This window comes from Micromys minutus (genome assembly GCF_963924665.1).
Source record: "Micromys minutus genome assembly, chromosome: 8".
NCBI classification, from domain to species: Eukaryota; Metazoa; Chordata; class Mammalia; order Rodentia; family Muridae; genus Micromys; species Micromys minutus.
Window position 1 is genome coordinate 55057872 of NC_137977.1, and position 72089 is coordinate 55129960.

Genomic DNA, 72089 nt, shown 5'->3' on the forward strand with positions numbered 1-72089 from the left:
ACCCAAGAGCAAAATATCAGGAGAGCTGGCCCCATCTCTCCTCTGCTGTGAGGCGACATTGGTGCAGGGATGGTGTAATGAGCTCTCCACCTTGCTCCTCCTGACCTGCAGCAGCTGAGAGAACGTGCCTCATGGGCAGGAGGGGAGAGCTAGCCCTGCCCCCATACTGGGTGTAGCACTCGGGTCCTGATGGCAAAGGGGCCAGAGAGCCAGCCCCATGGGAGTGAGAGTGGGAGAACTGGTCTAGCCTTTCACAGGATGCAGCACTTGGGAGCATGTCTTGATTGGGTACCACAGCGGAGCTGGTCCAGGAGATATGGGTGTGGCTGAGCCGGCCCTAAGGTCATGAGAACAGATCTGAACTTGCCTCCTGCTGATGTCCGCACTAGGTGACCTATCAGAAGCAGTGATGGAGAGCTGGCCTTGGTGATGTGGATAAGGAAGAGCTTGCACTCTGACCAGCTCAACCACCACTCAGGCCCACATCCAGGGATCTGAGTTGGCCCAACTCCAAATTTATGTCATTCTAGAACAGTTGGGATGTATGAAAAAGCCAGTCCTGGTGATCCAAAGCTGCAGGACCTCATGACACAGGGCAACAATAGGAGGAGGTCCAGTGAGGATCCAACATTGATAGTGTCACTGAAGCCAGAGATATTGAACCAGACCAATGACTCATTGCAAGGAACATTTGCAAGTGAAGATGTATGGACAGGGAGAGATAAACCGTGGGTCACACCGAGGCACACTTACAGTTTCCATGATGAATGCTTGTGTGTTTTATTTGGAGGGGTAAACTGGGATATGAATGAAGCTGGGTTGTATGATGTGAAACTCACGATGAATCACTAAAAGGTTTAAAATATTCATTTTCTTTCAGGAATAAATATATAGTTCATAGTAAACAGACATAAAAAATGAAAATTGAAAAGTTTCTATGCACTACAATTGCAAATTAGTGTACCTGGGCACTTAGAATGGCTCAGATTACTGGATGCTTAAAGATGTCTTCTAACCATTTTAATGAGCTGCAAATGTTTTTTTTATAATTTAATAACGTAGTGATAAAAAGAAAGCCAGATCATATTATCAAATATTTGAAACAACGAAAATAGACTACTATCTTTCATGTTCATTAAATTTTCTATGCTACAGCTATGTTCTTTCACTTGTACAGTAATAATACTTGGGGGAAATTTTCTGAGATTTTTGTGCATTTAACCGTGCAATGAAGAATAAACTAAGGGGAATGCAAACATGGAGATATGTTTGATTGACAGCCATAAAAATAAATTATTGTCTATTCCTGGGAGTAACCATGTGGCATAGGTGTTATTTTCAGGATATTTTATGTACCCCTGTATTCTACACTTCCTAGGTAAATAGATGAGAATGATATGGCCATTTCTGACCCATGAACTCATGACAGTGATGTGTAGATCATACTGTTTCCAGGTTAATGCTTTAAGAGCACATTTATTCCTTCAGTCTTCCTTAGCCTTTGCCAAGGTAGAGCTGGGGAATGTATACTGTAATAGATCTATTGAAAGAAGAAAGTGTGGATGTCCAGGTCATTATGTAGAGAAATACTTAAACAACTTTGCAAGGAACTAAGCTCTTCCCACCCCAAACCAGACTTGGCCCACAACAACAGGTGAGCCAAATCTGTCTTGTAGTCTTCACGCATATCCTTTGCAAACTGAGAATGATTTCAAGTGTTAAAGTGTTAAAGAAAAACCAAAGCAAAAGGAGACTAATATATTACTGTCTGTGAAGTCTTACCAAATTTAATCTTGGTGTCGACAAATAAGTTTTGTAGGAACACAGAAATTCTTGTTTGTTTGCTGTATTAAGCATGTCTAATATTCTTGCTAAAAGAGAATTGCGAATTGTAACTAATACCATAGCATCAACCAGCCAAAATATTTGCAAAGCATTTGTTTATTTTTATAGCTCCCTCCCCTCTTTCTCCATTTCCTGACAAGTCCTCATTGAGATGGGTCCTTCATAGCCTGTTCTGTAGCTGTTTTGCTCCAACAGTATGTGATTCAATTGTCAAAACTTGACCCAGAATGAAGAAGCCAACTGAACTCTGGGAGGAAGATACAGCCACATTTGGAACTGAAGAGACTGAAGATACAGTTTGATGGTAGTGGTTCCTGGAAGCTAGAACAATATAATTCAGGAGTTATATTTGGTCACTGTCCAATACTTGCTAAAAGGCTAAAAGCTGTAATCCTAAGAGTCAGTGAGTTCTACAGATCAGAAGCAAAGGGAAGCCCTCTCCCCACATAGACACCCTGGTCTCCTAGGTGATGTCCCATTGTCTTCCAGTCTGTTATGTTCCCATGAGAACCCATCCTCCTTGTATTTGTGGCTCTTCCATCAGTTGATTGGACTACTTGCTTTAGCTGGAAATAATGGATTCCTTTTACTTGGAATGAACAAAAGGTTTCTACAGTCTCTGACCTCAAGGAACTTTTAATTAAAATTTCCAGAAAGCTCTCATTAATATTTAATAGGCAAAAGCAATAGTGAAAAACCGCAATCTGTCACGGAGACAGAAACAACATTCTATGGTAGTTCACATCCTCTCGCTAAGTCTCTCAGCCTTATTACATGTCGTGATATTTTTAAAAATAAATATTGTGCTTTGGAGTTCCTTTTAAAATTTAGCATGCCAACTAAAGAAAAATTTTTTAGCAAAGAATGGGCTTGAACCTCAAGTTCATTATTAATTTGATACATGAATTTGTAGAGTAGCCTGAGAAGAGATATTTGTAATGCTTTTTTATGCCTTATTAAATAAAAGCAATGATTCATAAGTCTAACCAAAGTATTATTTATCTTGAAATTCATGAACACAATCCAACAGATCCTCAGATGCCCTGTTATACAATGTTATGTAAATATACTTATTCTTTCTCTTTTTTTCTAGAGAGAAATAAGAGTCTTAAAGGATATCACAGCGCAAAATAGAATTATGAAACATTTACTATTGTCATCAATATAAAGAAATAGATATGAAAAACTTTGAATACAGTACAGGGCCAGAGATGTGGGTGTACACAGGCCTGTTTTCCCTGGTCATTTAGTCAAGCTTCTCGCTTATTTGGACTTATTTTCCTGATTATGTTACAATTAAACAGAGGGTAAATACTCATAGCTCTTTGCATGACTTTTTTTGCACTTAAGTAGAAAATCATTAAATATTTATGAAAAGATTGCTAAACTAGCAAATCCTGCTTGTGCACACTCTTCACTATGGAATAATTCTCTCTCTCTCTCTCTCTCTCTCTCTCTCTCTCTCTCTCTCTCTCTCTCTCTCTCTCTCTCTCTCTCTCTCCTCTCTCAGAAATAAGGCCGACAGGACCTCACCTGTGCCAGACAAATTCTTCCACTGAGTTACATGTCCATCCACATGATTCACTGTTTTAGATATGAGGTAGAAGATTGAGATTAGAACCAACAGTTTCTTCTCTGTCTATTCATTAAAAATTTGTTATTGTAATGTTTAAAAATATTCACATTCTGGAAATAACAAAAATATTTGCCCAATTTATCCCATAATCCATTTCACTTCTTTTCCAAGTAATACAAATTCTAGGGAAATGAAAATATTTCAACAGCTAGTTTCATTTGATCTGCATATGATTGTTTGTCTGTTTATATGATTCAATATGGTTGGATGTCCCAAGGACTCATGCTGGGAGCTTCATCTCCCAACATAATGTTATAGATGGGGTGGGACATTTAAGAGGTCATCACATTATAGAGGTACCACATTTGGATGTGGCTAGTATCATCCCTAAAAGGCACACAGTGGTTCCCACTAGAGTTTAACAGAACATCCTCCCTCAACCTGCCATCTGAAGTCTCTTTTCTCTTTAATTCATTGGTCATCTCTTTCTTTCATGTGATGTTACCCTACTGTGTTGTAACATAAACAGGGCAGTTGGAGCTTTCCAACCAGTGAGGTTCTGTATCAGAAGCCACCCAACAGAACCGGACAGAGACAACAGCTTTCCCCAGTGAGGCCCCAGGATTCTTCCCTTTGCTATTTACCTCAGAAGTGCAGCTGCTATCTTGTCATCGTTGAAATTTCTTTTTAATTCTGCTGCTTCTGACCTGCTTCCTTGTCAGTTTGGACCATCCCTGCCACCACATCCCTATTTGGTTGCTATGCATCCAGTCCTGGAAGGCTTTTCTACTGTGTCTATGCTTTCCCTCAGATGGATGATTTTTTTTAATGTGTTTTTGTTTAGCCACAACTTGAATCTAATGCATTTAATGTTCTCAGCTCTGGCTCTGAATCCCAAGTTCTGACAATGCTTTATAGGACACAGATTTGATACTTGACTTACTTCCGATCTGATTAATTCTCCAGGAAAAGTTTTGGACATTTTGCCTGATTTTCCTTTCTCTGTTAAATACTGTCATGGTTTTCACTGTCAACTAGTCACGACCTCTCAAATTTACATTCTGTCATTGTGGAACAACCATTTCGGCAAAGATGGAGACAGTTGTGTTTACAAACCATATGCAGTTGTTTGAGTTTTTGTTCTACTCTAGAAGTTTTGTAAACTTCCTATGAAACATCAGTAATAAAATCACAGTCATAAGTAAACTTTTTTTCCCTTAAAGATTCATGAGCTAGCTACAAAATGTGTGCAGTTAGTTCCTTGAGAAAAGACTTTAAACCAGTGTTTTCTCAGCCTTCGTAAAGGTGTAACTCTTTAATACAGTTCCTTGTTTGTAGTGAACCCCAACCATTAAATTATCTGTGCTATTACTTTATAACTGTAATTTTGCTACTATATGAAACATAATGCAAATATCTGTGTTTTCTGATGGTCTTAGGTAACACATATGAAAGAATTCTTCAACTACCAAGGGACTCTCGACCCACAGGTTGAGAATCCCTCCTCTAAACAAACAGAGTTCATTTTGTTTTTAAATATATATTTATTTCTGTGTTTGTGCATGTGGGCATGTGAGTGTGTGCATGTACATGTGCCACATTGTGAATGTGTAGGTCACAGAACAACTTGTAGGAGTCTGTTTATCTCAAGAGATCAAACCTGGGTCTTTGGGCTTGGTAGCGAGCACTTAGCCCTGCTAGCCCATCTCAGCAGCCCCAAAGTAGAAGTGCTACAAGTTAAAATTATTTGTATTCTCCCTTAATAAATTAATACTCAAACTTCATATGTGTATAAGTTTTGAGTTGACAGATAATGTCATTGTACATTGTGTACATGTGGTGAAATACTTTACAATATCACATAAGAATACATTTGCTATATCAATTAGAAATCAAGACGTATTTTAAAATGCTCACTGAGGGACTGAGGTATTGGCACTATGAGTGCAAGATCTTGCTGCACAAAGGTAATGATCTGAATTTGGATCTCAGGCGCTCAAGCAAGGATCAGATGGCCATAGCTAATTGCTGATGATCCAAGCCTTTAGAAGGAGGGACAGAAGCCTGAAACAAGATGGTGAGATACACCAGCTAAATTAGCAAGCTCTAGGCTCAGGGAGAAACACTGTTGTAGCAAATAAAGGGAAGAACAAACAAGAAAGACACTGTGGACCAGACAAGGCAGGAGCTGAATGTGAAAGCTGTCTCAGAGTGTCCCAATCACCTCTGCCCATGCCATCCCTCTCTACGCCCAGGACCAAGTACTCTAAAAGTGTTCTCCAATGAGAGTTGTCTAAACTGAGGACATAGAATCTAAAAGTTCAGTTATGAACATGATCAGAGAAGTCTAGGAATACAAGGGGCAGACAGGCAAATCCCTGAGTGAGTAATAATGAACAGAAAGATATACTAAATATCTTATTATAGTATATCTCTATATTATATTTAATTTAATATTCATATATTATCATAGTCAATGTTCACTATACTAAAATATCAACATATTGTATTGAATATATTATTAATATATTTATATATTATTTTATGCATTAAATGTTTATGTTTATTTATATAATCACATTTTCATATATTATATCACATATTAGTATATAATATATAAAAAATATATATAGTATAGCATATTTCTCATTATAATAATTAATTAAAAGATAAAAAACACCAAGCAAAACTAAAGCTGAATTGAAAAAGTAACTGAAAATTTTTTAAAAAGTTAGAAAACTTGAGGGAAAGCCTTAGCCATGATCAAATAGAAAACTGAACATCAGGACTTGAGGATAAGGTGGAGGAACTGGGCCCTCAGTGGAAGAAAATGATACCCATTTTAAAGGTATGCAAAATAAAAGGGCATTCTGGAATACCATGAAGATGTCTATGAATTATAGGCATAGAAAAGGGATAAAAATCTCAAAAGAATGATACTGACAGGACCTTCAGTGAGATCGTATAAGAAAACTTCCTCCAAATTGAAAAAGATATGATCCGAAAAGCACACAGAAATAGGACTAGAAAAGAAACACCCTATACATATGGCAGCTGAAACACTCTAGAGAACAAGATGGAGGAATTGAAAGCAGAAAGAGAAAGACACTGCAAATATTGAAAACCAAAAATAACAACAAAATCATGAGATCAACAACTAATTTTTCAGTGGAAACGTTAAAAGCCCTAAGAGCCTAAAGCAATGTACTCCAAGTTCTAAAAGACCAGATGCCTGTCTACACTACCACCAAAACTGTTTGCCATGGTCCAAGGGGGAATCAATGTTTTATAATATACACAGACTAAAGAAATTCATGTCCACCACACCAGCCTATAGAGGATACTGGAAGCAATACCTCAGACTGAAGCAAAGAATAAACATAGTTGAGATACTACGAGAACATGACAAATGAAGATAGAATTAGCAAAAGAAAGAATGAAAGTAAACCACAAACATCAAAAATGACAGAAGTCAATATACATCTCTCAGCGATAGCTTTAAACATTCAGGCATCAATTTTCCAATCAAAAGGCTTAGGTTAGCAGAGTGTATCAGTAGATACAACCCATCTCTTTGTTGTCTACATCCTCTTTGAGTGAAAGCATGAACGTATTTATTCCAAACAAATGATATCAGGAAACAAGCCTGCCACAATGTCTGTCAAAACAGACCTCAAACGAGTATTAGTCAGAAGAGATGAAGAAGGACACTTCATTCTGCCCAAGAGAACAGTTAACCAAGAAGACAACTGTGAATATGATTGTGCCAGATTGAAAACAGTACTACAGAGGTATACTAATAAAACAATAATATCATGGTACTGGCACATGGCAGACATATCAACTGACCAAACAAAACAGAGGACCAAACGGGAGTGTCGAAAGCACCCCCAACTCATATTTGACAAAGATGTCAAAAATAAATACTGGGGAAAAGATAGTATTTTCAATATATAGTACTGGGGCAACTGGATGTCCACATATACAAGAATGAAATTAGATCCATAACTAGCTCCCTGCATAAAATAACCACAAATGGATGAAAGACTTCAGTATGAATCTGAAACACCAGAACTGCTACCATGATAAAGCCTAAGCTGTGCCTTACGAGAGCAACATGTAGTAAATGATTTTCTAAATAAGGTGCCATTCACTTGATAGCTAAGGCCAACAACTGACAAATGGGACTTTACTGGATTAAATGCTTCTCTACAGCAAAGGAAACAACCTAGAAAGGAGAAAGCCTAAAGGGTGGGAGAGAATGCTTTCATCTGTGTATTCCATAAACAATTAATACTGAAATTATGCAAAAAAATAAAGAATCAAGAAAATAAATGATCCCAGTTGACCCAGTTAAAGTGATCTGTTGATCTGAATAGAGTTCTCAAAAGAAGAAATAAAAATGGTTATAAGTATCTCTAAAATGTTCCATATCTCTGGCAATTATGGGGAAAATAAATCACTTTGAGATTTCTTCTTACTCTAGTCAGCCAGGAATAGTTAAGATCAAGAGACCCACTGACCTCAAACACTGGTCAGGAGCCCAACCACAAAGCTATATCTGCAAGTAATAACTGCTGGCAAAAGAAAAGTAACTTTTCTCCAGTGGAGAGTCATTAGGTATATTAACTACACTCTATGGCAGGTCCCATACATAGGAGTGACTGGCCAACACAAAACTCAATGGTTTGTTTTGCATTTTGCTTTGTTTGAGAATTTTGTCTTATTGTGAGGATAATTGTTTCTTGTTTGTTGGGGCTTTATTTTTTTTCCAGAGATAGCTTTTGTGACATAAAGTGAGTGGGTAGGGAAGTTGGGAGAGACTGTGAGAAGTAAAGGAAGAGGAAAACATCATCAAAATATGGTGTATGAAAAAAATTGATAATAAAAAATCAAACTGTAGAACGGTCATCTCAATCCACACGTATCATGTGTTTCTTCCCAGATGCCAGGAAAGCAAGAGGCTCCCAGGACCCAAAGGGGATGACATGAGCTGAAATACCCCACAAAGGGGAGAGAGGACCTGTAGAGACCATATCCAGAGGTTAGGCACAGCCTCCTGGTTAAGGGATGGGACCATCCATCTTCTCAAAATTGCTCCTGTCTAAAGGAAATACAGGGACAAAGTTTGGAGCAGAGACTGAAGGAAAGATCATTCAGAGACTGCCCACCTGGGGATCCATCCCACATGCACACACCAAACCCAGTCACTGTTGCTGATGCAGTGCTTTCTGACAGGAGCCTGATATGCATGTCTCCTGAGAGGCTCTGCTATAGCTTTACTGATACAGATGAGGACGCTTGCAGTTAACCATCGGATTGAGCATAGGGACCCCGATGGAGGAGTTACAGGAAGGACTGGAGGAGCTGACGGGGCCTGCAACCCCATAGGAAGAACAATATCAACCAACAAGACACCCCAGAGCACCCAGGGACTAAACTACCAACTAAAGAGTACACATGGAGAGACCCATGGCTCCAGCTGCATATGTAGCAGAGGCTGGCCCCATCAGTGGAAGGGGAGGCCCTTGTTCATGTGAAGGCTGGATGCCCCAGCATAGGGGAAAACTAGGGCTGTGAGGCAGATATGGGGTGGTGGGTGGGAGAGCACCGTCATAGAAACAGAAGGGGATGGGATAGGTTGTTTTTGGAGGAGGAAGTTGTTAAGTGGGACTCCATCAATACTAACTTTGTCTTTGTTCTATGAAAGCATATGTGAAAAAAAAAATAAAAGTATAAAAGGAATTATAGGGGTAGAAAGAGAAATGTGTAAAGCACCATGATCAACAAGATGTCACATCTGAATTAAAACATTTGCAAAACTAATGGCAAACATGTTTTTCAATTGTTTTTAGAAATAGAATTAACTACATGAATAGACATTTTCCTGATGTGGCCAGTTATATGGAACATCAGCATATGAAAATAGGATCAACGTGACTACTTATTAAAATCATGCAGCTAACAATACAGCAAAGCACTGTCTACATATTAATGAGCAGAGAAAAATTGTGGGTCCGGACACCAAATGCTGCCGCAGGTGCAGAGAAGCCAGATCAGCCCTGATACTCTTTCGAAAATTCATTCAGAGATGAAATTACTCCATGGCCTACTAATTGTTACAAATTAGTAACCAGAAAGTCCTAGAAATCTAACTAGGTCTTCATATAAATACCTGCCTGTAAACACTCCTGACATCTTTGGTTAAATAGCAGAGTTTGTTCAGATGTTCTTCAACAAGGGGGTTAGATAAGAAGAGATGCTTATATACCCTGAGATGCTCCTTAGAAAGGAAAAGGTCACAAACCACTGATACAACTGACATCCTGAGATCCCAGGAAGTTATGCTTAATAAAAATTATTGACCCCCATGTTCCATATTCTATTTCTCTGTTTATGTAAACTTCCTTCACCGGGACGCCATTTCTGAAATGACCAGTTTGTCTATTTAAAAAAGATATTTTGAGGTTTTGTATGTGCTCATGTTTGTAAGTAAATTATACTTTTTAAAAATGTAAATTTTATTATGTATATGGACGTTTTCATCTCGAATGAATGTATGACTGTCTATTCATGCAAGTCTGGGGACCAGAGAGGACAAAGCAAGACGTTGGATCTGCTTGGCCTGGAGTTACAAACAGTTGTGTGCCACCATGTGGATGCTAAGAACCAAACCTGAGTCCTGTACAGTAAGAGCCAGTGTTCTTAACCTCCTTAAACTTCTGAGCCTATCTCCAGACCCCCAAATATACTTAAAAACGGAGGTTAGGTTTTATAGCTATTAATGGCTAAGATAATTTTTTTAAATAGAAATGTCATTTAGAGGCTTTGGTTATATTTTCAAGGAATTGCGTTTCTCTCCCAAACCCAGATAAAATAAAAACTGTAAGTCTTCCAACTGTGTTTTCAGCTAGAGGATCCGATGGCCGAACAGAAGCACCACAGAGCCATCTACTGGCAGCTTCTTTTGCTTCTGGCCTGGCCTTTCCGAAGTATCCGAAGGCACCGTAAGTGAACAGCCCTACTCAGCTTCGCACAGGAGCGCCATACACTAGTCATGCCCAGTAACCTGGGACCATTAATTGGAAGTCTGGAGGGACTGGTGTGCTCACAGACCCATCTTCGCTTCACGTGCACTCTACTGATTTTATAGCATTCTGATAGGCATGCTGGAAAAGTGCCATCCTGCTTAAACGCAGCCAGTGCGCCAGAGGGTGAGGAAATCCACTAACACAGCCCACTTAGACATATCTGCGTGCCTTTCTAGTGCCTTCAAAGACGCATCCAACAGTTTGGTCGGCAGGCAATAATTGTGAAACCAGTGGCGAGTTTGAAATCATGACTCAGGCCATTTTATTGTAGAGTCACCTGAGTCTTCTTCACACCTAGTGGGCTCTGCTGTGAAAGGGGCTGACCACATGGACAGGAAGGGACAGTAGCTTTGATGACACTACCCTGGCTGCAGCTTGGTGATCTACGGCTTCTAGTAGTGTAGATTTTCCTGGCTGCCTTTCTATGTTCTTTCCATGCTTCACGGGCATCTCTGAAGGCCTGGAGGTTTTATATTTCAAGACAGAGACAGCATCATGGCGGACAATTGATAGGCAAAGCTGGCTATGTGCTACTCCTCTAAATCTACACAACAATGGATAGTCTTATCATAATGCTGGAAAACAGTCTCACCTACTCATACGGAACTATCCGTAGACTGTTAGTGCCTTACAAGACCTCTACTCTACCTCTGATAGATGGAAGAAAAAATAAAAGATATAACCGCCACTGTTTTAAAATGTATAGTTCTTGGATATTTCTTTCTTGATTACAGGAATGTATGGCAGAAATCAGGAAGCAACAGGTGAAAGTGGAAAAGGCCTTTCCTCAAAGTTTGTGACAGAGCCATCTTACAATCTACTCTCAGCCACACTCCTCTGATCCAAACACCTTTGTCTAAAATCTCATCTCAGGGAAATCTTGAAGGGAAAGAGATTTCCTTCCAATTTCCCTGAATGCCGGGAATATCCTGGAGGCTTTGGCTTTGTCGTTAAAGGGGCCAGAAGCAATACTTCCTAGACTAACTAGGAAATGGGAAAATAGGAAAAGCCAAACCAGGCACCATGTGAATGAGCAAAGAAAGTTGCAGACTAATTGGATGTTTTGTTTTTAATATATATTTATTTTTCATATGCATTCTCATAGAAATGCTTCTTTCAAAGCAGACCATTAAGCTCAAATAGTGATACCTATTCTGAGAATATAAAGTTAATGTTCAAGAAATTGCAGTAATTCTAAAATAAAATGACCTCCTCTTTAAACTACAGTTTCTATTAATTACTACTGAAGTCATGTGTCTTACTTCCCTGGTCATAGTTACTACCTGTATTTTATTCTATGAGAAGTATGTGTGAGTGTGTGTGTGTGTGTGTATGTGTGTGTGTGTATGTGTGTGTGTATGTGTGTGTATGTTTGTGTGTGTGTATGTGTGTATGTGTGTGTGTGTGTGTGTGTGTGTGTGTGTGTGTGTATGACATGCAAATAAATGCTTTTTAAACTGGCATTCTCTTTACTTTCTTGGATGGTCTTGTTTGCTTGAAATGATAAAACTGACCTGATACATAAAACTAATGAATCTTTGAGGAAATTCTGGGGATCCTGTCATCTGCCAAGTTCATTGTGATTAGGCATGCAGGTGATTAGATTAAGCATGCATTCAGCCAAAAGAGGTCTTAAATGGCCTGGATGGTCATGGAACACAGTATGAGATAGTTTTCCATGGGGTGATGCCGGGGCCACTGGGAAGGTAAGAACAGAGGCTGTATTGTATTGACACAATCCTTCTTGTAATATTGTCACCCACCTGTGGACCCTCCATTGGGCCTTTCTGGGAGGGATTTTCTAGACTAAGTTAACTGAATTGTGAAGACCTACCCTAAAAGGCATCCTATGGGCTAGTGTCCAAGACTAAAAAGAAAAGAAGGGGGTGGAGCAAAGCAAGCCAAAAGCCCTTATTTGTCCCTCTCTGTTTGTTAACAGGGATACAGTGAGATCAGCTCTCCTCCTCCAGCCATGCTTTCTCCACCATGACAGACTGAACTCTCAAACCATGAGCCGTGAGAAACTCTTCCTCTATTAGTTGTCTTCGGGGGGTATTTCACTGTATCAATGACAAAATAATTGAATGTAAATATTGGTACTTAGGAGTGGGCCAAAGCTGAAATAATGTTGACAGAGAGTTTCTAAGCTGAAAATTCCACCGAAGAGGTTCCCTGCTAGGAAACAGTTATCTAGAGAAATTTGTCTCAGAGTCAGCCTGGAAGGGACGCAAACCCAAAATCACTGCAAACTGAGGTCTGAGAGGGCTGGGGTACATCTTGAGTTGGGAGCAGAACTTTCTTTTTCAATAGTGAATGAGTAAAGAATGAGGATGCTGTGAGGGCTTCTGCAAGGTTCATGAAGGCCAGAGAGGTCAGACCATGTGTGACAGGGTACAATTCCCTCCAAATAGATCAAGAGGCCAGCGCATGAAGTCTAAGTTGTAACATATACTCAAGGTGTTGGAGGTGCTAGGACCAGGAAACATCCATGAAGGAAAGCTGTATTCTTGAAGTCTAAAGTTGACTCAGTAGAGAGATTGCATGTGCTGTAGGCTTTATATCTGGGTGTGTTAGCTTACCCAAAGCCCTTTGGAGTTCATTCCATCATGAGTCCTAGATCCAGGTCATGAGCTGCAAGACTTGATGTTTGCCTTATGAGGTCTTGGGACTTGCTTCGATCTAATCTTTCCTTGCTATGTTCCCATACCTTCCTTCTAGAATATAAATGTAGAGTCTGTGCCATTGTAGAATGGAAGCAAGCAGCTTAGTTTTTATATTATAGAGGCTCACAGTAGAGAAGAGCAGGATGTGGAGGATCATGACTTTACAGTTGATATATTTGGTATCAGGCTGATAATGGGCAGCCACGGGATGTTTAATATTGTCAATCTGACAAGATGTGGAATAGCCTAGGACACAAAGCTCTAGGTATATTTATGAGGAACTACTTAGGTTAGATTGCATCTAGATGGTCAACCCTGATTCTGAAGTAGCACCCTTTCATGGACAGGGGCTTTAAATAGATGAAAAAGGAGATAGTGCTCTTAGGCACACACCACCTCTCTCCACTTCCTGTCCAGAATATGCCTAAGTTCCTACCACCATGCTTCCATGACACAATGGACCTTTTCCTCAACTATGAAATGAAATAAATCTTTGTGTTCTTAAGAGGCTTAGGTCAAAGTTTAGGTTTTTTTTTTTTTTTTTTTTCATAGAAATAAGTAACTAATATACTTAACCCTGAAGATAAAGGCAGTCAGAAAATATGGAAGCAAAGCTTTCTTAAAACAGATCTTAGGACAAGGACTTTGCTTGAAGAATAGCAGCCCTTGTTAATTGCAATGTGACCTTGGATGTGTTAATTAAATCCTTCAGTCTTAGTTTTCTTAATGAAATGAATAAAATTTTAATCTCTCCTCCATAATAAATTAGATGAGTCTTTTTTGGCCCCTACTATTTTCAAAGAAGATCTCTTTAGGTATCCCTGGACATCCTGGAACTCACTGAACTAAAGCAACTAGGCATGTGTTGATAATCCTTAAAAGTAGTCATGTATTAAACTATTCTCTGGCAACATTTTTTTCTTCCTTCAGAAATGCTATTAAGTGAGAATGGAAGCCTATCCAACTACACACCAACATGGGTAAAACAGAGTCTTAAAAATTAAATGCCCACAGTTGGGAAATTAATGCTCTTGTCTTAAGCCACCAAATGCCAAGCCTGCAAAGTGGAAAATTTCCAAAGAGAAGCAAAGACTATTTCACCCTTGGCTAACCATGGCTGGGGGCCAATCTGTGATCTCTTTCAACATGTTAGCTAGGAAGATGAAGTAGGCACATGTTGATGTGACAGCCCAGAGACCACGTAAACAAGCACACACAGACACAGCAGTATTTCTGAAACCCAGGTTCCCTAGAGAGCATGAAAGTGTATCATCTGTGCCAGCAAAATGGAGGAAAACAAAGACTTTTCTAACTATCTGCTAATCAGCAATTATAGACTTAGGGTTTCATGAAAAATACTTACAAGTTGTTTTCACCAAAACAATTAAAATTAAAAAAGAAATCCCACTTACTTCTTACTGGAATATGTTTCAGAAACAACACCCTGCAAAGCACTGAATAATGAGTGTGAAAGTAACCTTCATTCTGGTTCTATTCCTGCTTCCTCCCAAGAGCTCTCAATGTTTAATGTCAGCCAGATTCCATGAGATAGCTTTCATGGTCTGTGACATTCCTGTTTCTACTTCTGCTAATGCTACTGATACAACACTGATAGAAAGTCTCTTCTCTAATTGCCTTTCCTATCATTAAGGACCTTTATCTTTCTGCTTTGAAGCTGACATGTGTGTCTAGCTGACTCCCTCTGACCCCCTGAAAGGCTAGGAACAGAACACAGGCCTTGTTCAGCCCAAAAGAACTGTTGGTGTCTCTTTGCTGAGTCTGATTGTCTTGGATTGTTACATTGCTATAGCTTTTCTCTTCAGAAGCACACGTTTCCTGCCTTGCCTCTGTGTTTCCTCCTGTGTAGGTGAGACATTTATGAGTGGATAATTGCTGCTCATCTGCTGATATGAAGAATAAAACTGACTTCAGTGTAAATGTTAATTTGATTTAAAAGTTAAACTCTATGCTGTGGTGTTCGGTGGCCACCCAGTTGGCATGGTTTTGCAAACAGTTAGATTATAAAAAACAAAAAAAAAAAAAAAAACAACAACAACAACAACAAAACACTTGTCTTTAAATTTAGTTTGTATAAAATAAGGCTAAACTCATTTCGAAGCTTTTTGTACTTGTGCTTCCAAGACCAACTCCTTTGTTAGACTGAGCAAAATGGATGGACAGGGCTATTGGGAAAGTAGGCACAGAGCAAAGGATGAGATGTCTGATGTTTTCAGCCAATATTTAAATCACAGGCCTTAACTCTCACCAGGCAAGATTCTCAATCCCAAGGCTAGAGAGATTAAAAATACTTGCTGCTCTTTCAGACAATTTAGGCTTGGTTCCCAGCACCCATACAACAGATTAGAACCACATATAACTCCAGTTTCTGGGAATCAGATTTCCACTTCTGGTTTCCATAGGAACAGACACTTACATGGAGCATACACATGCTAGCATGGGGACAAATACTCATACAGATGAAGCAAAAGTAAATAAACCTCACATGTAGTTCCCCCTAGCCCCAAGTCTATAGATTCTGTTTCTGTAGATCAACATCAGGAACAAGCATTCTGGTTCACTGTCTGCAAGTGGCCTGTGGTCCACAGACTGAGACATACTGCTATAGATGCAGCTTTAGAACAAGAGATTTTGAAAATACGTATACTGGAAGAACAAGAAGAGCATAAAGACAGAAGAAGGTACTTACTGCAATGAAAAGAAGCCAGTTAAGAGTAAAGGAAGCATGGATGCTCCAGGCAGTGGGCTTGAAGAATTCTAGACTACCATGTTACGAGTCTTACAACTCACTCTGTTTGGCTACTACGAAGTTGCTTAATATACATTAGAACTCTTGACATATATATTGCTTTATATTATGTTATATAAATGCATATATACATCACACACATATATATCATGTTATATAATAATATTATATCTATATAACTTACATTATAACTTTCTCTATATAACATTATATTATGCATATCTACATATAGATTATACACTTGTAAATGTTATACAATATATTATATCTATATAATTCACATTCTAAGTGCAAGGGATCAGACTGGCTCCAGATTGGCTTGACTAAAATGTCGTGTACAAATTTCCCCAGTTTATACCATTTTATTCCAGGTAATCACTTTTATTTGGCATATGTCTTCAAAGGGGAAATATTTCTGTAATTTTAAGCTCTTCAACCTTTTCTTCTTTTGTACTTAAAAATAACCTTTTATTCTGAACTAATTTGCAATTTATAGAACTGAAAGCAAAATAGCATAAAGACTGTCTTCTGGCTGAGGCACATATGCAGGGGTCACTGTAGAGATGAACTCACCTTGGCAGTGGTGACCTGTATATGATCTGTACCACTGCGTCCTTCGCTTTTCAAAATGCATGAGAGAAGGGCTCATAGGTTTGTGCTCCTCATGGAGAAATTATGGGCAGTTAGTGGGTGCTGAAAATGACATGCCCTCCACCCCCAGTGGTGTACCCACTGGTCAGCTACCCCTGATCTAGAAAGTAACTCCCCCATGTCCTTATACTTAGGAAAACAACTGTGATTAAGTAGGTAACAATAAAAAGGGGCTATCAAAGTCAGAAAGGGCTTTGAGGGGCAAAGATGGGTTTAGTAGAAGAGACAGCAGAGAGCAGTCAGGGTCAAACCCAGGATACAGATGTATGAAGTTGTCAAAGAATAAAGATAAAAACCCAGGAGTCTAGCATGGTGGTGCACACCTTTAAACTTAGCACTCAGTGGTCAGGGGTTGTTAGACCTCTGTGCTCAAGGCCAGATTGCTCTACATACATGGCCAGTTTCAGGCGAGTCAGAGACACATTGTGAGATCCTATCTCAGGATAATACTTTTAAGAGAAAGTAGCTTTAAAACTATCTAATGTTATAAGGTGATGTGCCCTCATTTAAGAAAAGCAATAATAGAACACAGTAACAATGTTGTTTTGGGATTGCATGGTAGGTTTTTAGTCAATTTTGTTCTAATTCTCATAAACATAGGTAATTGAAAGGTTATATTTTGAAGGTTACTCATTCTTTATCAGAAATAATTATGTTTTTAGGTTTTTATATGCTTTCGTTGTATACATGTCTCACTGTTTTGTTTTGTACTGAATTAACATAAAATTATAATATTTTGAATAATCAACTTCAATCCAAGTGTCATATTAAATTATTAAATTCTATTTTTATCATCCTTTAGTGATGAATTCTGAAAAATTATTTAAGGAAACATAAGTGAAACACAAAACAACCACATTGTAGATAATATAATGGTTAGTATTATAAGAATATTAATATTTAGCATCTATGGATTTGTTAAATTTCCACTTCGAGGACATAGAGGCAGAGTAAGGGTAAGTAACTCTCCCAAAATCGATGTGGAAAATAGAAAAGTGATTAATCCAAGCATAGGCTCTCTGTCTCCAGACTCTAGATTCTGTGATGCCACACTATCTGACTATCTCTCACATCTACAAGAATACATAAAATCCAACATTTTATTGTACTTTTTCCCCCCTAACTTCGCAGCCTAGAATTATGGGGGAAAACAAACATGTTGCTCCAAAACGTATGTTATCTGAATTTCATATGATAGACTATAAACAATAATAATCCTGAAAGCGAGGGTAAATTATATTTGTTCTGATTCTTTCTGAGAAGTTCTAGTATAAGGCTGGTGAGACATCTAGTCTGAAGTTTTGTGTCAGCAAAAACTTTTGTGTACATTCATTACACTGAAGAGTTGTGACTTTATTTTCGTGTGATTTATTGAAAACAGTACCATCCTCTCTAGCTGATGTTAAGAAATGTCTTAGGCTTGAAATAACAGCAGTGGTGTTGTGGATTTCCTGGAGTCAGTCAGTGGCTAGTGCTTTACCAGTAGAATTGATTTAGTATTCTCTGTTTATTCTATTTATTTGGTCTTGAAATACATTAATTCACAATCACTTAATTGTTAGAACTGCTAAGTAAATACTGTGTTTAGAAGACACTTTGAGCCTTTCAGATACTTCAGAGTAGAGTTTTAAGTTGTCTAAGTTGTCTTAGTCTTTTCATTTGCTGATTATTTATATTAAATATGGCATTGTAAATTACATTATTGTCCTTTATAACAATTATAATAAGAAAATGAATTCATTATTTTTCTTGTAGGTATGAAATGGTGCTTCACAAAAATACATTCACTATGTATGTCTGTGTTCATGAGTGAGTGGGTGAAGAAATGGGTTTTCAAGTAGAGACTGGTCCTCATATTGGAGATGTATGTCATATACACATATTTATCATATGAAACATGATAAATAAATACAATCTTGTCTCAGTTGGAAAAAAAAAAATAAGAAATGTCTTAGGCTTGAATGACTGTTATCAGGGATGGGATGTTAGTTAGGGTTCTTAGCCATGAGCCACAGAAACTGACTGTGCCCATCATAAGTAGAATGATAGTTTATTATGGGAGTGTATTAGGAGGTCAGAAAATTGATAAACAGAACTAGGCTGATAAAATACAACCTGTGACAGGAGTGGAAAAAAGACCTTTAAGATGATTCTGCATGGGCTCCTTTTCTCACTACTGTCCGCAGGCATGATCATCATTGTAAAGTGTGTAAGGGGAGGTTGTCACGGTCCTGGGAAAAGGCAGTAGTGTGATTTTAAAGCAAGAACTAACAGAGGCGATTGGCCTTGCCTTTCTTTTATCTTTTGTCCAATATTCCAAAATCCAAGTGGGAATGTGGAAGACACTAGGAGTTGATCGGCCCGCAGCTACGTGGTTGATGGAATCCAGACCTTTGCGATCGGCAGACTCCAGAATTAGGAAAGGGGTTTAGTTTTCCAGCCTCTTGGGATGAAAATACCAAGCTTTGTCTTAGATATTAAAAACTCACGGGCAGGCTATTCTGTGTGTGTGTGTGTGTGTGTGTGTGTGTGTGTGTGTGTGTGTGTGTGTGTGTGAATTAAAAAACTAAGTTAGAAATGAATGAAGTTGATATCCATTTATTTTTGTTGTCAATAATAAACAAAAGTAAGAGTATGCGTTTTTGATATAGACAGACCTGGATTCAAATTCTTCCAGCCCCGCCCACCTGTGCGGGTGCTAACACACTGTCTTTTCACTCAGTGAAATGGGAAAACTGGCTGTGTTAACATCCATGGGCTTAATTGTGATAATGAACATGACTCACAGAAACAAGTCTGGACGAACAACATGCGTCTCACTATCATGCTAGCGAGCCATCCATATCCGACAATCAACTCTACCCCACCTTCTGAGCACATCTTTACCAAGCACTTCTCTCTAAGGCAAATGGAAGACCAGATCTGTCAACACACACGAGTTCTAGTCATCTGACCTGCATTCTCAGTTGCCCTGTATTTTCCACTAACATCATTTGCAAATATATTTTCCACCAACACAGTACTTCATAGTATGAATTTCTCAACCAATGGTATTAACCAGTAAACACATAAATATTCTATATTGAGATAAAAAAGCTAATCACTAAAAAGAAATTTATCAGGAAATGACAGAAGATAAACAAGTGTCCTAAACCTAATAAAATGTTATGAAATCATCGTTATGAAATAGATGCTAAATATGATATTTTCCTAAACTATTTGTGGTAAATTACATGCTCACTGTGTAATTTGTAAGAATTTAAACCTTTCAACATGTGTATATTTTATAGCACTATCAGCTCACATTTGAATAGTGTTATTTAAGGTTTTTGATTAATGAGAAATACGTGTTGTGCAGTTTAAATTCATCTTGAGAACTTTAATTTTACTAATAAAAAAGATTGATTCTAAACTATTTGAGCGAACCTAATGTATTTCTGGGCTAATTAAAGTGGGCTACTTAATGAAATAGTAAACAAAATTTAAAATTTAAAATTTAATTACTCTTTTTTTAATGTGCAAATTCTGAAATGAAGACTATGTCCATTTAATAGTTTTACAAATAATAAAACACCAAGCTTCGTACTTTAATTATTCACAATAAAGTAGCCACTAGATGGCGCTACTGAACTGCCAAAACTTTTCTAACGCTGCCATTCTAGCAGGTCATAAAGGTAACCAAGGGATTCAATGATTGATGGAGCAATTGTCCTAGGCAGACACTTGTGGTCGCCAAGTCTCTAAAGACAACATGTAAAACATGTCTGGGCAGCTGTCTGCCCATGGGTTCTATGTCCAGGGCATGTAGCTAGATCTTAACACAGCCAGTAAAGATGTTAATGAGCCTCGGGATTAAATGTGATTAATTTGAATTCCAGTTAGAATCTGCTATCTGACAGAGGCCCGGGCTGTCTCCCTATGTATGAAGAATTCAAAGTTTAATGATCAAAAACAAGAAGAGAAAGTGAAATAAAATACAATTTATATGTTTAGAACAATAATTATAACTACTCTTACTCTTAAATTATAACTACTCTTACTCTTAATATCACCTCCCCCCCATGTGTGTGTGTGTGTATGTGTGTGTGTGTGTGTGTGTGTGTGTGTGTGTACATGCTCACAGACATACTTGCCTATTCGAGCAAGTAAGGTAACAGCTTTTGAGAGTCAGTTGGATCTTTCCATCACATGGGTCCAAGACATTGAAGTCAAACTTTTACCAGCTGGTGAAATTCTCTTCCTTCATAGTCATAAAGGCCAAGAAGTGATGAAGACACAAAACATGATCCTGTCTTTTAAACTTTCCTGTCACTTAAATCACTCTTCAAGCCAATGAGCTAAACTGTGCTTGATAAAATTGGAATTTCTTCTAAACATAAGCATTTACTGTCCATTCCTCAGTTACAAATTGCTTCTTTATCTGCTGAAGTTGGCATTAGGAATATCCAAATAACCCTGGTAGAGTCCTGGAAGTTTTCATTGCACTAGATCTTTCCCAGTACTCTTTCTCCTTCCCTCTCCTACCTGATCCCTCCTGTTTCTGTACACACACACACACACACACACACACACACACACACAATGTCTATTCTATTTCCCCTTCCCATGAAGATTCGTGCTTACTCACCTGAATTCTCCTTCTTACTTAGTTTCTCTGGGTCTGTGGATTGTATCATGGCTGTCTTTTTCTTTACATCTAATACTTACTTATAAGTGGGCACATACCATGTTGGTATTTCTGGGTCTAGGGTTACCTCATTAAGGATGATTTTGACCCTACCTAAGAGTCCTAGCAATGGGGAATCAGGACGATAATCCATCTACAAAACCTTAAACATACTATTTGTTCTGCCTGCAAGATTTGCTAGAGTAAAGGTGGTACAGAAATTGTAAGGGTGACCAATCAGTGCAGAGGAGAGAGGCAGTTTTACTGGAATGGTTGTACAGAAACAACTTGCAGAGAGAAAACAATCTAGACACAGGTGAAAAAAGAGTGAGCCAGAGAATGAGAAGGATCCAGAAAATTTGAGGCTAAACAGAGCAATTCTGTCAGGAGTGAAAGAATTGAGTTTGATTCAGTCAGCATGAAGAGGAGTTTTGAGGCAGAACAGCTGAGTTGAATCAGCCAATCTGAGATCAGAAAGAACAGTGAATGGGTAAGATCATTCAGCAGTAAGTTTCAGAGGCTGAGAACATTCTAGGCCTAGATTAGATTATACAGTGGCTAAAAGATTGCATGTCTAGGCCTAGGTTAGCGCACAAATGCAGTAAGCTTTGAGATATCAATTATATCAGGCAAATAAAAGTGACTTTTACAATCTTCTACTTGGCTTACTTTAGTAGTAATGTCTGATTACATCTCCTTCTAACCCTTTTCCAATTCTGTTCTTATAATCAGACTTATTCTGACAAAATGCAAACATTACTTTATTACTGTACTATGTAAAATGATTCAGTGGTATTCCATTACTGTTTATAAATAGAACTTTGAGTTAAAAATAAATTTAAAAGTCTGTGACTTGACTTTTGAGAGCAGCCAGCTCTTCCTAAGGTGGTTTGTTACTGTCCCCACAAATTCTTTGGCATCATTTCATTGAAACCTAAACATTAAGCCTCTGCCCATGAACCTGAGTCAAATTTAATGACTGGTATATGAATAAAAGAGGAGGAAATGGTGCTAAAATCCTTTGACGCCAGATCAAACAAGGTAAGATCTATTGAAATGATTGGCAATTGTCATGTGCAGTAAGCTAAATTTTACCACCCTGTGGGGGAAAAAACTATGTAAAGTAACTTACGAATATACAATGCTCAGTATCAGTAGAAACTAGGGTTGAGATAAACTTTAATGCAAACATAGATATTCACTCTACACCTGTATTTCTCTCATAGTTGCTGTATGTTATTCCAACATCCTCAAAAGTAAATTTCCTAGCTCTAGAATTTAATAAATACATTTTAATAAACACTGGATAGTTAAATATGAACTAAAATATACTGTGTTCATTGTTAGATTTACATTTTTTCTTATTCATTTGCTTACATAGTCTTGTAAACAAAACTTTAGTTGGCAACATTGTCCCTTTATACAATTGTAGATTAATTTATTTAATGAATATTCTTTTGATGGCCATCTTTGTAGTATTTGATTTTTATCCCTTTAATCATCACTTGCTCGCAAATTCTTATATGAAATCTTTTTTTTTTCATCTTATAGATCATTTTCACAAAAGAAAATTCTTTAAAATATAATGAACATGATAAAATGTAATAGAATATCATTACTTTAATTTTTTTCTTATTTGTTTGTTTGTTTGTTTATGTGTGAGTGTGTGTGTCAGGGTGGATGCCATAGTACATATGTGGAGGTAAAATACAACTCAAAAAAGTTGGTTCTCTCCTTCCACGATGTGAATTCCATGGATTGAACTTGGGTTGTCATTGTTGGTGGGAAGCATCTTTACTTGCCGAATCATCTCCAAGCCCAGAGTACCAGCACTTTAACCCTGTTAAGATATTCAGTATGACACTTTTTAAAGTTCATTTCATTCATAGTTTTCGTTAAACATTTGTCTTATTATATTTTAATCTCATGGAATCTAATTGGTAGGTTTCAGTTTAAAACTAAAGGACAGAATTCAACTCCTTTGTAGATAAACTAATGGGTTGGGAAATGTTGAACTGGTGTGTCTAATGACAGAGAAGTTAGATTGGGTTTTATAAGCCATCCAACTTGATAGAATTATTTTATCTATACATTATTATATACAGAGTCATACATTATTCTTTTATAAAGCAAAAGTTAGAAGTATTATTAAAAAGTTATAGACACATTCCCAGTAGTCAGTAGTGATCTCAGCAAGTGACTGTTATGCTTCATTTTAAATGCTATTTAGTATTTTACACTTTTCTAAAACATCAACTACTTTAGATCTTTGGATTTTTTTTTTTACCCTCTAATAAAAATTTTACTCACAACAGTACAACAGTTCTTCAACATGCAATGATCTGTAATGAAGATTCATAGGTAGAATTTTTAAAAATACTGTTAAGAAATTCATTGTTGAATTTTGACATGGACCCTCAAGTGTTAATCTCTTGATGCTACTGTGTGACACTAAGATGGCATCAGTTAGAGCCAGAATAATTTTTCTCACCTTCTGATGAATGCATTTAGACACCAGTCGCTAGTGTCAGACCCACTGAAACTTTTACAATAATCATGTTTAAGGCACATGGGAAAAATGTGGGCACAGCTGTAAATAGATTGCACTAGAAGCATTAGGTCCATTATTATGAGCCTGACAAAAATGATACATGAGAAGAAAATTCCTAGTCGTTGGGTGGAATTCTATAGGGATGTTTGTACACTGAATTCTACCTAGCCCCTTCCAATTGTTAGGTCAAGAAACACTGACGAATTCCCTGGATTCATACTCACATCCTTTGAAAGATCAGCATTGGACACTTGCTAAATACAATCTATTAATTGATACCAATGAGAATAAGAATAAATTATTCTATGTCATATCTAATTTAATACATTCGTTGTTTGCTGTCACACACATTCCTTGTGTCTCTTTTGGCTCCTAGTAATTTCTGACCAAGATGAAGGGGAGAAGATGACATAGAGAACAGGTTGTAGCTTCCTTTACTTTTAGGTCTTGGAGCCACAAATAAAGATTAAAATGCAGATAAGGTCACAATTTCTGAGTCACTCTATAGATGTAAAAATCAATCTGCATGATCAATGATAGATATCTTTGATCAATGTGAAGTGTGTCCTAACTATTGTCATAGGCAGGAAACACTATTCCTTCTAACATAAACACAGTAAGCAAGTTATAATAGAAAAATAATTAGGGATCCAGAAATAATTTGAAACTCAGAAAGAGAATGAGTCATTTCATCCTTACTCCTTATTGGTGAGGAAGTGATGTTTAACACATCTTAAATAATTGTGTAATGTGTCATTCATATCAAGACAAACAGGTAATCATTTGTTCTTTGACTTCAAATAGTAATTGCTGGGTATTGTGGATAAAAACTATTCTAATTTTTCCAAAATATTCATATTTATTGAAATAGTAGTAACATTGTATTGTGTCTGTATGATGACAAACCACCAAATTTTATTCTCTTATATAAAGAAAGAACACACATATGCATTTTATTATGTTGAAGATCATAATATAAAGAAGCCCTTCCTTCATATCACAGTGTTATAATGCCGGCATCCAAACAACAATTATACTGAAGATTAAGACTCTGTGTGAATGGTTGACAGAGAGATGGTTTAGAGGGCAACAGGAAGCTCAAGAAGTTAAAAGACAAAAGAGTGGATGCTTCAGTCCTTCTTAAAAGGGGGAACAAAAAATTCACAGGAGGAAATACATATATGTATGGAGCAGACAAAGTATGGAGCAGACAATAAAGAAAATGCCATCCAGAGACTGCCCCACCTAGGGATCTATCCAAAATACAGCCACCAAACCCAGACAATATTGTGGCTGCCAAGAAGTGCATGCTGACTGGTGCCTGATATAGCTGTCTCCTGAGAAGTTTTGCCAGAGCCTGAGAAATACAGAGTTAGATGCTCTCAACAAACCATTGGACTGAGAATGGGGTCCCCAATAGAGAAGGTAGAGAAAAGACTGAAGGAACTGAAGGGGTTTTCAATTCCATAGGAGAACAACAATATCAACCAACCATCCCCCCCCCCCGAGCTCCCAGAGATTAAACCACCAACCAAAGAGTGCACGTGAAGGGATCTATGGCTCCAGCTGCTATGTATCAGAGGATGGCCTTATCAGGAGGAGAGCAGAGGCCCTTGGCCCTGTGAAGGCTCAACCCTAGTGTAGGGGAATGCTAGAGCAGGGAGATGAGACGGAGTAGGTGGTGGGGAAACACTCATAGAGGGGGGTAGGGGTGATGGGATAGGGGGCTTATAGAGGGGAATCCAGGAAATTGGGACAACATTTGAAATGTAAGTAAAGAAAATGTCCAGTAAAAAAAAAAAAGTATTTTTTTTACTAATTAGCAGTTAATATCAAACTTCTCCACATATCCAGTTTTAAAATAACCATCAACCAACTTTCTATTTACACAGAATTATATATATTGGAAAACATAAGTGGAATAAAACATATGATTCCTCTGTAAGTGTCTGCTTTTAATTAGGTTACTATTTTGAGTTTCATCTATGATCAAGTACCTAGTCGAGCTTCATTCTTGATGTTGCAATGTAACACTATTGCCTTCTAACAGTGTGTTGTATATTTAGTGCTTAATATCTTTATTCCTTAGTTAAGGATTTCAGGCATATATACAATGTGCTGTGATCACATTCACACTCACTTTCCCCTCTACTTCTCAGTGCATCCTCCCAACATGTCTCCTTTTCAACTTCATATATAAATATAAATACTATTTTTTATAGGCACACAGTTGTGGGGCCATATTTTTGGATCATGGCTAACTTCTAGTTGACACAATTCCAAAAAAAAAAAAAAAAAAAAATGACTGTCTTTCTCTAACCATGGTGATCTACCATTGTCTCTCATGAGGCATTATTCTATCAGTGATGACATCCTGAGTGATGTAATCATTTATAGGACTTCACAATAGCTACAAAATAAAATCAACCCATATGTCCATCAGTTGAAAATCCGTAAGAATTATTTTGTTCTAAAGAAAACTGAAATTACAAAATTATCGGGAAAATAGCTGACTTATAGTAACCTCAGAAAGAGAAAAAAAAAACATAGAAAAAAATTCATTCTTCCTCTAAGCAGATTTAACCATTAATATATGTGAGCAAATGTACATGTGGGTATAGTACATTATCTAGAAAAAGGAACAATAAATGTTAAGTATTGGGGATGAAGAAGAACTAGATGCCGGAATGAACATTTTATTAAAAGAGGATATAAAGCTATTTGATTTTCTAGTTCTATTGCTATCATGGAAGTCTCATGTCTGGCAGTGGGTAAGTATACAAACATATATCCAATAGTTAAAGTATAATGTCCTAAGAGAAGTTCCAAAGCTCCTGACCAGAGTAACCACTTTAATGTCACAGAAGTTTACTGACTTGTACAGTTTTAGGGGCTGGTTAATTTTGGCCTGTGATTTTTTTTTTCCTTTATTTTTACAACTTGTTTTTATAAAATGTTTAAAATAAAAATATTTTGAAAGCAAGCAAAATGACAGATGTAGAACCATGTGGAAATCCACTATCTTATAACCCGGCTACAAATAATCAGCTTCTAAATATTATGTGTACACATATGGATCTAGGCTACTCCCAACCTTAGTAAGGGAAGCCACAGTTAATGCTGAGAGTCATAACTACTCAAGGCATTGGCAATAAGTGAGTTCTCAGCCTTTGATGCTACGTGTTTATTCTTTCCCTATGAAGTCTCAGGGAACATTCCAGAAAAGGGTGGGAATGCACATACGATGAGGAGTTTGGGGAGTGCTGTGACATGCTGTTTGGGGACATACTGTCTTCTTAGGCTTCTTTATTTCCATTTTAAAATTCACTTATTCATTTGTCAGTTGGGTTGTTTTCCATTTAGAGCTGTTACAAGAAAAATCACTTGGAATTATCCTAAGGATTTTGTGGGGATGTATGCTTTCATTTCACCTGAGTCTGAGAATAGATGGGTTACAGGTTAACTATTTCACCCTTTAAGCGAATGCTAGACCGTTTTCCATAACATCTGCACTGATTTCTAATCTCCCCAGCAATATGCTAGGTTTCTGAACTCTATTGTGTCATTTAATGAAAGAATGAAATTGAGCTGCCGTGAAGGTGTTTATTAACTCTTGTAATGAGGTGAACTTCTTCAACTTGTAATAAAAAAGGGATTTTGGAAATCTCCATGTTCATCAAGAAAAAAGTGGCACTGTCCCTGATTCCTAAATTGCTCTCAGGAAGCAGTTTAGATGCAACGTAACGTAGCTTAGGTTGGAGGGGGATCATGAATGCCTTCACCTGCTTCCATTTGTAATTCCGCTCAGCAGCTTTGCTTAAATAAGAACATAAAAACTATGTTTGTGTTGATAATGGTTACCATGTGGGCTTGCACCATAACAGTGATATAAAAATATTCATGAAAAGATGTGGCTCTATTTTGAAGTTGAAATTGGAAAAGAAGTAGAGTCTGGTGCAGACAGTCTTCCTATTCATAGGTCTCAATTTCTGAGCAGATCCTGTGGCACTTTGAAACGGGGCTTAATTATGTGCCACTACTGAATTTACACCCTTGATAAGGGAAAATCAAACAGATCATTCTCTGGGCCAAGACATTATAAACCAATCTAAAAGGAGATATCTGTGTGTATTTTAGATGGATATGAAAATTATAAGGTCATTTATCTACAGAGATTACCTGTTCATGAGTCCTAATGAGGGATCCCATTTGGTGAGCATTTGGCTAATAACTCAGCAGCTGTGGAACATTATTGCTTATCCTAATTATTTCCAAGGAGATGTGATCTATATTCCACTAATACAAATGCAGGCAAAGAAATAGATCTTGATGTTTCTAACTATTTCAAATTAACCACAGAATGTAGAAAGACAATGTTTACCTGTGGGCCACCTGCATTCCCAACATAACACTCAATCTGTGTCATCAGTGACAAGACAGACTAGAGAATGAAAGCAATTAGGCGGATCATTAAAGTAAACACAATCACCAGCTCCACTTCCTTTATCTTCTTTATCTCTTCAATTATCAGAAAATTAACACCGAATATATTTTCTCTTAAAAATGAACAATATGAATAATTGCTTTAATTTCCTGGTTGCTTTTTCTAGGACACCCTAACCCACGAGAATTCTATGAGAAAGAATGAATGAAAGAATGAGAAAGAATTTTTTTAAACTATTCAGAAAGGTAAATTTATAGATTCTATAGAGTATCCATCTGTTTATGTATATGGACCCTTCTTCCCATGTGTGTGGATGGAGTCATTTGTGACTACAAGTGCCACTCTTAAGACCCAAATACTTGTTTATTTATTCTCTTTTGTCCAGAAATTAAAGGAAAATTTTGATAGTTTTGAGATGGTTATACACTCTTGAAAATAGATTATAAAATATATGACTTCAAGGTGGTTTTAGCATGATCTTGGGTGAACTAAATGGTGCTATAATTATATTCTGGGAGGTTCACATTGAAATATTAAGAGGTAAGGGGCTAAGATGTCTAGAGTTTACTTTGAAAATATTCAGCTCTGTCCACAAAAAGAATGACTGACCATGATGTGAATGCAGTAAGTTAATGTCAATGGTGAATCTGTGTCAAGAGAAGAACCAACGTCTCTCTGTTCCTTCTCTCTAGTCTCTACTTTTGGTCTGTTTGTAGTTTGTAAAATATAGTATGGTTTTGGAAATAAATGGCAAAACAACTCCCATTGATTAAAAAAAAAAAATTTGATCCTTTACATTCTGCTGTAAGTGCTACTGTGCGTGGAAACACACACCGGAATGAAACAATACTCTCCACTGTGAGTTTCACCTCTGTAAACAACTGTAATATTTTGTTGTCTTCCACTGAATTAGCAATTAGTCTTTCCTATTTCTTAATACATGTCTTTTAATTGGCTGGATGACTGGCCAATTGATTTAGATGTGAAGGACAAGCAACCGGTGTCTAAACACAGGGTTTTAAAGACTTGTTAGCACCAGCTGCAGTGACCCCATGATCACCTGGGTCATTTTCACACCCAGGGATTCATATTTCTCCTAGTTTTTCAGTTTTCATGTGGGATATTGTGGTTCTACCTCTCTCCCTTCCACGTACTATAGATATAGGTGAGGATTACTACACTCAGCAAGAATTTCAACTTATTCATGAAATCTGATTTATTTTATTGGGGTGGTTTCCAGTGCTTCCAGGTATTAGAAAGTACCATCTCCTCATGGACCTAGGGGAAAACCAAATACTATTGTTCTGCTAAAGTAGCATAGCAATAAAATTACTCCCGTTTGAACACAGTGATTGTGGCAGCATTCTGGCTGTCTGCACAGGTCTAAGCCAGATGGAGCCCCAGTACTGAGGGGGAAGTAGGTACAAGTCCTATTTCTGTCCCAGAATCTATCTCCAATTAATAACCACTTGCAAAGGAAAGGAAAAATAACATGCCAGGAGCCTCCAGGCCTGGAGCAGGCTGAAATGGGACACAGAGTAGGACTCTGGTGTGGCTTTAAGAACTGATGGTATTCAGAATTTTAGCTCTCTAACTATACTGAAATGTTGATGATAACTTCTAAAACGTCCTAAAAGCCTTCTAGCTGATTTTGAGGGTTAAAAGCTGCTGCTTTAGGGGATTAACACCTGTAGCCTTACTTCAAGGGATTACACAATGTAGCCTTTGTTCTTTCTGAGCAGGAATTGTTCTATCTCAGCTCTGTTAGCCTGTTGGGTGAAGTTGCAGAAACAAAAACAGGACACTTTGAAAAGTGATTTTAACATTCATTTCTAAGTTGGAAAATGTTTCCCTATGATAATTCCCTAAGAAATGAGAAAACAGAATAAAAGAAAAAGGGGGATAAGGGAAAATTCTTTGCCCTCCTCTCTTTGTCCTCAGCACTCATATACCTCTTTAGAATACATGATCAAATGGTAAAATGTTCATCACAAGTTTACACATAAAATAAAATCATAAATAAAGTAAAAAGTTACAACAGTGAATTTTTATGTGTATATCATTAGAAGTATTTATCTGGCTAAACATTTTCCACTTGTTAATCAAGAGTTAAAAACCACAACTAAGCTATTAATAAAGTTTTGTATAGACAAACCCAATCAATATTTTACTTTCTGACCTAGCACCTACAACAAATCATTTATTTTTAATAACCTTTGGTTAATAGTTTTATAACCTCTTGGAATATCTCTGAGTAACAGTAAGCCTGGTTCCTATCTCAGAGGCAATTGACAAAATGGGAGACTGTTAGAGTTCTCATTGCAGTCTGACCATCAGAAAAGGACCTGATAGTAGTCCCACTACACAAGGGCTTAATAAAGACTGAAGTAATTTTAGAAGTTCTTATAGGATCATCATCAAAAATTAAGAAGTCATCTATTTGTCTATATAGTGTCACTACAAGACAGTACATCTTTGTAGTTATGTAGAGATCTGCTCAAAAGAGGGGGTTAATACCTAGTAATTATTATATGTGTAACAACAGGAAAACAACAGAAGAAATATTTCCTAAAATGATGTTTACATGAGCCTTGCTTATCAGAGCTAATTTGTAGATTATAATCTAAGGCGAAGTTATTTCAGGAAGATCACCTGCTAGTCATTAGCTTGTTGGCTCCTGACCAAAAAAAAAAAAAATATACCACCTTTTTTATTAGAGTCTCACTGGGTATCCACAACACATATGGGGCAGGATACATGCCCAGCAGTAGATGGCCCGGATAAAATGAACAATAAACTCCTTAATATTTCTGAAGGTTTTATTTGTTTTGTTGTTGTTGTTGTTGTTGTTGTTTCTATTGTTATTGTTTTGTTTCTTTAAATTTATTTATTTTTATTCTCTAATCCTTTTATACAGTCCAGATTCCATGTCCCTTCCAGTCTGCTCCCCCTTTGTTTTTGTCTCTCAGTGCTTTGTCTGGGCATGTTATTCTTTTATTTGTTTCAATCTTACAAATTGTTTCCTTATATATTATGGCTCTTGAGTCTGTTCTTACAGATTCTCTGGGTGTGTCAATGTGTGTCTTAGAGTCTTATGTGTTTCTTGTATTTCTTTTCTTTTGGGGGAGCTCTTTTTCCCATTTGTTCCCAAATCTGGTTTGTATGTTTTTATATTATTACTATTTTTAATTCTGTGTTCTAATAAGGGAGAGATGGGAATGGATTTGGGTGAGTAGAGAATTGTGGAGAATTTGGAAGGGCTCAGGATAGGGCAAAATAATCAGAATATATTGTCTAAAAATAAATGTATTTTCAAATTTTTTGAAAAAATTAGTATAATCCAGAATGCTACTTTTCTGTGATATCACATTAACAGGCAATCTTGAATGAAGCTTTCTGTCTTTAAAACCAGAAAAGTGGGCTAGAGATTTGGCTCAGTGACTAAGAACACTGGCTGTTCTTTCAGAGGTCCTGAGTTCAGGACCTCCAGGGATTCTAGATTTACCTAGAAACATTTTGAATGCTTTTATGAACTGTCATCAACCATCAGTGTTTGGGGTTAATTAATAGACTCTTAGGGCCCACATCAAAGATGGACGTTTGTCCTCTCTATCTACAAAAAGCTATATAATTTATTTCCCATGGTGTTTGTGTTAAGCATCATTAACTTATGACATTCAAGGACAAATCCTTTAGGCAAAATATTGCATACACCTGTGAGCTTTCTAGGGAGATAATTACACAGGTAGCTACTGGCATAAATATTTGTCATAGCAGTACTGAGGCTGACCTAAGGTTGGACCTGAAAGGTAAGAAAATTATTGAGATGGGTGGATAGTGAAACATTTAAGAAGATAACAAAGAATATAATAGTTATATACAAACTAAAGGTCTGGATTTATGGTGCTATCATTGAGTAATCAAATAAGAGTAACAATTAAGTAATTATGAATTATAACCTTCAGTCAACAGATTATAAGGATGTATTATTGAATGGTCTAATTTATGGTGGAAAAAATTCTTTTATTCATAGTTTCAAATAATAAAATCTAATTATTATGCTGATATAACTGGGTACAAAGCAAAAATAAAAAAGATATTTTCATAAGAGGAAATTCTTCATATTTGTTTTAGAAAATGTTTTCGTTAATTAATGCTCACTGATCTGTGTACCAATAACAAAATTAATAAACAAAATACATCAAAGACAGATGTGGGCCTGCTGGTCTCCAGAAGTCCCACAGTAGATTTCTATTTGGGAACTTCTGTGGTAAACATGAATACACTTTGTTCTAGAGAGCTTGTGAACCAACAGGACAATGTGCATAGAAATAATGAATAGCTATATGCACTGAAACCTGCCATGATAGAGTTACTTATGCACGCCATGTGAGTGTATTGGAACAAAGAGAAAGACTAAAGATGAGCTGACTTTCGAGTCAGGCCACAGAATACAAGGAATTTACCAGGGAGATCTGAAATTGACGGTAGAAAAATGTTAACTGTAATATTGTACACTTTCAAATGGCAGTGTTTTTGGATAAAATAATGCTATCTTTATGTTTATAAATAAAATAATTATAACTATTAGAACTTTATCACTGGAAATCTGCTTCTTTGTGAAACTCTTTAAAGAGTCTGTGTCATTGATTAGAAAATGCAAATGTGAAATTATAAGGAAGGTTCTTTTTTTTATTGAACTCATTGTACAAAGCCAAAGCCTATATTTGGAATGATGAAAATTTATATAAATAGTCCTCATTCTGCATGTTGCCTAGTCATTCACGAAATATACATCAGTGCAAGTGGATGTACTCAGTTCATTCTCAATTATTTATTAAATTGAGATAAAGAATTTATAAATACTAGCCAAAATGGAAGGAACAATATAGTTCATTCTGACTGAGAAAATGATTTATTTTTGTTGCTTTCTTAAAGACTGATCTGCAGATGTCAGAAAAATAAAAACACTTAATTTCAGTGGCCTGCTAGGCCTAAGAAGAGATAAGATGTCTTGATACTTTGTAAATAGAAAGCAATAATCATTAAACACAAAGCTATATACATCACAGTAGGGGTAAAAATAAAGTCAATGCGGTAATGGAAAGATAAATTACATAGGAGCTAATAATATTCAACTATGTGACAAAGATATGCTGTTCGGAGCTTTGGTACTTTAAATTGCCTTAGCAGCACAGGTCAGAGGGCACACAGCAGATAGCCAAAGGCTTCAGAATGGACGTGGCATAAAATAGGATTTAAGGAAAGAAAAACCTGAAACTGAAATGCTGACTTGGGAGGTCAGAAAGACTGTAGAGAAAAACAAAGCAGAGGAACACTGCAACCCAAAGGGTGAGTGGGCAGAGAGAAGGGTAAGGACTAGACCGGGAGCCATGTCAGGGTGAAAACTGTCCCAAGAAGAGACCCCTGTACATACACTTGGAGAAATGATGTCAGTTAGGAGAGTGTTACACCTTTTAGAATTTTATTTAAAAATGCTTTCTCCCCAATATGACAAACAGCCAGTTGTGCCAGCCATAGGTAGATAGCAAATGTAAGGATATAAGAGGAATGAAGTCCCAGACAGCATTTGGTGCTAGAGGAGCAGGAAAAGAGATAGTGGAATGCCATATGGTACATCTCAAAAGCACCATCCATCTTTAATTGGTTGAGAATCCAAAGGGTTCTTAAGACCTTTAAAAACATTTAGAGATTGTCTATTTAAAATAATAACAATCCATTTGTATTGTGTGCATTATATAGCTTATAATGAAGAATATATTTTCTAAGAAAAAGTGATGAAGAATGATGTTTTTGTACATGTATGCAGTAGCCACAGAATGGAAGAAATTGAAGTTTTGAATAGGCCTTTATATTTGAGAAGTTTTATACAGTTTGCATGGGTAAAAACTATTGAAACCTGTTTTTCACAGATAGTGGACATGAGAAACAGAAAACCATCATGAATGATTATGAGTATTTCAATATTTATTTCCAGATTTGTCTATAATTCTAAATATGCTAGAACTTGATGAGTGTTAGTTTTAAGAGTTTAGTCTCAACATGAGCTCTGAAAGTTTTAATCATTTTTGTATTGCTAAATTAGAATGAATTGTACCACCTTACATCTTAATATATCTATTAATTGTTAGTAATTTTCTAACCAGACATTTAAGTCATTCAGAAAATAATAGCTCTCTAAATTCGGCTGGTCAGGTAAACACTGCAATAGTTCACTATAAAATATTTCCCCAAGCATGTTTACTATCACTACCCATCTCATCAGAAAACTATCTTGTGAGACAATGTCTCCTAGTGCTGGTTACAATATTCTGAGACTCTAAATTCCATGTATGATTTCCTTTTTTTTTTTTTTTTTTTTTTGAGAAGTTTAAGAATATTTGTCGTTATTCTTTGCATTGGTTCATGGTTGATTAATTAGTTCCCAAACACCCAGATCTGGGTGATCAGAATCAGATCTACAAATATTACAGCTAGTTTGGTTCACCTGATAACTCAAACAATAGTCCGAGTGCTTTACCTCAAGTGCCGTCTATACTTGTCCTGCTTCCTCATACTGAATATTGAAAGGCCATTGTCTGCTCACTTCATAAACTTTCAACTCTCACCCTTACCCCTGAAATAGGTAGATCAGGTTTACCTGCTCTTTCTTACTACAGTGTGCTAGCACACCATTCTTTATAGAGGTGTAATTCATTATGAAAGGAAGCAGACACTTTAAAAATTATATTTGGTAAGTACGAATCTTTCAAATATGAGTAGAGCTGTAAGGAACACTAAAATGAAACATTTTGCAAATATGAAAAAAGTCACTTCTAAAATTCCTCACTGGTGTTATATAAATATAATGAATAAAAGACTTGCCTGTTTTAATAGACAATTGCTGTCCTTTTGATTAAACTAGGTGGTCTTATTTAATTAAAAACATATGTTTCCCCACATGGTGTCTGATGTGGCTTGTTCCAGCTCATTGCTCTCTTCTGGATGTTTAATCACACATTTTCCCCAGCCCTGAGGGCACTGACTGTTTATTCTTGACCTTACTCTACCAGTCTAGAACCTTGCTACTCTTCCTCCATGAATGACTTGTAGGCAGACATTTTTAGTGTTGGATTTCTAGTTAACGTATTCAGACACTCGTCTCTGAAAGATTCAGGAGAGGGCTATATTTCACACAGGAGAAATAGGAGTTAGCATTTAATATCTAAAACTGACCACTGGGCAGATTGCTGAATCCCTAAGAGAGAGATTTAAATTTTCAGAGATTCAACAGAAGTAATGATGAACATGAGATTAGTAATGTTCCTAGAACTCTTCACTACAAAAATACCCTTCCAAAGACCCTTCTGCATACTGTGCTTTGAGGCACTTCTGCACCTTTTGACACGTGTTCCTTTATCTTGCTAATAGTTGTCTTCTCATCATCTCTGCAATATGGCTTTATATGATGTGTATAACATGTTTTTACCATGCAATATTGTGATGTCACCTAAAATTATCATAAGGTACAATATTGCAAGGAGCATAGGTATAATTTATGATACCTTGAAGTGGGAAAACACGAGACAGCACTCAATATTGTAAGATTACTGTTACATCGTTTGAGGGATGCATATTTATGTATAAAACATATATAAGAAAATAATATGTGAAATCACACACCAAAATATTGATAGTATTTTCCCCCAGGTATTGTGGCAATTAAAAATTATTTCCTATTTGTAATCAGTTATTTTCTGAGAACCATAATTTCGAGTGGAAAAAATTATAAATATACAGGAGTGTAAAACACAAAATTCATTAGATTTTATCTGTCTCAGTTCCAACCATGGAATCAATACCACCTTTCTATTTACAGCTCACCATAATAGGGTGAAGATATGCCTTCTCCGAGAAACCAGCAAACAAGCATCTCCAGGAAAGGGCTCTTCTCTCATTGGTTCCCATGCACCATGGGTATCTTTTAGATAGTAGAGGCATCTTTCACAGAGCAGTGAATATGTTGCAATTTGCTCTCATCAAACAGAAGGGCTGTGCTGGGGTCATGAGTCCCAGTTTCAGTGGGAGATTATACAACAGTTCTTCTCATTTTCAAGAAAAACATGCCTCTGTGATAGGAGTGACAATCAGGATAGTCCTCTTTGAAGAGGATATTGCTCAATCAGTAGGCTTTCTCTAATCATCTTTGCGATGACTCGAGTTTAATACAGATAGTGATTGGGACATCAAGGCCATAACATACTGAGAGCTGTGTTGTATCTTTAGAACCTGGGCCTCAGGCAAGACTCGGTGCAGAAGGTACAGGAGCGTCCCCAGAGAGAGCATTTGTCATCTGAGAACAACTAAAAAGTCTCAGTAGGGAGTGTCACTGGGAAGAGCCCAGCTGAGACTTTCCCAGCATTCTTATGACTCCGTCTCAGAGCTGATGGATGCTGGCTCTTTACCAGGTTTTCCCACGTACCTACGTTTCCTGACCTGGTTCACTTCAGGCTGTCCCAAATTGAGGTACCACTTCGGGCTGCTCTGGCACCACTTCCTAATTTTCACAAAGTACCTTTAATGTTGAAAGACATTATGCAGCTGATTTTATTTTGCTGTTTAAGAGAAGAGGATCAATGAGCCATTGCATATTTACTAAAATCACAGACAAGCGCCTCGGAGGCAGATAGACAATGTGGCTTTCACCAACATGAAGTTTGAGGGTTATTGAGATGACTTCCTAACTGGAGGAAGCGGAGAACTTTAACAAATCCGTGACCACATATGTCATGGAGCTGAGAAAGTGACTGTGAGGACACAATGGCTTCTTCCATTGTGAACCAACAACTTCTCCCTGAGAAGGGCTGGAAGGAAGACGTGCCTAGGAAGAAGCAGTATCTCACGTCAAATGTTCAGACTTGACTTTTGCAGTTTAAGCGTTACTGTTTAACACTGATGTTTGAGTAAATCTGAAAAAGTTATCTCAATTCTTATGTTTAGGGCAACTCAGTTCTATTCATAACTCTTTGATTTGGCTTTCTGTGTTATTCAGAAGGGTGATCCCCTCCCCCATGTTAAAATGGATGTTTAAAACAATCCATTTTTGCTTGTGGTATTGCTTTTCGAGTTCCTGGAATTTATATCAGTATTCAGGTGAACCAAACACTGTTCATACACATGAGAAAGTAGATGTGTAAGGAAGTTGTTTAATGTTTCTATGTTCTTCAAAGCTAATTACTGCTGGTATGATGTGTATGATATGTATTTTCTAACCTTTCACCCCCAAACTAATTGGTGGCCTTTTTATATTCCTCTCTGTGAATTGATACATTCAATACAATGGAGGCAGTTCACAGACAACAGAAAATGCCTGGGTCACATTTAGTACATTTAACATATATCGCATCTCTGTTAACTAGACTATTTATTTTTGACATTAGTTCTAATTTAATTTCAAGAGTGTTGCTTACAGAAAATATACACTTAGCTTTTTAAAGAAGATAAAATCCCAAATTCAGACCAAAATTTCTTCATAGTACTTTCTTAAAATATATTTTCTTTGAGAAGTCTACAAAGTCTTACCTTCTACCATAAATTTTAACTACAAAGAGCACAGCAACTAGATTTTATCTGTGCATTTAGATTTTATTTTTTTCTACCATTATCAGTAGTTTATAATCATAAGTAAATTTTGAGTGTTTTGAATTAAATCTTTAGATTTTTCCCAAATTCTCTCCTTGGTCTGTCTACTACATAGACTAGGAAATAGTGTCTACCTTGATTTTTCTTCTGGGAGGGAGACAGGAGATGAAGAACCTTGAAGGCTGGAAATCTCCCTGACCCACATTCCAGGGTGTTTCATAGAAAGATGGTCATTGCCTGAGACAAACCAGGTCTGGTTGTCCCACTTTAGTGGATAAGAGTAAAGGCATCTAAATCTTATATAGTTAGACAGCATCTAGGTTGTCTATGAGGATAGAAGACACATCAAAACTCTGCTTTAGCTACAGGGCACTGCTAATTCTCCTGGTCCTCTGTTTTCTGTCAACCATAATGGCAGTGTACAATAAACAAGCAAAAAATAAACAAAAGCAAAAACATCTACATACACTCATGTGAACACTTAAAACAAGAGTGCATTTCTCTGTCCCCATCTATAACTTTAATAAAATGTGATATAGTGTCAAGAAAGAGCCAAAAGCAGGGGTTTTATCAAGCTGAACTATAGCTAATTAAAAACAAAGGACACAGTTGTTCCTTTGGTGCTATAGCAGCATGAACTTTAGTTGTCTAAAGGCATCTATATCCTAACCCTCCTGCCCCTGTGAAAACATCACCACACGTGACATAGTGAACTCTGAGGAGCTAACTCGGTTAATTATATGTGTGATGATAGAGTCACACACAAGGCCTCTTACTAGGAAAGCAGGAAAGGGGAGGTGAGGCAGGCTAGCATCAATGTTCTCTGAACGTTGGATGAGGCTTTTATGGTTTCCATGGACCGCCAAAGGAGCCGATCACAGTGTATCTTGATTCTAATTCTTAAGGATTACTTCTGACCTCCAAAATTGAAAGGGAACACATTATAAGCCAGTAAGTTTGTGGTAATTTACACAGCAACTGCACATAATGAATTTCGATGCTCCTTAAGACCAATTCAGAGGGAAAACACATATCTGAGCCTAGAAAGAGGAGGAACATTGCTGCTGAGAATGAGGTGGAGGCTACCAATGGTGTTGCTCTGTCTGCTTCAATGTAGTCATGAGGCTCCTGTGTAGATATGATTACTTATGACAACAGATCATTAGTTACCTCGGGAATCATAAGATGCTCAACAGGGCTTGTGTCCATTCATGCCTGTTATCTATGAAATTGTTCAATAATGGTGATCACACAAAAGTAACATTCTAATAGTTCCTGAGAACAAGAAAAACAATCCTAAAATTAAGCAATATGTAAGCCTTAAACTGTAATCACACCATCATTTACAAAATTCCAACATGTGCTAAATCCTAAGACAAGGTGCAACTTAGGCTGTTGTAAGAGAACGTATGTAAGGGCATGGATTACATGAAGCCCAGGCAACCCTAGTGAAGGTTGTAGTGGAGCGCAGGGGGACCTGGACACACACGGGCGTCTGGGGAGGTGGCCATAAGCTGACGTCATTCTGCCGAGTTGTCCGATAAAGCAAAAACTAGCAAAAGTGATAATTTGATATTTAGTATCATATCCAGAAAAATTAAGCAACTTCCAGAATCAGACAAGAATCTGCTTGAATATGGATTCGCATACACTGAACTTAATGCAGCTTTGGAGGAGGGGTCTAATAGCAAACAGTTTATTTCGGCGAATCTTCAACGTGACACAAAGTCGAATAGCTTCTAGCTTACTAATGGCTGTGAGCCCATTTTTGACAGCAAACCTGTCCTATCATCGTTTGAGTACAGGTGATTTGAACTGTGAAACCTGAACCAGGACACGGGGTGCAGTAGTTGGTTTTGTTCTGGGTGGTCTGTACCCCATCCCTGTGGCTATACCAGTGAATGTCCCTTGTTTCCAGGTATAAACCCAGCCCTCTACCACAGAGGGAAACCATCTTCAACTACGGGATTACAGTCTCTAAGCCTGTCTTTAGAAAAATGTTATTTCCTACTTTACCTCAGAGTGTGTTTGCAGCATATCTTGGGTCTAGACAATATAAACTCCTCATAAAGGCCCTTCAGTTACCTGAACCTGACTTAGAAATTCAATGACTTGAAGTAATTATGTACAATAAAATAAAATGGTGAAAATAAATCTGTCTGCAATATTAAAAAAAATAACAGTAGGATAGGGAAGGTCTTTTCAAGAGTTAGCTTGGGAAGATGGTGATTGTGAATCCACTCCTAACCTCCCAACTACAGAAAAAGAAAAAAATAGAGTCTAATCAGAAGATTGCTAAGCCAGAACACCACACTAAACATTCTCCACAAAAGATGGGCATCCCGGCTTTTAAAAATGATAAAGGAAATTTTGACCACATAAGCTTTGACTGATCTCTAAACCCAATATTCTTAAAGACAATTAGACTCCAAACAGTCACATCCAGTTGTCTAGAAACTTAATGTCTAGATATGCCTGTGCCTCTTTTAGAGATGTTGTTGAGATTATATGACAAGATAAGAAATTTGCAGGAGAGTATCACAGCTGATTTTACTCAGCAAATAAAGAAGACAAGTGACCTGAAGTCATTTTAGCTGGAGATGGTGTAGTGGCTTACTGAAAAATCTTTTGGTGACTACACTGGTTGTACAAGATTTTTGTTAATGTTTATTTACTGAGGGTAATAAGACAGCAACTAGGACTGCTGGTGTGGGAATCGAGAAGTCACTACACATGTGGGGTGGAAAAGGCTGAGTTTTCCTCTAAGGACAGGGACTGCTTACCACTCCTATGTAGAAACAGCTTCTAAGAGAAGCGCTCTTACTCCACCCCACCCCCACTTCTACCCCATCTCCACCCCCACCCCACCCCCACCTCATACCTCCACCCCCACCCCCACCCCAGGTTCTTCCTCTCCCCCCCCCGCCCCCTAAACTCATACAATTTCATGGTTTTATTTTTCTTTAAAAAAAAAACTAAGAAAACAAAACAAGTAAAAATTACAACATGACAAAAATTAACAAAACAAAACAATGTACACACACACACACACATAGATTCTATTTTATGTTGACCAGTTACTTTTAAGAGACCAGCTTCTGAGAGACTTCACCACTGAAAACATTAATGTTATTTACAGAGATACCTCTGAGCATGCTTACAGCCCACTATCCAGGAAAAAAGACATGAAAGTGCAGCCAAAGCTTCAAAGCATTGTGGAGTTAAATGTGATACCCCTGTAATGCTGCTAAGATAGCAGAGATTTCTTCCTAATTCTCTTTACAGTACTTTGCTTTTAATACTAAACTGTAATTGTATCATTTCCCCTTCCCTTTCTCCCTCCTATCCTTTCCATGGACACACCCCTGCTTTCTCTCAAGTTTGTAACTTCTTTATCTTTGATTGTTGTTCTACATACACATATAGGTATAAATATGCATATACATGTTGCATATACTTATGTATATATACATATGTGTATGTATATGCAATAACAAGTCAACATTCAGATATTTATATATTCCTAAATAGATATATTCAAATAAATATATTTACATATTCATAAAAATAACAAACACATACAACATGCTCTCTATGTATCATGTTACTTGAATGTACATCATTTCATGGCCTGACATTTGGATGGCACTGGATAACCAATGGAGTGACTCTTCCCTTCGGAAGACCAATTCTCCCTTTTAGCATTCTTTAGTTACCTGTAGTTACTTAACTATGTAGTTATTTGAAGCCTATGAGATGCTCCATTGCATGTTAGCCTGCTCATTGGTCACGTCATTGTTGAGGTCTTGTATAGGCATTCATGCTGATGAGACTTCATGGATGTAGCTCCTCTGACATTTCTGAAATACATAATCTCACAAGAACCTTCCTGTTCCTCTGGCTCTTACAGTCTTTCCACCCTATCCTCTGCTAAAAAACCTAAGCCTTGGGGGCAAAAGTTATATTATTTTTATTTTATATAATTATTTTATATAATTTTATATAATTTATATATAATTCATATAATAAAATTTTAAAATAATTTTATATAATTGATACTTTATTGTTTTATCTTCTAATTTAATTCATTTTTACTTAAATGTTTCATACAATATACTTGGATTATGTTCTTTCTCTTTCCTATATTGTCCCCAGCTCCTCTCTACCTCCCTATCCATACAATTTTATGTTCTCTTTTTCTTAAAAATAAACCTAAAAAACAAACAAACAAAAAACCACAAGACAAAAATTACCAAAACAAAACAAACAGTGTGTGCTCGCACACACACACACACACACACACCCCAATAGAATCTATTTTGTATTGACCAGTTACTTTAGGTATAGGTCTCATCCTGGTGTGTGGTTGTTATGTTATATCCAGGGATACTCCATTAGAGAACACTGATTTTTCTTTTTCCAATAGGTATCAATTGCTCCTTGGTTATGAATGAGAATTTGTGTCTAATTTTCATTCACAGCGCTAGGGGGTTTGTCTGGTTTAAATCTGTATGTCTGTGGGTGCTGCCACAGTCTCTGGGCTTTATATGCGTATAGTTCTGTTGTGTCTGGATGACACTCTTTCTTTGTAATCAGCTATTATCTCTGGCTCTTATACTCTTATATACCCAATTCTCTGATCTGCTGCCATAAAAAACAACATATCAGTAGTAGTCATTTTATTGTTATATTCTTTTAATAGAATAACAGTCATATGTTTTCTCCTCTGGCCCAAGACTTACCAAGTCCCCAGTTATTGGCCACTTTAGCAATGTCAAATATGTGTACCCGACTTAAATCCAACTTGCAAAAAAGTAGTTACTTCCATAATATTTGAGCCACTTTTTCAGCAACATATCTTGCAGACAGGTCACTCTTATAAGTAGCAAAGTTTGCAGTTATGTGATTATTTTCTCCACTGCTAGATAGCACTCAAAGTATCTTCTAGCACCATGGATGATTTTAAGTAAGGGTGAAGTTCAATGACAAAGGTAAATTGTGCTATAAGAAACAAGGACTTGCCATCATGTTAGTGAGAGTAGCCAATATCCTTGACGATAGCTTATGATGGTTGGGTTGAGGATAAAAAATAGGACCCATTTTGTCAATAAATCAAAGAGATGCAACCCATCCCTAGCAATGGAAGTATTGTTTGGTGAAATAAGTTGTTTAGCTAGGATGCTGTTTCTTCCTTCAAATGATATGTCCATAAATTCTTTTTATATATGTATATATTAAAAGAGGCTAGAAAATGGCATCTGATCTCCTGGAGATGGAGTTACAGGGAGTTGTAAACTGTCCAGTGTGAGTGCTAGGACTGAACAGGTTCTGCACATGCTCTGTATTTTTAGAGTCATCTCCTCAGCTCCTTGGCCTTGACATTATTAAACTTCTCTTTGTTGGGAGTAGTTGGAGTGCTTCTGTCTTCCACTGTTCTACTTTCTGCTACATAGCAGATGAACTTTCTTACTAATGTGCTATTAGGAATAGCTTTGGACCTGAGTCTGTCTGGATCCATAATTATTCATTACAAGTTTTAAAAGAGGACAGATTATATTAAAGGCTATGAACACTTAAATGCATCTTCATAAATGTGACCTTTTAAACAAAGAAAAATATTATTAGTGGTTGTACTAAGAATGTCGGCTAATAATTTCTGCATCTGTATATTCCTTTAAAATCTTTGATTTTCTTTCATAATAAACATGTTTGACATATATCAGAAAGATGAATTTAGAAGATCAAGCAAGTTTCTAAACAATCTTAAGAGCCACTTCAACTGTTGTATCTTTCATAAGGCCTTAGCAATTTTCTCAGGAAAGAAAATCTATAAATCCATAGGTGGTATGACTTTGATCCCTTATAGACTAGGCCCTTTTGTTTTTCATTACAAATAATAGTTACTTGAGGAGAAACAGTTTAAAACATTCTTTTATTCCTCTACTCCCCTTAACACAGAAATGTGTGAGCAGAGATTTCAAACCCAAATAGAAAAGCAATAATATCAAAACACATTTTCTGTAACTCATAAAGCATAAATAAACTACTATGGATTTTAATCACATATTTATATGTTGAGCACTAGAACTCATTGCTTCTATATAACTGTGACTGGGCACCTACTTCCCACTGTCCTTCCCTCTTCTTTCCTTCTTTCAACCTTTCCAGTCTCTAGTAGTTGCTATTCTATATTCAGACCAAGTATTTTTATCACATCCTCATGACAATATGTCACAGTTATTTTCCTTAAAAGTAATGAAATTTTAATTGCCTTGACTTGGTCATTGCATATTGTAGGCAGGTATGCCCCCAACACATGTACACTTATTAAATATTAATAAGAATTTGACAGCAGCTATGGTGAACTGTTCCTACAATCTCAGCACATGGAAAGTAGAGAAAAGAAAATTGTGAGTTCAAGACCAACCCTAGACTAAAGAGAGTATTGCTATTCCAAAAATAACTTTATTTTTATAAATATTTTAAAAATATTTAGAGTTAGGTGTGATGATTCTTCCTTGTAATCCTAGCAGAGGCAAGAGGGTTTCTATGAGTTTGAGGCCAATAAGGGCTATTTTGTGAATCTGAAGCCAGCCCAGATATAGAAAGAGACTTTGTCTTGAATAAAGCAACAAGAAAAAAAATTGAGGAGTCAGAAAGACTAACTACTCTACTCTGTCTGTAATGTATTATTCACATAAATGGAATGATCAAATCATGTCAAATAAATGTGTATAATTTGGATAATAATATTTGAAAAAACATAGTCTTTGGGGAGTGGTTGGTGACTCATCATAGCTCACTGGTTTTCATGGAAGTTGAGTGATGCTTCACACTCTGCTGTAGTAGATGAGCCTTCTTGCAGAGCAAGGCACCAGTGTCCTATGACTCCTGCCTACTAGAGCTATTCTCACATACATCTCTGCTGAGTGTGGCTATGCTCCACTCATCAACGACGATTGTCAAAGTCTGGCCAAATGGAGCAACATACGAAATAAGGTCTCCCAATTCAATCATCATCATATTCCTCTGAAGTTTTACTATCGTGGAAACTTCTTGGGAATTCCAGCAATGTGTAATCCAGGTGACTACCCGGTTCTGCACAGTAGAGCTTTATGGCTTTCCTGTAAGTGTTAATTTCTATTCCTCATATTCCATACTTGTTTTTGAGAATACTAATCTTCTGTAATTCATGGTGGCTTAGAAGACTATTCTTTTGAGTCTTTTACTCACCGTGAGGAATAAAGTAAGGATTAGTAGCTCTCCTATATATGACAAGCTAGGAGGAAGAAGACACTCCACCTTTTACAAAGCAAGACTGACCTGGTTAGGAGTCATGGGAGAATGAGATCAATATGGGATGTGAGCAGTGAGCAATAGTCATGAAGGGTCTGAGTTACAATTCAGTCTAAGGGGAGATAGATAGATAGATAGATAGATAGATAGATAGATAGATAGATAGATGATAGATAGATAGGTAGATGATGGATAGATAGATAGATAGATAGATAGATAGATAGATAGATAGATGATAGATAGATAGATAGGTAGATGATAGATAGATAGATAGGTAGATGATAGATAGATAGATAGATAGATAGATAGATAGATAGATAGATGATAGATAGATAGATAGATAGATGATAGATAGATGATAGATAGATCACCCTCTCATGAACGAGGCAGAGGGGAAGCAGGCTAAGTAAGTAAATGGGGTGAACTTAAAACTCCACTAGAAATCAAAACCCTAAACTTCTCATTCTTGGATGACTGCTTGGGTCTAAAAAACTGAAGGGCACTCTAAAATGAAAATGTATTGAGCTGATCCCAGTCTGTTCCTGAAGCCTAGCTCCATGAGCCCTCAGGAGAGGCCACCCTGATGTAGGTGATTGGAAGGTAAACATAATTTAGGGAAATGGCTGTGGTCCCTAGAGAAACACCTAGGACAGAAAAATAGCTGTTGCCCCCTGAGATAAACTGCAAGACGAAAACATGGTTTCTGAAACTCCTGTTCCCCCAGCAATGGCAGTCAAAGCAATAAAGGGAGTTTAGAAGAAAGTATCAGTGGGAACGACCACCATCTACAGCACACATCTTACCTTGGAGGAACCCTGAGACAAACTATTAGTGAGCCAGATACCTCAAATAAAAATGGACTTAACAATGCCTGACAGATAATAAATCTCTTGGTGGATGACATACAGGAAACTATTAAAGCATGCAATCTGCATAACTGTATTATAACTCTTTATACTTTTAGTCCTTACAACTATGTAAGTGATATGATACCATTACTTCTCTTTAACAAATGGCAATCCACATTGGACCTTGAGGAGATCACAATTGATACATGGAACTTGTATTGGTATTCTATTTTCTTTGCCCCCAAAACCCATGTTTCTAATAACAGTGGATGAGGCATCCTTCTTCTACAGCAAAAGTGGCTGCACCAATTCCAGGTGGCTCTTCTAACTCATACAGAGAGCAGTAAACAGTAGTAATCCTATCTTTCCTGGGGATGCTCCTCCTAGTTACAGAGTGCACCATGCCTGTGACAATCCATTACCTTCACAGAAATTTTAGAAACAGACTCAGTGCCTCAAGTATAAAGACTAAGATGCTGATACTAGGAGGGTCAAAGTACACCCACCCCTCTACACTCACACTGAGACCAAATCTCTTTTAATCTTTTATGCACAATGCAAGAGTCACAGCTTATAGTGTTCTATGAAGAAAGCTATTACTTTTGTGAGATGCTTCCATTTCTCAAAAGAAAGAAATCTTGGCATAAGAACACTTTGGTGAGATGTGGATTTTGGTGGGTGGGTGGATAGAGAGATTGGAAGGATCTGGGAGGTGATGGAGAAGAAGAAACTGTCAACAGAGTAGTATATGGTGTACAAAAAAAGAACAAAATAACACTGGGTTGGAGAGAAGAAAGACCAGATGAGGCATTTGAGCCCATTCCTTGTTCTTGCCCAGGACCAGGACACTGTAACCTACTTGTTGAAATTCATCAGTTAACTACACATGGGTTATTAAGATGGTTTTGAGGGAATGACATAGGAACATACCTCATTTATGTTTTAAAATCCCGATACTCTGAGTTAATGGTTCTTGTGGTAAAATGCTACAATTTTTTTTTTAAATTACTTGTTGTTTTAAGAGAAAGAAGCATATGTGCAAATATCTCACTATGGCTTAGCCACTGAGCAGCATGTGCTGAGTCATTCTTGCAGGTCAGGAGGTAAATCCTTTAACATCACATCCAAACTTTGCCTCAGATCATTTCCCAAGTATTTTTGCATACATTTCACTTTACACTTCACCCCATTTTAAGAGGAAAACTTCCTCGGACATGTCTATTGTCTCATAACAGGTTTTTGAAAAACTGGATAGTATAATCACTTAGAATGTTCTCATTTTTTTATTGACTTCTAATTGAATGAGGAGAAAGGCCAACAACTGGACCATGAAACAATGGGCAGCCCACTCATACTTAATGATTTCACCATTTTTTTCGTGGTGATTGATAGCACTGGTTAAATCTGCTTAATCTCTATCATGTGCCAGACTAATATTTTATGTGCTTCATAGGTATTAGTTCACTTGCACTCACAGTAACCCTACACAACAGGTACTGTTTTATCCACTCTTTCTAGATGAGAAAACGGAGGCAAAGAAAGGTGGCTTGCAGTTCCCAAGGTCAAATAGTAACTGCAGAAGCTACAATTTAGGTACTGGCTGCTTAGTTGTAGAGCTTGAACATCTTAACTTCTATATTATCCTTCAGTGAGACCCAGGAAGAAAACAACAAAACAAAACTGGATGTCAGGGGCAGTGAGCAGTAAAATGAAGACACAATAGAGAAAATACCAAGAGAAAAGTGCCAAGCCTCCTTTTACTTTTTCTGTTGATTTCTTCCAGTTTCCACCAATATCCTTCCAAATGTTGTGTAAGATAAGTAGAACCTATTGAAGAGTGAACACATTCACAAATACAAAGAACAGTCAGATTTAAGTCAGAAAATGTTTCATGCTAGAGCAGAGCCCCACAGTTTGGGTTCTAATCTTAGCTTTAGGCACCAATGAACCAATGAGATCCATGGGGTAAAGGATTAAATGCTTTGCACTGTGACTGCAAGCCCCATATCCCTTAAAAGACAGCTCCAGCTCTACTCCCTTCTTGTCCTGGATTGGACGATTCCTAAGGCTCTGCTAGCTGAGTGATGTCTCTGGGATATTGTCAGTGTGCATTTATCTGAACAACACAGGTTCTTTGTTCTTTCTGCCAGGACAGGGCTGGGTTCTTCGGGGTTACACAAAGGTAGAAAGGATGAGCCACTCCCTTTGGGAGGGACTGCTGTTGCTCCTCAATAAAGGTGATCTTCCTGGAAATATGAATCCTTAGCCAGTGAGGTTGCCACCTAAGACCAGCTCATCCGTACATTGTGCATGACTCATTATTAGAATTCCTTATAATTTTGTAACTACAAGATATTTATTCAAAAATTATAAATAAAACCTGAGGTTTCTGAAAAGATTAGACAAAGAGATAAACACTTGCATATCCCTCTTAATGTCTTAATTATGTCTTAATTTAATTACTGCATCAGACTCTTGGTTGTCTACAATATTCATCGTCCTTATTTTCTTTTTTTTTAAAAGCAGTTTTTATTTACATTTTTAATTGAGCAACTTTATTTTAAAAAACAAAGATAAATGAACAGATTTTAAGCACTTTTGCATAAATGTATAGAAATATATTTTTGTCAGTACTTGGTTTTTTTTAAAGGTTTGATAGTGTGCATTAAGATCTTACTAGTTATAATGAGCATAAAGTACATGTAAAACAAGATGTAACCTGGAAACAGCCAAAGTATTCTTGGTATGTAAAGATTAAGCATAATGGTTTTTCATTTTCTTTTTTTTTTTTTTTTCTTTTTTCTTTTCTTGAACTTCATATAGTCTGTGAGTTGTTTCTGGGATGTTCAGAGCTTTCTGGGGTTAGTATCCAATTATCAGTGACTGCATATTATGTCTGTTCTTTTGTGACTGGGTTATCTCACTCAGGATGATATTCTCTAGATGCATTCATTTTTTAAGAATTTCATAAAGTCATTGTTTCTGATAGTTGAGTAGTATTCCATTGTGTAAATGTACCACAATTTTTCTATCCATTCATCTACTGAAGGACATCTGGGCTCTTTCCAGCTTCTGGCTATTATAAATAGAGCTCCTATGAACATTGTGGTGCATGTGTCTTTGTTGTATGTTGGAGTTTCTTTGGGGTATATGCCCAGAAGTGGAATAACTGGGTCTTCAGGTAGTACTAAGTCCAATTTTCTGAGGAATCACCAGTGTGATTTCCAGAGTGGTTGTACCAGTATACAACACCACCAAAAGTGGAGAAGTGTTTCTTTCTCCACATCCTCGTCAGCATCTGCTGTCATCTGAATTTTGGATCTTGGCCAATCTGACTGGTGTGAGGTGGAATCTCAGGGTTGTTTTGATTTGCATTTCCCTAATAGCTAATGATGTCAAGCACTGCCTTAGATGCTTCTCAGCCGTTCAATATTCCTTGATTGAGAACTTTTTGTTTAGCTCTGTTCCCCATTTTTTAATAGGGTTGTTTGATTTTCTGGTGTCTAGCTTCTTGAGTTCTTTGTATATCTTGGATATTAGGCCTCTATCTGATGTGAGGTTGGTAAAGATCTTTTCCCACTCTGTTGGCTGCTGTTTTGTTTTCTTGACAGTGTCCGTAGCCTTAGAGAAACTTTGCAATCTCATTAAGTCCCATTTGTCAATCTTTGACCTTAGAGCTCGAGCCATTGGTGTTCTGTTCAGGAAATTTTCTCCTGTGCCTATGTGTTCTAATGTTTTCCCTACTTTTTCTTCTAATAGTTTCAGTGTACCTGGTTTAATATGGAGATCTTTGATCCACTTGCACTTGAGTTTTGTACAAGGAGATAAGAAAGGGTCTATTTTCATTCTTCTGCATGCTGAGTTCCAGTTAGAGCAACACCATTTGTTGAAGAGGCTGTACTTGTTCCATTGAATGTTTAAAGCTCATTTGTCAAAAATCAAGTGACCACATATATGTGAGGGCTCATTTCTGGATCTGCTATTCCATTCCATTGATCCACATGCCTATCTCTGTACCAGTAGCATGCAGTTTTTAGCACAATTGCCTTGTAATATAGCTTGAGGTCAGGGATAGTGATTCCCGCAGATGTTTTCTTGTTGTTGAGGATGGATTTCGCTATTCTAGGTCTTTTGTTATTCCAGATAAAATCATCCTTATTTTCTTTGGTACATGGAGATATTCATACTTCTTCCTAGTCCTTTTGTGGCACCAAGATATAGTCATATGACTAATTTTTGGAAATGGAAGATGATAGAAATGCTATATACAAATTTTGGAAGGGATTGTGCTTTGAACTATTTGACTTCCTTTATTCCAGTAATTTGTCAATTATGGGAAACTTAGCATTACCAACTGAAGGAATTGTCCTTGTGGCAGTTATCAAGAAGCAATAGGATTTTTTTTTGTTCCATTTATAAAAGTAGTAATGGCTCAAAAACAAATCTAGGGGCACACAATGTTCTGACAAACTAAACTAAACTGCAGAGAAGGTGTACACTCACAGGACAGACTCAACATGCCTTAAAAACCACTTCAGTTTCTCCTCTCTGCTGCTGTGTCACATGCTTCTCGAGTGTGTCATGAGATCCCTCAAAGACAATTGAATTCCATTTTCTCTGATTTGTACAAAAGTAATATGAGAAAGAAAAACTCACACAAGATTACAAGATAAACAGAAACAGAAACAAAAATGATTAAAAAAAACTTTTGCAGGATATTTAAGATAGCGAGTAATTATATAAATAATTTAATGTGCCTTACTGCCAGTAGACTTATCAGTGGATAAGTGTAAGAATATAAATACCAAAACGTATGATATAAAAGTATGATGGTTTTAATATTTGTTAAATTATCATTAGAAATAGGTAAGCTTTAGATAAGGTTGTAGGCAAGCTTACCTGCTGAATGGGCACACCTCACTCAACATTTTTATCATATCATCTTAACATGGTATTTGGCTAAATTCTTTAACACTTGAAGATAGCTCTCACAAGTCTGTTGACTATTGAATAATTTACATCATTAAAGTCCAAAGCAAAAGAAAAAAATCTAGGAATGCATTCCAATCTCTTTTCTATTAAGGACAGAAACCCGATTATCTCTGATAACCTGAAACAGGATCCCTGGCACACAAGCATTTAGCCCCAGAAGTTGATGTCTCAGCCATGATGCTGAGATGCTCAACCTGAATAAGGTAAGCTTCCTTCCATACTGTTGCATCCTGCATCATTGTTAAGTACATGGGAGTCGTGGTCTTCTCAGAGCTTCCTATTGCTCAAAGTGGCTCTGAGAATACAGAACATTTTATATTATCCTTTACTGGCAACACATTTAAAGTCCAAAGCTGTCTTTACACATACCACAAGCAAATTTTAAACTACATTGGAAAACAATTTAAAATTAGCAAATTAAACTTTCTTATATCATTGTATGATAGAATTAAATGTTGATGCTATTCTTAAGGAAATGGTGTAAATAATTTTTAAATTATTACATATAGTTTAGTGATATTTTTAAATTCACACGGTATCTACGTTCATTCTCATGTTGTAAAACATATAAGTAGTTTTATGTTATATATAATAATTCTTCAAAGACTCAGAGGCAAACATAAATACTGGCATCCATGTGAGAAGAGGCTTTTGGTCCAGGGAGGGCATGTTTTCCCAATGTATGGGAATGCCAAGGCAATAGGGTGGAGAGGGTGATCAGGTGGGAATGCACATTTGTGAAGGCAAATGGAGGGGGGAGGAAGATGGGATTGGGGAAGAGTAAATGGATAACATCTCAAACGTAAAAACAGAGTATCTAATAAAGAAATGATTCAGTATTTATGTTTACCTCTGAGTAATACCTTTAATACCTCTGAGATGTATTCAAAGCAGTCTATAATTAGCAAAATCAAAGGAATGATAGCATATCAACTCTTTATTTTGCAAATCCCATTTTCTCTTCAAAACTTTAAGACCAAGCCTAACTTAACTGGCCTGTAATTTCAGCAAACAAATCTACCATTACATAGAAGTCAAACAGCTTCATTTGTAATCTGCATCTTTGTCTAAGAGCACCCCTTGTCAGGCCAGTCTGCTTTTGTAGGGTTAGTGGTTAAAGGATAGGCAACCCGCTTTCATACCACTGAATTCTTTTCATATTAAAAAGGTTATGCTTCAAGTAAGTATGAATCACTCAGAACATGGGTAACATTGAACAATTCTTGTGTGTCATCACAAATGGTAAACAATGTGACCTTCCAGTTATAGTGTTAAATTATATAGATATAATTTGAGGATGCTATTAATAGTGATTGTGAGTAAGAATGGTGCTACTGAATGAAAATATATACCTTCTCTTTATCTGAACTTTTCCCTGGTGTGTCTTTGCTTTGAATTTTATTTTATCCCTTGCATTCTCATTTTATGTTTTAATCCAGATATCCACCTTTGACCTACATTCAGTCTTTGATTGAAACATTCATTGCTTATTTCTTACTGGTTGCCAGTTTCTTATACTTCCTCAATATAAAGATTTTTTTTCTATATAGGTCAATGGGTACTTATTAATTTTTATAAATCACTTTAATGAACATCTCCCTTCTCTCAATACTGGCATGGAAGTGCAAAATAAATAAAACTAGAAAAAAAACTAACCACAAAACAAAACACATAAGTGCAAGGGATTAGGAAGCCAGATGGTAGATGGTGGCTAAAGAATTAACAAGCAGAAACCTACATTGAGCAGGGTCCACACAGCATCCCTCTTCCTGTTGGAATGTTCATTGCAGTAAACCCCTACTAGCTAGTGTTCATGGTACTGTGCATGACATTGAAGAAGAAAGATTATATGCCTCAATCTCACTTAGAAACCCTGCAAGCAAGAACAACTGGCCTGCCAACATTGGCCCACTCGTGAAAGAGTAGCAGAAATGTTGTGGGTGTGACAAGCTATTTTCTGATTAGATCTAAACCCTGCTCTGCAAGATAGAAATCAAGTATGGTACTATTAACTGGGCCCAAACCCATGACTTCTTAGGTCATAAGCTCTAGTGAGAACCTAATATTATTAATTTGCTAAATAATAGTAACAAACTGCCTCCTAAATTCTCATCTTTATATGTATATGCTAGTATATCTCTTAACATTCATCGGAAAAGCTTCTCCCTGGAATACATGTCAATGGACCCAGAGATACCTTGCAACTGGCCAAAGACTATGGAGTGTTCTCGGTGGTACACAGGACAATCATATCACACCCCTCTGCCCAAGGCTTGGGAATCTTTGTAAAAGTGCCATTCTAAGAGAGAGAAATGGTTGATAACTGCAAAGAAACAGTGTTTCCAATACTCAATAGAGGAGCTGCATATAAGACTTCACAAGTAGTTGTAGTAAGATGGTGCATAAGACCTGCATAAACTCCAACCAGACCAAAAAATAAAAATCCCAGCATAGAAGGGAGAAGGTAGATAGACAATGTCATCACAAATTGTGGAGCTATTGACATTTGATAGATTCTGGAAGATGGAGAATCAACTTTCTTTAATGAAGTGACCCTCATAGACCACCATATTCCAGGGCAAGCCCCATTCCCAAGACTTAAAGCTGTGACCCTGGTAGACTACCATATATTCTATGGTAAGCCCCGCTCACAAGCAAGGCTCAAAGAGGAAAGAAGAAAAACAAGCTAAAAACAGAAATAACCTCCAAGTTACTTGGGAAAGATAGGGACACGGAAAATGTAGTTCTTGGAGGAGTAAGGGAAAGGCGAACATCTTCAAAATATATAAAACTCTCAAAAATAATATAAATATTTTACAGAAGGCTGGTAGTACAAAATAAGTAACAAAACACTCATAGTATTAGCCTACCTACATGAATCATTCAGAGTCTATTGGACTTTTGCTTCTCTAATCACTGAACATAGTAGCTGTATCATTCATAGCCAAACTGTGATGCTGAGAAGTCAAATATAAGACTCAGAGGTGGCATGCAAGATTAGGTTTATTGAAACTTGCAAATTGGGAAGCTATAGCAACAAAAAGCCAGGCAGAAGACACCTCAACAAACTAAGACTTGTTGGCACAACTAGACTAATAGTGCCTCTGTCCTTTGCAGTGCCCAATAATACATGAGCTCTACACCATGTTACCCATCTCTGGATATCAAGTGGCCACCAGGCAGACCTCTATCTCTTGTTCCTCAATGATGCTCCTTTACCACAGGTAACTGTCCTAAGGAGAAGTTAGAAGATTAGAAGACATAAGCAGTAACATGATTATCTTAGCTGGCTTTGGCTTAGCCTTAGTCCCTTTTCTTTGTCCCTGTCATGGAAAAAGTCCCAGAAAGAGAGAATTTCCAGAAGGTGGCAGTAATTTCTGGAGCCCTAACTTTTTCAGAAATTAAATAATCAGTGAAAGACTATCACCAAATGGAAAAACGGCGTCGGATAGTAGAGAACTGGATCTAGCAAAGCCATGCTAATGGGATGTCATAGCAGGATGATGGATATGTTTTCTTCTGTGAGAATATTGATCTGGCTTGAGAACTGAGTTCATATTTGTGATTCATATTCAATATCAACTTCATGTTCTGTGGTGGTACTAGTCATCACTGTAGTACTTGTGGGCAGGGTAGTAGGCAAGGCCGGGGTGGTTGTATCAGGCAGAGATGGAGTGGTCTCGGGTCCAGGTGAAGGTGTTGTGGTTGGAGTGGGCAGGGTAGTAGGCAAGGCCAGGGTGGTTGTATCAGGCAGAGATGAAGTGGTCTCGGGTCCAGGTGAAGGAGTTGTGGTTGGAGGTGGTGTAGAGGGAGAGGCGCAGGGATCTTGGCAGGACCTTCCGTCTGTGTGAACGATGATGGTGGTATTGGTGGGGTTGACAAAGGGACCAAAGTAAAAGGCCAGAGCTGTAATGGCTGTGGCAACTAGACAAGCCAACAGACATATTAAAAATATTTTCCAGAGGGAACATGGATTTTTTGTAACCTGAAAAGCATTACAAGAATGATTATTTCTGCAAACATAAAATGTTAATGAGTAACAAATTTCAATTAGAAGATGAATATATTTCATTATTCTTAAAGGCTGTTATGGATATACAAATGTCTACACACACACACATACACACACACACACACACACACACAGCATAACACATAATTCCATAAGAAAAACAACATTCCTCAGTGATCCCTTCCACATTAAAGCTATGTTTTCATATTAAAGAGATTTTTTAGAAACATAATAATATTATCAGGCACAAATGTGTCAACATAGATAATTTTTTCTAATTAGTGGTGGCAAGTATAAAAGTGAAGGTACATTTAGATAATTGTCTTTGGAAGGTAGAACATTGCAGGGACCTTTTTGTTTATTTTTGCTCATTGCTCATTCTTTCTAAATTTTCACATTAATATTAACAATTGGCATTAAAATTATTAAATATATTTTGCATGCCAAGCATAAATACAAGAATCTCCCTGAACTATATGAACAGAGAGAGCAAATCAGCTTTATTCTATGTGATCTTAAAGACACAATCTAGTGCTATCACTTCATGGGAGACCTTCTGATGTCCCTGGAACATCATAGAAGTGCCCAAGAAGAACTTGGCTGTCTTATTTAAAGTTATTCTAAGAAACAATAGATGTGTCTAACCACCTCCCTCAGACCTTACCTGATGCAGCTCACAGGTCACATGGTGTGATCTACAGTCACAGTGTGTTCTTTCAGTTGAACAGTATGGATTCCTTAATAACTGTACAGAAAGAGACAGAAGATCAATTTTAAAAAATCAAATAGCAAGTCTTTAAAATAGAAAAAAGTTTATGTGATCTGGGAACACAGTACATAAAACAAACACAAAATAATATGAATGTGACATGGTACAAAGGAAGAATTAGGTAAATTCTAGGAGTAGAATGACTTAGTGATGGCACAGATATGTTCACAGTTCACATCAAATGACTGAAAAAGAAAATGAGTTCAAGAGCTTCCTTGGTGCCACTGAACAAATGGAAAGAGCCAGTCTCGACAAAACGGGTCAAGCAAAATGACTTTACATGATCAGAAATCGATGGGATAATTCCTAAAAGTGAAAGGAACTGTTTACCTCAAAATGATGTTTTAACAGTGAGGTATGAGGGCCATCCCATTAAAGGAAAGAGAAGTAGAGAAGTTCTCAGTATATTTAGACAGAGAAAAAAAGTAAAGACAAAATTGCCAACATTTGCAGGATAGTCCAATAGCAGAATCTTGAATAATCAACCATATAATCTATCAAAATAACAATAATAAACTCACCGTTTATTACTTATAAGTATATAAAGAATTATACATAAGTATATAAGGAATACATATGCATAAAATATGTAAGGAAATATGTAAATGTATAAGGGAATATACACGAGAAAGCCATTGCTTTCTCATGATGGGCATGTGTGTCACTGTTCACAGTAGCGATGAAGTACATACATTGCCTAAATACAGAAGCTGAAATAGAATTCACACATAGAAAACTATAAACTTAATTGAGGAACAAAAAGCAACTTCAATAAGCATCCTCTTGCCAGACGTTTCAGTAATAGTATAACCTGTCAGTTCTCTGAATTATAAGTAATAGGAGATATGAGTTAATTGATATACAATTAATATGATTATAATTTTTAGAAGAAATGCTTTGATTCTTTGATAGTAACTTTATGTGATAAAATAACAAACTAGAAGAATTACATTAAATTAAATTTGAAGAGGTAACAGCACTGACTTTCTCTAGGTAAGATTCTGGGTACATTAGATTTTAATGATTTTTCTAAGGCTCCAAAGATAAATGCTACATAATTGTTCCAAAACAAGGCTCCCCGTCTGAAGTTTCAGTACCACAAGAGGGTTCAGGTCCCCTGTCAGAGTTGTGACAAAATAGCACATGATGGACTCAAACCCTTCCTTTGTTTGGTTGTATTTCCTTTTCGTTTCCTTTTTTTTTTTTTTTTTTTTTTTTTTTTTTTGCTTCCTTCCTTCTTTCTTTCTTCCTTCTTTTTTCCTTCCTTCCTTCCTTTCTTACTTTCTTCCTTTCTTCCTTTCTTCCTTCCTTCCTTCCTTTCTTTTTCTGTTGTTGTCATCATGGAATTTTCTCTCATTTTTTCCTTGGTATAATTAACTCCATTACACGAGAGACTGAATTGAGTCAATATTTTCATTATTGTGAGCAAGCACCATAAATCACATTCAATGGCATATGGGTCCTAACTCAAATGTTGAACATATGAGGTTGAAGCAATGATGTGCAGCATTCTTGAAATCCCAGTGAAAATATAAGTTACAGGTACAATAGTCTAGTTTTATGAAAATAAGCTGTTCTCGTGTGCAACTTAAAGTAACAAAGCAATATTCTAGAAAGTTCTCACTTTGCTATTAGTTTGTATACAACTTCTAGTTGAAAAAATCATTTTCTTGTGTCATGGACATAGATGTTTAACTTAAAAGTAGTTTATATTTTATGAGAGAAAAACTTCAGTTTCTGACTCTGAATAGCTACATGCACTCATACACATTTCAGTTTCCCAATTTATAAAGTCAAAGCATTAGTTTGATTATGAAATGAGATCTTATTGGTTTTCATGGGTCTACTGTATTATCATCAAAGTTCTTCCCTCCATGAGACACTTTCTATAACTGTTATCATTACTATACGTAGTCAAATTTCTGTGGAGAAAAAAATGACTGCTTTCAGTGGACTAATCCACATAAAAATAAAAATAATATCACAATCTTTGCTATTATGATGACTCTTTAAATCACCTAACCAAGTCGGTTTTGTTTTATTTTGTTTTCCCTGAAGGTACCTTATCATGTTTTGATATAAATACTAACATACAGGCATCAAGGATAATTCACAGATATTCAAGAATATAAAAACAAACTTTGGCATACTATTACTAATACATCTTTGGCAACTAATACATCTGTCAAAACGACAACTGAATTGTCTGCAAGAGAAAAGTTAAAAAGCCCCTGAAAGGTTAAATGTTAAAATCAAGAATATTAGACATGAGAGCTATTAAAAGCTGTGTGCAGTACTCACCTGCTCCGTTGCATTTTGATTAACATTCATGGTATATTGCTGCTGTTTTCTAACCATTCTGGGGGAGATGATCTCAGCTGCAACTCCAAGAAGCTATGTGCCAGCTCCGAATTAGAATGAAGAATTGCTGAACTTCTGTTAGCTTGGTAATTGTGCCTTTAGTCGATGTGAATTCTACAACTTATAGCTATTTATCTTCTTGGAAAAGGACTAAATGACACTACACGATTAGATAAAGAAAAGTAGAGACACTGGCTGCCTCTTAAAGTGCCAAGGAGGAAGTATTCTCTTATATATGAAAGACTTTAGGATGCAGGGAATATAGAAACTCTTGTTTCGTTGTTGATTTCACCCAGTATCTCAGAGTTTAGGAATCCTGTGAGACTTCTGAGTAAGCCACAGAGCCACTCCCCGATTATTCATATTGAGGAATCCTATATCTGAGCAAACAGAGGGATTAGGGTGTTGACTAAATTAAAAGGATTCAGTGATAAGACATACTGAAAATTGGGGATTAAGATAAATTTAAGCTTCACAGTAAATACTACTGTCTCCATTTTTAACATAGAAACCATATTGCATTAGTGACATGGGTGTATTCCTTGTTATGAAACAGTTTGGTCACAGTGGTCACACACTTGAAATGAACAAAGTTTCCTCTAGGTTTAAGATTGTGGTCCCACAAAATTAGATAGAACTAAATACCTTCAAAGTCTTGTAATAGCTAAAGAAAATGTAAGTGAATTACAAATGTTAGACATGCTTGGAAGGTTTTGAGCAAATGTAACTAGAAAAACTCTTGTTAATGAATAATAAACACAATTGTATTTTATTCTTAAAAAGGATACATTTAGATGGTAGATAACATTAGTTGTATTATTCTAACCAGGGATTGGCTTGAACTGGTCAAAAAAATGACATGGGAATGATTTTAGCTAAAGGTAAATGTTAAACATATTGTATTTAAGAAGCTTTCTTTTTTTGTGTTTTTTTTTTTCTTTTTTTCTTTTTTTTTTTTTTTTTTTTTTTGCAAATCAGTTTTACTTAAATCAGGACTGTCCAACAAAAGTTTGTTAACCATTCATGATCTGAATTTGGTGTATGAACTAAATTATGGTACACATGAAAAGCCATGAGACATTTGTTTTATAATAAATAAGGCAGTGAAATTACTCATTAGTAGCCTTTTTAAGATAATCTATTAGGTCTGCCCATTCTCCCTTCTTCTTAATTCCAGTGAAGATCATTTTTGTTCCAGGGATGTACATTTTGGGATTCTCCAAATACTCCATCAGGGTATCCTTTCCGAAGGTGATGATGCCTTTGTTCTTGTTGGCATCTGTGTAAGAGAATCCAACAGCCTGACCTGTCTTCCACCCAAACAGACCATGAAGATTTGGTCCAATCTTATGCTTGCCTCCTTTTTCCACAGTGTCGCACTGGGTACACTTCTGAAAAAATAAAATCTTCTTGCCTTTTTCGACATCACCCATTTTAAATTCACTATGGACTGGCCAACACCACAGTCGTTCAGACTCTTAGACCCAAGGACACGCTGGCCTGCGCCTATGTACCACTGTCAGTAAGAAGCTTCCCGTAGTATAAATATAGGATGTTGTGAAGCTGATGTCAACTACATCTTGGGATACTGTATCTTGCTTTAGGCTCTACAGAAATTTTCTATGTTCTCCATCACTCCTGAGGGAACTCTTTTGGAACAGAAAAAAACTCAGAGAAAGAAGTTACACCCCGGGTTATATTCCATGTTTCATGGGGGAAAGTGGACATGATACAGTAAGCAAAACCAAGATGATGTTTGGAATTAACTTCAGAATTCATCTCTGTGTCCCTCTGGCAGATCCAAATTGTAGTGGGAACCGAGAAAACTGACTTAAAAGACCCCGTGATCCACAAGTTTCTAAAGGATTGTGCTCAGGAGGAGCTAGGGAACAGACCAAATACTACCCCAACAATAGTAGCTTTGGGAAAATGAATTATATTGCACATGTTTATTGAGCTCCTTTTATATGATCCAGAAGTGAAATACTCTGATTACCTGGAATTTCTATTTAAAATTCTTAAGGATTCCTCATCCCATTACCCAAAATGACTACATAAATTCATGTTCTCATAAAGAATTAATTCCTGTTTCTCTCTATTCTCACCAACCTTTGTTGACTTTTCCCTTCTAAAGAAAGGTGATACCTCACCACAGTTTTCATTTTAGTTCCTGATGTTGAACATCTAACTCTTCATTTACCTGCTAATCATTTGGGCTTGTGTTGGGACATGCCTACTTACAGTGTTTGCCCATTTTTAAGTGAGGTTGTTTTTTTTTTTAATGAAATACTTGGTTCTTGTATATTTTTGAATACTAGTTTGTCAAATGCACATGCTACAAATGCTCTCTCTGTGTGGTTATCATGGTTGATTGTTTTCTGTTTAGAAGGATGAAGCCTCCACATTCATCTGATTATTTTGGAGTCATATCTGAGAACTTTCACAACCCGGTGTTGTGTAACTTTCTCCTGTTCTCTTACGATACCTTTCTCAGTTTCAGATGTTACATTTTTATGTCTTTGATCTGATTTTAGCTAAAGCATGTATACTTGCTATGAGAAAAATGGAATTTAGTGAATCAGCTTGGAGTATCAGTTTTCTTAATGCCATGAACTAAACTGAAAAGACCCTTTTCCTCATTGTGCGTTCTTGCACGTGCTCAAGATCAATTAAAAACATGTATTTTTCATTAAAAATTTTTATTTTTATTTTAGCATGCTCCATTTATCAATATATTTTTATTTTAATTTTAGACACTATTTACCACATGTAGGATGTAAATGCTGTGATTAATACTCCTTGAACATGCAAAGTTTTGTACTTTGAGTTTTAAAAACTTCTAGAACTTACACATTCATTAGGTGTTTAAAGTTGATTGACTTGTGCATTTACCCTTATATTTATTCTTTATAGTAATGACCCTTATTTCCGGTGTCAAGTAGTATGGGCCCTTGACTTTTGACAGATGTCCTGTCATTCTGCATTGCCTTTTCTGAAACAGTGTCATTATTTTAATGACGATCTGCATTTCTACATTTTTATTCATCGATTCAATTTTCTCCCTACAGATCTTTATTACTAGTTTAGGATATTGTAGGACCAGGTATAAGCAACTATAATTTAAAACATTAATCCTTTAAGGGTGGGGGCTAGGTTTATTATATTAAATGAGTTTCCTGAGCTGTTCAAATATAACCTTATACTATATTAGAACCTAATTACTATGAGATTGCTAGCTGATAAATTAATACATTGGGCCTAGCAAGTTTCATAAGTATATAGTTTATGATAATTACAAAGAACGTTCCATTCATTTGAGACTTTGTTGTAGCTATGAGAGTTAAAGTTGATGAAGTACTGCATAACTAGTAATTCTACTAGTAATAAATACTAGGTGTCATTTTTATAGTTGAGAAATTTACCCATCCTACAGAAAATTTCACTAACAGTGAAGGCTTCAAATTTCTCATTTCTGCTATCTTAATAGTTTTTAATCCTCTACCCTGTCATGTGACTATCACTGCTAAGGACTAGTTACAGCACCCAGAGACTAAAGTCCAAGCTTCTGTGGCTGTTGCTTCCATGGATTGCAGCTACATTTTAACCACTCTACTCAGAGTGACACAAACAACCAATCTCTACACAGGAGTGTGAGTTAAAAAAGCAAAAAAGATAATTTCATTACTAAGATGTATTCTAGGAATTCCTAGAGATTAGCGACAAAAATGTGAAGAATGACAAAAAACATTTATGTCTAATCCCTCAGAGAATGAATAGAAATCACTAGTATTAAACTCCAATACACATACAGGACAACGCCCTCTGATCTTCCAATCCTTCTTTTGTCATTCTGTAGTTCTCTTCATAGTCTCTGCATCACTGTGGCTTTGGAAACAAGCGGTGAAGGCATGGCAGGTTTGCTTAGGCTTGCTTTTACTTTGCCATTGTTATTGTTATGACGGCGGTCTTAAAATAAGTAATGCGGACCTATGCATGCCCCATGCTTGCCATTACAGTCCCTGTGGGCCCATGTGAGCCCTGCTGCGTTCACTCAGTGGGATGTGTTCTCCTGCTGTCCTCTGTCCCCTCTTACTCCTTCAGTCTTTCCTCCCCTTATCCAGTGGGATCCCTCACCTCTGAAGGGAGGGACCTCTGTACCTGGTTCTCTGTGTGTATTTTATGGCCATTAGCTTGGTGCTTTTGCAGGACTCCTAACAGTGTGAGCAAATGGTATCTCTGACTCTTCTCCTCCTATTGGGTTGCCTTGTCTAGCCTCAATACGAAAGCATTCACCTTGTCTTGATCTTGTTTTGCCCTGTCTTCTGGTTATCTCCCAGAAACCTGTTCTTTCCTAAGAGGAAATGGAAGAGGAGCAGATCTGAGTGAGAAGAGAGGTCAGTAGGAGAGAGAGAGAGAGAGAGAGAGAGAGAGAGAGAGAGAGAGAAGGGGGTAATTGTGCTTGGGATGTATTGTATAAGAGAATCTCTTTTCTATTTAAATAGATTAATTAATTAATAAAAAGATGTATGAATATCAGCTACTGCCTAATGCTTCTCACTGGCATATTCCATGAGATTAAGTTTATGTGACAACGTATATACACACTGCAATCCTGTTGTACGCAATCCTTCATGCATGAGAATGCCACCACTCTAGATCATTACCCATATTTCACACTTTCAGAGTCAAAACATACTTTCCACTCTAGAAGGCATAAAATATTTCTACATGGTGAATAATTTCTATTTCCTTCATGATAAATAAAGCTACACGTGTTAGAATTAGAAATTCAAAGGTCGTCTATATTTTCTTAAGACATACACAGAAGTTATCAACAACCAAGAATCTCAGGAAATACCCCCATGAAGATAGCACCAATTCTAGGAAATGAAACTGTTCGTGTCATTCCATGAATTATCTTGTTCTTTGGTATTTAATTGTATGTAGCCATTTTTCCAACTCTAGCAAAAAAATTTCCCAGCTTGAGAGTCCTGTCTCAGTTTCATGTGGCTGTGCCAGAGACAACCAACTCGCAAAGAGCAATAAGCAGAGCAGAAGATAAAAGCAGTTGTGTGCAGACTTGGTTAAGTGATCATGAAGAAAGAGCACAAGAAGAGATAGGAACACGGAAAATCGATGTCATGGAAGTTGCGACCCCAAAAAGAGAGAATAAATTAATCACACAGGAGTGAAATTTTTATGCCATTGGTAGAAACATGAAAATTTGTGATGTAGAAATACAGTAAGGATAAGGTCATGATGTAAGTGAAAGTCATGGCGTAGGGTCATTAGCACAGCAGGTGGCAGATCAGTCATATAGATGTCATGGATTAGAGAAGTAAAGTGGGTTAGATCTACTCTACTCCAACATCCTGAGAGTGATCATTGTTTTCCCTGTACCTGTCCTACAGCTATGACCTCTAGTTTCCATTACCAACCCCTTCAATATAGCATCCTTCTTCCTTTATCACCTTCTAACTAGATTGTAAAACATCTGGAGTGGTATGTAAGTTATTTTTGCTTTAACTCTTTATCTGTTGATTACAGATATTATTCTTTTGCCATTTTATAATATTTCATTTTAGTACCAGTCTCTTCATGCACGGTTTTGAAACTCAACCAGCATCAAGCAAAGGATGCAGCAGTTTTTTCAGGGTTGTTTTCCAGGATCATTTATTTCACATAGAATCTGGCTCTTCTCTCAGACATTTTTAACCACCCCCAAATCCATTAACAAGTTTTTCCCACTATCCTTTCTCCCTCCTTCACCCCAATCTATATCCCACATTGCCTTTAGGGTAATGACTTTAAGTTAGGTTTTTCAAGATAATATACAAATAATAAAAAAAGACTGCAAGATACATCTTTGTCTTAAGAACAACAGCACGTGAGAGTCTCTGTGGCGTGTAGAAATAACAAGAATCCTTTTGCTAAAGGTTTCTAAAGCAAGGATGTTCCTATTAATACACTTGCCATTTTCCTACCTGGATGATTCCCTTCAGAGCAGGAAAATCTGACTTTCTGCCCCTGTTCTGCTCTGGTGGTCTCCGTTCCCAAGTGCTTAGTCTTCACTGCTGTAAGTGGACTCCATGTTGAATTAGTTTCCCACTGTAAAAAATGAGAAAAAATTTAGTGGTTTAAACAAATGGATTTGCCTGGGAATATAGAACAACCATGAAGGGTTTGTCTAGCATGCATGAGGTGCTTGCATTCAATATTTATTCCTATTAGAAATCTTTGCTATCATTTTTAGTAGATATACTCTCTATTTACATTTCAAATGTTATCCCCTCCCCCACTACCCCCTCTACCTTTCTCCTTCCCCCTCCATTTGCTTCCATAAAGGTGCTCCCTCTCCCAACCACCCTCCCCACCTTAGTGACTTGGAATTCCCCTACAGTGAAAAGTGTGCCTTCATTGGACCAAAGACCTCTTCTCCCATTGATGCTAGACAGTGCCATCCTCTGCTATATATACAATGGGAGCCATAGATCTCTCCATGTGTGCTCATTGGTTGGTGGTTTAGTCCCCGGGAGTTCTAGAGGGTTTGGTTGGTTAATAATGGTATTCTCATGGGGTTGCAAACCCTTTCAGCTCCTTCAGTTCTTTCTCTACCTCTTTCATTGTCTCCCAATGTACAGTCCAATGGTTAGCTGCAAGCATCCTCAGCTGTATCTGTATGCCTCTGAGGAAGCATTCATATCTAGCTCCTGCCATTAAGCACTTCTTGGCATCAGCAATAGTGCTTGGGTTTGGTGGCTACATATAGGGTGTATCTCCAGATGAAGCAATATCTGAATGGTCTTTTCTTCAATCCCTGCTCCTCTATTTATCCCTATATATTCTCCTGTGAGTTTTTTGTTCTTCCTTCTAAGGAGGATTGAGGCATGCCCATTTTGGCCTTTCTTCTTATTGAGCTTCATAAGGTCTGTGAATTGTTTTTTAGGTATTCCCAAGCTTTCTAGGGCTAGTATCCACTTATCAGTGAGTGCATATCATTTGTGTTCTTTTTTGACTGGGTTACCTCACTCAGAATGATAGCTTCTAGTTCCATCCATTTGCCTAGGAATTTCATGAAGTCATTGTTTCTAATAGCTGAGTAGTACTCCACTGTGTATATGTACCACAATTTCTGTATCCATTCCTCTGTTGAAGAACATCTGGGTTCTTTCCAGCTTCTGGCTATTATAAATAAGGCTCCTATGAACATGGTGGAACATGTGTCCTTGTTATATGTTGGGGTGTCTTTTGAATATAGGCCCAGAAGTGAAATAGCTGGGACTTCAGATAGTTCTATGTTCAATTTTCTGAGGAACCACCAGACTGGTTATCAGAGCAGTTGTACCAGCTTGCAATCCCACCAACAATGGAGGAGTGTTCTTCTTTCTCCATATCCTTGCCAGTATATGCTGTCACATGAAATTTTGATCTTAGCCATTTTGACTAGTGTAAGGTAGAATCTCAGGGTTGTTCTGATTTACATTTCCCTGATGCTTAGGGATGTTGAGCATTTCTTTAGGTACTTCTCAGTCATTTGGCATTTCTTAGTTGAGAATCCTTTGTTTAGCTCTGAACTCCATTTTTAATAGGCTTATCTGATTCTCTGGAGTCTAACTTCTTGAGTTATATAGATAGATAGATAGATAGATAGATATATTGGATATTAGCCTTCTATCGGATGTAGGATTGATAAATATCCTTTCCCAATCTGTTGGCTGCCATTTTGTCCTTTTGAGAGTGCCCTTGACTTACAGAAACGTTGCAGTTTCATGACATGTGTGCTTCCTGTTAGAGGTTTTCCTGAATAATCCTCTTCCTTGTCTTCTTTAGCTTCTAGAGATTATCTGCATTCTGTGGTTTGTGACTCTTCCTCTCATTTCTCTAACTTTAATTCTACCATAGCATAGGCCACTTATTCCTCTACCTGTCTCTCTCGATAACCCTTAGCCTAAGGACACATTTAAACTACTTTACACATTCTAAATAGGAATATATCAACTGTAAAAAAATAAGGGATTCCATTGTCACGGCCTGTACATGTACACATACTCTGATCATGCTCATATTCTATGACCTCTGCTACCGTCCTCTGTCCAGATCGCTGCCTTAATGTTCTAGTCATGTCTCCCCCACCACACTGCACATATGAAGAGGAACAGGTGTTACTTTGTGAGACTTAATAGTACTCAAATTCCAACATTCTTGCAAGTGACATATCTCAGTCTCTTTGATGGCTAAATACAGCCAGCACATTGCACATAAACCAGTATCTTAATTTGTTCTCTCCTTTCCTTTCACAGTCTCTATACCTCTGCTTTGAAACAGTTTTCTCATCCTACCACATTGTCCATGGCAGTCATTGTACTTAGCACAGATCTGGGCTTATAGCGATCATCCAAACCACATCAATAGAATAAAATGAGTGATAGAAACAATTTGCCTTAAAAGACAATACTAAGTGCAGTGCTCTGTTAATGTTACTATCCCATTATTATTTGATGACTAATCTGATTCATTAGAAAGACTGAGACTCTTTCTTTAAGAATAAAAAAATTCTTTGTATATACTACCTGGACAATTCTTAAATAGACATGTCTTTGCTTACTTGTTCCTAAAGCTTAGAGCATGTTATTTTATTGGCATATTCATTATGCAGTGATTTATCACCCACCAAATAAGATGTCTGTTGTCTTCTGCAAAATATAATCAGAAGATTTAGAATTTTTTTCAAGAAAAGGAAAATGTTAATGTGGAATTAGAAACCCACCATAATTAAAGAGGCACACCAGTGAAAATTAAGTAGACATTTTTTGAAAGTGTCCACCTTTACATGATTAACCAAATACAATGAAAACAAACCAAACAAGCCAGTATAAAATGGAAAAAGACAATAATGATGTGACCCCTATCAATTAATATGCCTTAAATTATCACACAACTCGCACTGAGCCTGCGTTAGTAGTGGTTGGAGACAATGCCAATGGTTTAAGTGGGAAGACGACTCTTTCTTTCTACCATTTTCTATTCCCTGAACATGAAGTTTGCACAGACCCAGAGGAGTGGGGTTGCTACTTTGCTACAACATCATCTCCTTTTATCTGGTTGCTCTGTCTGGACACACAAGCTTCATTAGAGTGATCAATACCATCCACCGTTCTCCTTTGTGTTTTCTGTCTGTAAAACATTTACTTGAGGTTCTACAGTTTGAATGCATGTTATGCTCAACTGAGACACAAGGATTATTACTGTTTTACAGAGAGGGTTACAAAGTTGGTAATTTCAGGACTCAAATTTGCACACCCAGGAAAATTCATTACAACACTTATTCCCTTCCAGAAGCAATAGACACCTTCTTACAGAACTGTTCCATTTGTGTTCCTGACTTTTGACTATCGTGGATTATCCATAAGTTGATGATGTTATATTTTCTCATGATTGCTGTCATCACTTCAAGTTTCTATTCCCATCTACTGTGTTCGTCAAAGGAGAACTTCTTTGGAAACTTTGCTGAGTAGAAGAAAGGAATATGGAGGGATGACAAGAGGTAGACTCTTCCACAAACTGTCTCTCTACCATTCTGTGCTCTACCCTAGAGCTTTTGCCTCTGCCTTGAGAGATCACATCATAGAGACCTTGCTCACCTAAGCCCCTGGGCTCTCTAGCCCTCTAGCATGTGCTATGCAAAACAGCCAAAACTTCATAAGACTATAACCATAAGAGGTGTCTTGCATTCAAGAGTTTAGGAAAATGGGCATGGGGTTGACCTTTTAAGTCATGGAGCTGAAACCCAGATACCATACCTCAACTAGCCTAGGCTGGGTTTCTCAGGAATCTTGGCTGCTAGCAGAGTAATGGAGACAAGCTTCCAACATCCCCAGGGTTCAAGCAAATGAGCCTCATCTTCCACTAAAACCAAACTTAGAGAAACCATAGTCACAGCTGTACCTTCAAATCATGTCCTGCAGGACAGTTCTGGACCTTGAATCTAGGAAGTAACTGGATGATCAGTACAGTACTTGAACAGCCAATGGGCAGTACTTGTAGTGGAGAATGCCTAGTCATGCTGGTGATGTTTATAGGGTTCTGTAGTTCAGAAAAGACTAGTAATTTAGAGCCAGGGTATTTAGGGAAAAATAAACAAATGGCTGTTGATAAGCTTCAGAAAGTTAGAGAAATCCATTAAATCATATGTGCAAAGCATGTGGCTGGATGTTCTAAATTCATTGACTGTCACTGCGTTTTCCCCTTTCCTATTGCTCAGTTTTCATTTCCTTATTCCATAAATCTGAACAGAGGACACAATGTCCTGACAACAGTCTTCACAGACCATGTAGTCTTTTTAATATTAAATACTTCTTTTCTTCATGCAGCTTCTTCATTGGAGTCTATTGCAGGCTATTATTTTTCTTGGCCCTCCCAAGTTACAAGAAAGCTAGCTGTTCTAGCTCATCTCTTGCCCTTTAATTACTATGTAGCCAGTTCGCCTGCCCTGCCCCAGGTTGAATCTCAGGCCTTGGTAAGCTCATCCATCCTGATAAAACCCACACTGTAAGTATGCTAATGAGTCTTGAATTATTGAATCTCAAGGATTGAATTCCAAACTTCAGACACTTGTGTTGATGGACTCATAGCTGCCACTCAGATATTTGCTATGCATCTCAAACTTCTATAAGTCATCAGATAAATTCCTGATTTTGTCTTTCAAACTCTTCCAAATTCCACAACATTGATTCATTTCTGTTGTGGATACCTGCACTCCAAATCCAACCCAGAAGCTGTATATGACTAACAGTGCCACACAGACACCATAAGGCTATGACAAAAGGATTGTGACTCAATCAGACATTCAGCAGAGAGTAGAGAAGTGTAGAAGGAGGCTCTTAAAGTGACTACACAGAGCAGGGTAAGAGGTACTGGCTTTATTGTAATTAGAGAGTAAGTTGAGAGAGATGCAGTTTCCATGCACAGGCTGTTATTTCCATCAATTAATGACCCTGCTGGTGATTAAAAAAGAGGCAATTGAGCATCCTTACTAGGCAGGTAGATGTCAACTGTAAGAGAGAAGCTGTCTCCAGTCCAATGTCCTCTAAGGAGTTAGTTTTTCAGGTGTAGTCCTAACGTCATTACCTATTTCAGTAAATGGCAACACCACGCCTTCCAACTGAACTAAACTAAACATATGAAATGGTCTTATATTCACACCCCTCACAATCCATCCAAGTGAATTCCTATGGCCCCAGGATCAAATTAACTAACCTTACCTAGCATTTTTCCAAATCTCTACTGCTTCCAGTCTAGTCCAAGCCTTGCCAACCCTTTATTGTGTATCTCAGTTCTCTCCTAACTGGAGTGCTTCTTGCTACCCTTGGCCTTTTAAACCTATTCACTATAGAACAGAATAATTATGTCATTCTTCCCAAATTTTCTTCTAGATTCCCATTCCACTAGAAAATTAATCTTCCCCATGATGTGAGAAGCCCAGTAGACTCTTCCCAGTCACCACCCTCTCTTCTGATTTCTATCAATTGAAACTTTAGTTACTTTCCTGAATCTCTATGGGCCCTTGGACATGTGTTTCATTCTGGGTACATTCTATCCTTCTCCAGCTACCATGAATTTTTTTTCCTTTATTTGAGTTGCTGCTTTCTTTTCATAGTTACATGTATAATTATACCCCTGGAAAAACTACATCCCTTCCTTTTATTCTAATATTTTTCATAACACTTAACTTTAACTGCAAATATGCAGACATTTTTTAAATTCTTCTCTCATACATTATATTCCTACTGAATTTCCCATTCTCTCTTATTTCCCTTTTCTCCTAGTTCCATTCCTCTTCCATTTTTCTTCAAACAAACAACAACAAAAGAAAAAAAACAACCAAGCAAACAAAAAAGAGGCCTCCCAGAGACATAAACCAAACACAGTGTAATGAGTTACAATAAGACTAGGCACAAACCCTCATATCCAGGCTGGACAAGGTAAACTGATAGGAAGAAAAGAGTCCCAAGATCAGGCAAGAGCCAGAGACACACTATACTCTCCTTGTTGTGAGTCCCACAGGAACTCCCAGCTACATCACCATAGCATACAGGCAGAGGAGCTCAGACCTATCCAGGGTTAGTGATTGTTCCTTCAGTCTCTGTGAGGCCCTATGAGTCCTGCTGAGCTGATTCTGGGCCATTTGATCCTGGTGTTCTCCACCCCTCTGGCTTCTTTAATCTTTCTTCTTCCCCTGTTGGCAGGCTTCCCAAGTCCTCCTAGTGCTTGTCAGTGGATCTCTACAGATCTCTTTTATTTGTAGTTTTTATTGTGTCATTTCACTACGAGATAGTACAGTTCATGAAGATTTACTAGATATAATAGTATCTAAGTGATTAGTTATTAAACAGTTAATGGATGAAATTTGCCACTAAATGAGTGACTAGGATTAACACCTTACATAGAAAAAAAAATATTTAGTGGTACTCATAACATACAGGTTTCACAATATCTAAATAACTCCCACATATTGGCTGCTAAACATATTCAAGTCTTAGAATCTGAAAAAGGCATAAAAAAAAACAAGTGTTGATATAGCTCTGCAGTGCTTTTCTTAAAAAACATGATTCTTATCTCATCCTAGAATTTTGTAAAGAGGGATTAATGTTCTTTGTTGCTAATTCCTCCCCAACCTCTTCTCTATGGATGACTTGTCCACGTGATGCTCCTCTCTATAATTCTGTCACTTTTTGATTGACCCCTTCATTATTAAATCATGCTCTTTTGTTTTGTTTGTTTCATATGCATACCTCCCCTTCCCTCCTCTTCTCTCCTCTCCTCTCCTCTCCCTTCCCTTGCCCTACTCTCTCCTCTTTTTTCCTCTCCATCCCTACCCTCCTTTCCTCTTCTCTTCTCTTCTCTTCTCTTCTCTTCTCTTCTCTTCTCTTCTCATATTGTCCCCTTTTGACCACAATGCACTATGGTTCCTTCCATATCCTCCTACATCAGAGTTACGCATGTCTCTTTTATAGTTTTGTCCTCTTCCTAAAATAGTGATATGTTCAATCTGAGCAAAATGCATACTGCCATCTCCAAAGAGCAGATTTCAGAAAAAATAAAGAGAGGAGATAAAAGGAGTGAGAGAAGGAGGAGGAAAGGAAGTGAGGAATATATGGATGGAGAATACTAGCAGCGTTAAAGTGCAAGCAGGGACACAGGATGACTGAGCAAACCATGTATGTAGCAAAGGTGCTAAGACAGTATCTTTGCTTTCACATGCATGCAAAAGGGGCCCGGGCAGACAGACTCATGGGAAGCAGTGCTTACTGTACAACCTGAGTGAGGATCTCAGCAGCAAGATTAGACTGAGTGTCTAAAATCCCAGCATGCCTACAAGATGTTTGTTGGTCAAGGAGGAATGAGGGTCAAGACAGGGTTTATCTCTGTAACCCTAGATTTCCTGGAGTTCTATCTATAGATCAGGCTGGTCCAGAGTTCAGAGATATACCTGCCTCTGCCTCTTGAATGCTGGGATTTAAGGTTTATATCACTACTGTCTGGCTCCTACAAGAATTTCATAGGCTACCTTGTCTGGTTAAGAAGCTGAAAAACAAAAGAGACCCTGTCTCACCAAAAGGAAGAGACCTCTACTTATGAATCACAAGGCATGCATGAGCCAAAATCACATGCATGAATATATGGACATACTCACCATGCACACATCATACATACACACACTCACGTACACACATCATGCACTCAATGCACATACACACACTTATCATACACACACTTATGTACATAACACACATCATACACACACTCATCCTGAACATACATGCACATTGCTTATCTAGAATTAGTCACGGATGGGCAGGGTCTTATTCCTACCCTTTCCTGTTGAATACTGGCTACTGATAAAATCTGGAGCAGA

General features: G+C 37.2%; 2 protein-coding genes and 1 pseudogene across 3 annotated transcripts; 1 reads left to right on the forward strand and 2 right to left on the reverse strand.

Annotated features, from left to right (window-relative positions):
* Window positions 1–7075: 7075 nt before the first annotated feature.
* LOC308423421 (transmembrane protein 126A-like) lies at window positions 7076–40007 on the forward strand (annotated as a pseudogene). Its single transcript has 3 exons — window positions 7076–7201; window positions 10332–10428; window positions 39443–40007. The product of its transcript is annotated as a transmembrane protein 126A-like (transcript).
* A 14578-nt stretch (window positions 40008–54585) lies between these two features.
* On the reverse strand, window positions 54586–58171 carry LOC308423422 (uncharacterized protein; the record flags this gene model as incomplete). The annotated part of the gene is made up of 3 exons (XM_080920121.1): window positions 54586–55017; window positions 55709–55789; window positions 58115–58171. 3 exons carry the CDS (start codon window positions 58169–58171, stop codon window positions 54586–54588), a joined length of 570 nt encoding a protein of 189 aa, XP_080776247.1.
* A 1112-nt stretch (window positions 58172–59283) lies between these two features.
* Window positions 59284–59607, reverse strand: LOC308423620 (cytochrome c-like; the record flags this gene model as incomplete). The annotated part of the gene is made up of 1 exon (XM_080920417.1): window positions 59284–59607. One exon carries the CDS (start codon window positions 59605–59607, stop codon window positions 59284–59286), a length of 324 nt encoding a protein of 107 aa, XP_080776543.1.
* Window positions 59608–72089: the final 12482 nt, after the last annotated feature.